Source organism: Ochlerotatus camptorhynchus, unplaced genomic scaffold (genome assembly GCF_037179485.1).
Source record: "Ochlerotatus camptorhynchus isolate MF236.1 unplaced genomic scaffold, CSIRO-AGI_Acam_v1.1 ptg000102l, whole genome shotgun sequence".
NCBI lineage: Eukaryota > Metazoa > Arthropoda > Insecta > Diptera > Culicidae > Ochlerotatus > Ochlerotatus camptorhynchus.
In genome coordinates this window covers 2,341-74,429 of record NW_027040592.1, presented here as the reverse complement: position 1 = coordinate 74,429, position 72,089 = coordinate 2,341, and the positions used below count along the sequence as shown (strand labels likewise).

General features: G+C 43.5%; 2 protein-coding genes across 2 annotated transcripts; both read right to left on the bottom strand.

Moving 5' to 3' along the window:
* Positions 1-59,377: 59,377 nt before the first annotated feature.
* On the bottom strand, positions 59,378-60,116 carry LOC135699049 (uncharacterized). The gene is made up of 2 exons (XM_065219226.1): positions 59,745-60,116; positions 59,378-59,557 (listed from the first exon to the last, which is right to left on the bottom strand). Exons 1-2 carry the CDS (start codon positions 60,114-60,116, stop codon positions 59,378-59,380), a joined length of 552 nt encoding a protein of 183 aa, XP_065075298.1.
* A 66-nt stretch (positions 60,117-60,182) lies between these two features.
* On the bottom strand, positions 60,183-61,864 carry LOC135699048 (uncharacterized). Its single transcript, XM_065219225.1, has 2 exons — positions 61,705-61,864; positions 60,183-60,607 (listed from the first exon to the last, which is right to left on the bottom strand). The coding sequence occupies exons 1-2, from the start codon at positions 61,862-61,864 to the stop codon at positions 60,183-60,185; spliced, it is 585 nt and encodes a 194-aa protein (XP_065075297.1).
* Positions 61,865-72,089: the final 10,225 nt, after the last annotated feature.

The window sequence follows — 72,089 nt, the reverse complement described above, 5'->3', positions numbered from 1 at the left end:
AACTCAACTGTTTCAATGTACTGCTTGGATGACCTGTCAAATCATGCCTCAAATGAGAGGAGCAAGCATGTTACACTCAAATTGGTATGAAGTTATATGCTACGTGATATTGTATGAAACACTTGAGCAACAAATTTAACTTGTGTTGTGTTTGTTGAATGAGAGTTCCATAAAACATTAAGTTTCCTAAAAGTTTAGTGAAACAGAGTGTGAACTATATGTGTTTTGTACCTATTGAGCAACTGTTTCGAAAACCTATTTGCAATCTTGTTCCAATTAAGCGTATAAATCTATAAGTTTTCAAACTTCGTTTTGCAACCAACTGAATCAAGTTGTCACTGTAAAGGTTTGATGTAACCATCTAGTATCTACCATGGCTCATATATGTCTTGTCACTTTGATGTTGTAAAATATTTTTGGACAACATTGGCGAAACCGGAGGAATCGTAATGCATAGGAAATGGAAGACCACGACGAGGACGATAGGATGGCGGGGGACGATGGTGACTAAAGACGATGCCAACAGCGGCTGGCGTGGCCGTAGTCTCTCAACCGACCGGGTGTTCCAAAGGGCTAAATAAAACGGTGAGAAGCCTGAAGTGACGATGGATTCGTTGTTGCGTGAGCTGGGGCCAAATATGTTCATACCGCCGAACGGAGACGTGGCCGTTGAGGATCCGTTAGAGACGGAGCTCGTATTGCCGGAACTGCTGGTGAACTGGAAACGGCTCCAAATAGCGGGTGGATTGCCAGAACTAGTGGCTCATAATGTCGAAACCTGATGGCTGCTGACGGAGGAGCTGCACCGATGTCACATTGCTACTGACAAGTGACGTTTAAAGCACGCACATACTCAACAAATTATATGATTGTTCAAACTACGCATTTGCTACTTATTTTCAACATAACTGGAACATGGATACTATCGATAATACGTAATGGTGCAGTTATGTTGACAAATCGTTGCGGTGTTGTTGCAGTTCAATATGAATCATTATTTTAATATCCACTCATCTGCAACGTAAAAAATACATTATTGTAACGTACTAATTAACATATTTGCAACAGTTCAGTGAGCTGCATTATATCTGGATGAACCGTACACTACCGGCCGAAACTATGTTGCTATAATGGAGAATGTTCACAAATATTCCAAACATTAAAAAATTAATTCAATTTAAAATTTTACACTTGTTAATGGTTATGAGAGGGCGTTTCGATGTGTTATCGGTGCAGGACATTAAAGAACTATATTGAGTTCTCCATTTTGGTTGCCTCTATTTTCTTATGAAAATAAAAAGATTTGTGAATGATGACTAGATGATTATGAAAAGAAGTCTTCTCGCGCAATAAACTGAGAGTTTGAATCCTTAGGGTTTGAAGTAAGAACTCTAAGCGTTGAAATACCGATCTCATTCACTAATTGTTAGCTAGTATATTTATTTGGAGTTGAATTTATGTTTCTTGTTTCCGGGAGTCATACGAGTCCCACAACTGATCTTCAACGACCGTCTTCGGAATCCGTAATCGCTCAAGCTTTTTCAATTTTTAGAGAATATTGACGGGTAAATACATTTTTTTTTCAGACATCATCGCACAAAGATGCACTCAAAAGCCGCAGAAAATCAACCTTTCGGTTTTGTTGGGAGTCCAACTTTCTTCGATGAGATCGAAAACGTATTGTTACATGCTAATTTTCTATGAAATCTTTGAAAAAAATGATTATTTTGGATAATTTATATTATACAACATTTGCGATCATCCACAAATTAAGTATCGGACTAGGAGGAGTTAACATTTTCATACATACAATTTATTAGGTGAAAAACATAATTTTATCCTAAACGATTTAATGCCAAAACACCTCCAAATACAGTAAATGAGCAAATGCATGAAAACATTTACCCAAATCGATATCTAACGATTTTCTGGAAATTTTAAAATCTTAGAAAGATTTTCGGGGGAAGGATTGGAAACTGCAAATTTTACAGAGTCTTTCAAGGACGAGAGGGGGATATAATTATCATTCAAAAACCCTTACATAATTTGTGGATGGCTTCCTATTAGATAAATCAAATGGAGGCGAACCAGCCCAAGGCTGAAAGCCTCCCTAATAAAGCTAAATAATAATAATAGATAAATCAAAACGCACCGAAAAAAAAATCGAACCGGTAAACTTTCGTTTGATTTTCAAACCCCCAATGTAAAAAAATTACACTATTTCAGTTCATAATATTTTCAGAATCAAATTTTTTTTTAAATACTGCAATGCTTATCAAAACTTGAGGAGTTTGCGGTTCTATTGCAATGGATAGATAAAAATATTCTGTTAAAAAATGACGAAATTATGAAAGTTTTAGCATTTTTCAGTGATAGACAGTGGGGGTGACCTAATTCCACAATTAATTATGGAAATTAAGAACGACTTAGCGGACTCAAATGCTATTCTAGCTTCCGATGTAAAAGCACATATGGAAGAAATGGCAAAAACCTTTTCTGAAGCAGCACATACTGGCAATCCAATTGCATGTAACAACATAGAAATTGAACTGCAGAACGTCGGTGACGAACCAGCCCCCAGCTGGCGAATGCTAGGAAATAAAAAAATATGGAAACGCGACTGGACTGCATTTGACACCAAACAGCGTTCCCGTCGCCTTCAGGAAAAAGAAAAGGAAAAAGCCAGACGTAGGCGAAAGCAACGAAAGGAACATCACCAGGAAAATTCATATCAGTACAACAACAAGAACAAAACAGGCAACTACAACAATAACAACAACAGCAATAATAACACCACCAACAACAACAACAACAACAACAACAACAACAACAACAACAACAACAACAACAACAACAACAACAACAACAACAACAACAACAACAACAACAACAACAACAACAACAACAACAACAACAACAACAACAACAACAACAACAACAACAACAAAAACAACAACAACAACAACAACAACAACAACAACAACAACAACAACAACAACAGCAATAATAACACCACCAACAACAACAACAACAACAACAACAACAACAACAACAACAACAACAACAACAACAACAACAACAACAACAACAACAACAACAACAACAACAACAACAACAACAACAACAACAACAACAACAACAACAACAACAACAACAACAACAACAAAAACAACAACAACAACAACAACAACAACAACAACAACAACAACAACAACAACAACAACAACAACAACAACAGCAATACCAACAATCATAGCAATGGAATAAGAACGTCGACACTTAACTCCACACATGCACATACGGCATTACCTCTGGACAAAGAGCTTTTGGCTGCTGCACGTATACAATTTTCTCGTCCACCAAGCACAGACAATGGACTAAAATTCATTAACTTCGAAAAAGGGGAAACTATTCACCCTTATCGCGCCGAAAGGCCAACCGGACATGAACACCCTCCAATCCTGGACCCAATGCATCTGCCTATAGTCAGACTCACGGAACAGTCTGCAATTGGCGACCGACGCTTTTTGAAGGCACGGCTGCGGGACCCCAAAATTATGGACATTGTGCGGACTTATCTTTCATACTTGCACGACCAGCCACCTTCAGTATGTATTCGCGGAATCACTAAAACTAGTGCAACTTTAATGCTGGCAGCAGAAGGACTACCAACGGAAACAGCCCTTTTACGCGAAATTTTCCTGGACGTTCACGAAGAACTCGGAATTCCACGCACCGACGCTTTGGCAGACCTGAATTCACACCGCGCGTTCCTACTTAGTGAACGCACACAACGACTGCAGCAAACTAGGGAGGCCGCTCGCAAATTTTACAGTCCTCCAAATTTTCAACGGCACTGACGCACTCTACTAAAGGAAGTAACGACGACTATTCCCATGCAAGGGAATTATTATTATCGAATGACGACACTCTACATGAGGTAGACCCTACTAATGTAAGTAATACTGACCCTCCAAAAATCTCTTCACTTCCTCAACAGAATGCGACTGAAATTTTGGTGTATTGCCAAAATTTCAATCGCCTGAAAAGCCCAGCTAAAATGAAAGAAATCCACCAGAACATTCTATCTTCTTCTTTTCAAATAATTCTTGGAACTGAAACAAGCTGGGACGAAAGCGTCAGAAGCGAAGAAATTTTTGGAAACAATTTTAATGTATTCCGGCACGACAGGAATTTTCAACTCTGTAATAAAAAGTCTGGTGGTGGAGTCCTCATTGCCATCAATGCTGACTTTACTTCTGAAGAAATCATAACAAATAAGCACAAGGAATTCGAAAATATCTGGGTCAAAGCACTTATTGCCGGTGAAATACACATTTTTTCTTCTGTGTATTTTCCACCTAAACATGCCCACAAGCAGTCTTTTGAACTATTTTTTCAAATTGTTGAAACTATAATGTCAAATATGGAACCAGAAGTAAAACTGCATATTTATGGCGACTTCAATCAACGAAACGCAGACTTTATTACAGACATTGAAAATGAATCATTTTTACTCCCGGTCGTAGGTGAAGACGAAGCATTACAATTATTATTCGACAAAATATCTTATTTTGGTCTTAATCAAATAAACCATTTAAAAAATCAACAAAACTCATATTTAGACCTTTTATTTACAAATTGTACTGAAGACTTCTGTGTGGATACATCATTAGCACCTTTATGGAAAAATGAAGTGTTTCACACAGCAATTGAATACTCAATCTTCGTACAAAATTCTTCCTCCTCCAGCGACTGGGAATACGAGGAAGTGCCGGAATACCATAAAGCAAATTACGAAGAAGCCAAACGTAGACTATGTACAACAAATTGGCAAAATTTAATAAGTATTGAAGGAAATGTCGATACTGAAGTAGAAAAATTTCACTTAATTCTACAAAACCTAATCTTAGAAACTGTACCATCAAAAAAAAGAAGACGAACACAAAACAATAAACTACCCGCATGGTTCAATCCACAACTGAAAAATTTGAAGAACAAAAAACAGAAAGCTCATAAACTATACAAAAAAGAAAAAAACTGAAACCAATTTGCGAAACTATCACAACTTATGCAACCAATTAAATACAGCCACCAACTCTACATATGAGGACTATAACCGCAAAGTCGAAAATGAAGTCAAATCATGTCATAAGAACTTTTTTAATTATGTAAACACGAAATTAAAAAGCAGCAATTTTCCTTCGCGAATGAATTTGGATGCAAATGTAGGTGAGAATTCTTCTGAAATTTGCAGTCTCTTTGCAAATTTCTTCCAAGAAGTATACACCACATTTTCCGAAGAAGATCGTGACCGCGATTTCTTTGCATTCATTCCTGAAATTTCTAAAAACATCTCTGTCAACCAACTTTCTCAACATGAAGTCCTCAATGCACTAAAAAACTTAAACGCGTCGAAAGGGTCTGGACCTGACGGCATCGCACCCATATTTTTGAAAAACCTTTCTAGAACTTCCTCTAGAGCGTCTTTTCAACATGTCTCTGAAAAATGGAAAATTCCCTGAAATTTGGAAATCATCTTATTTGGTACCTATTTTCAAATCAGGTGCAAAATCAGACATTCGAAATTATCGTGGAATTGCTATTATTTCTTGCATTCCAAAACTTTTTGAATCAATCGTAAACGGCAATATTTTTCAGCAGGTGAAAAATCTAATTACAAGTAAACAGCACGGCTTTTTTAAAGGTCGCTCAACTACCTCTAATCTTCTAGAATATGTATCTTTCATTATTAAAGCGTTGGACAGTGGCAAGCACGTTGAAGCGCTATACACCGACTTCAGTAAAGCATTTGACCGCATCGACATACCATTATTAATCCTCAAATTGCAGAAAATAGGAATGGAGCCTGGACTTTTGAATTGGCTTCAATCATACCTAACACATCGTAAACAAATAGTTCGCTTTCAAAATAAACTTTCAGAACCAATTTCAGTCACCTCTGGGGTACCCCAGGGTTCTCATTTAGGCCCACTTCTTTTTATTTTGTACATAAACGACATTTCCTACATACTTAAAAAAATAAAATTGCTTGTATATGCAGACGACATGAAGCTCTTTATGGAAATAAGTAATTCTAGCGATGCAGAAGAATTCCAGAATGAAATCAATATATTCCACACTTGGTGTAGTAAAAGTCTACTTAAACTGAACGTAAAAAAATGTACTGCAATAGCATTTAGCAGAAAAATTGAAACACCGCATATTGAAATATCATTAGGCAACCAAATAGTAGAAAAAAGCAAAATTGTAAGAGATCTAGGTGTAATCCTAGACTCCAAACTAACTTTTATAGAACATTATAATACTATCATTAGTTAAGCAAACAGAATGCTAGGCTTCATCAAAAGGTTCAGTCATAATTTCGAAGACCCATACACTATTAAGCTTTTATATACCACATATGTAAGGCCAATTCTGGAATACTGCCTCCTAGTATGGAATCCATACATTTCCATACACGAAGAACGCATAGAATCTGTCCAAAAACAATTCCTTTTATATGCTTTACGTTAATTGAATTGGACTGCATTTCCATTACCATCTTATGAAGCGCGCTGCATGCTCATCAATATACAAACACTTAAGGAGCGCCGCCAATTTGCAATGCTTTTCTTCATCAACGACATTATTTCAATGCGCATAGATTCGGCAGAAATTCTCGCACAATTAAATTTTTACACACCTTGTCGATATCTTAGAACACGGAATTTATTTTCAGAAACATCGTACAGAACAAACTATGCAAAAAATAGCCCAATCAATCGAATGATGCGCCTATATAATTTGCATTGCGGAACTATTGACATCACTATGTCCAAGCAGCAAATACAAACTAAGCTAAAACAGAATAGAATTAATGCATAGTATGTAAGTAAACATTGTAATAATCATTGTATGTAGTCTACACTGGCTTGACGAAATGGAAATAAATGGAAATAAATTTAAGTTTGCGAGTTTAAGTCATTAATTCCAATTGCTTTTTTAATTTGTTTTTATTTCATTTATTTATGTGTTGGTTGATTGATTGATTTTTAAAATTGATAAAAAATTATAACGTTTATTTTATTCAAAAAAAAAATGTTTATTTTTAAATAAATTCTTACTTCTTCAAATTAGTTTTTAAGCATTTTTGCGTTCGATAAACTTTCTGTCAGCTAAAAAATTAAAATTAATAGGCTCTCTAGGTTAGATGCACCTCATTTGCAACACCATATGCCACAAACACAAGTTGCAAAGGGACTCCACCTTCTGCGCTTTTTAAGGTACAATAAAGTTTTATATGCGGTGCGTTGTCCATATTTTAGACCGTCTATTAGTCACACTAAGGTTGTTGTTACTCGTTGAGAAACAAATGGTGTTGCTTGGGTACGTTTCCACACAAAATAAAAATACAAAATGTTACCATTTAGGATGGTAACAAAGTTACCTGCACACTCTACAAGTTAAAATGTTATATATATATATATATATGTATAATAAAAGCAAGAACAAAGTTTGTTAAAATACACATTTAGTACACACAACAACACGTTAAAATTGCTGCAGGGGACGGTTATTGGATTGTCGCGGGTGGATATAGGACGAATAAAAAGGAAGGAACAGAAAAAGGAGAAGAATAAATGAACGGCTAGCTACTGGGAATGGAGCTAGAATCGAGGCTTTTTCCAAAGTACCACAGAAGTGAACAGACCATCGTGAAAAAATACGAAAAGGAGACGAAGCTAGAACCTTGTGAGCGATTGTGGCCGTTTTTCTCCAGACACCCACGGAGCGAAAGGGGTTAGTCTGTACGCGTAGCCTGAAGTTTATCGGCTTAGGCCATGTGTTATGTCGCCAATCAGGACGTGACGACCCACGCTAGCTCCCAGTGTTACCCCCTTGTGGATCAAATCTCGGCAATCCAAGCCGGTCCTCGAGTTTTGAGGTTAAGCCGACGATGCTCATCCCGATATCGCGTGCTTTTTCCCTGTGTGAGCCACGCCCGACGGTAACCATGGCCGTAGCCCGAGCCACGGTCAATCACACTGGTTCCCTGAGTGAACCCAACCAGACGACGGCACCCAGAACCATCACGGTCCCTTCCGACCATTCGCCCGCGACCACGTGTCCCCTCAGCAGCTGGCCGGCCATTACACACCCAACCCACTGTAAAGGCCCACGCACATTAGATCCGGATCGGACGCGTTGCGGCAAAGTGACAGCTAAATCTATTGTCTAACTGTCAAATTTACGTCAACGCAACGCAAACGGATCTAATATGCGTGGCCCTTAAGTGTTAGTTAGGAAATAAAAAGGATTAAAGTGAATTGGTCTGTCGTTTAATCAATGAAAGATTGGACTCTTGAATAGCGGTTCCATGACAAAAGCTGACCCTGAGAGCGAGAGGCCTCAAGCTCCAACTAGCCAGTAAAAAGAGGAGGATGTAGCCCACCCCAGATGACCTCCGTGGCTAGACCAGAGGTTAGGAGAACCTTTAGACTAGCCTTTCTGGCTAGGCAGTAACAAGTTGCTCTGAAACACAATGTATCCACATGCCAAAATTGAGCTCTCAAGGACGTTGTTTACCCCCCTGACGATAATAGGTTAAGGTATTGCCGAAGCCAACTTTTCCCCTAACTCATCGAAACACAAACAAACTCCTCGTCTCCATAGTTAAGCACGTTCAAAAATTTTGAAGGAGGTGCCGCTCAATTTTTCACGAGTCCTCAATGAGTTCTCTATGTTTTCTTCGGCGCTTATGACAAACCAGAAGACACTCACGCCGCTAACGGGTGTTCAATAAAAAATGAGAATGATTTCAATACCGTTCAGCGCTCTTGTGAGAGCATCGCGACTAAGTTGCGTCGTACGGCTGACCAGGGTCCCTTCTCCAATATTCATTAATGTTTTTTTTTTAAGAATAAACATTATGTTTTTAATAAAAAATACTTAATTCGTTGAATTTTTTTTTTATTTTACTAGCTATATGACTGAAAAAATCCTAATTTTTTATTGAACACCCGTTATTACCAAGCGTAAACTACTGGATACAGTAAAATATAGAGCTTTTTGTGATGAACAATGTTTGTTCTACGGATTCTTTGATGTTAAGTCTAGTCTTTGAAGTTATGTCTATTGGCAGTAGTGTGAACGGGGTACACTACTGCCAATATTACGTGGTATCGAGTATCTAGAGTAGATTTAAAAGTTGCCAGCCACCGTTGCTTTTGGCAGCAAACACTACAGCACTGGGTTGCCTACTTTGTTTCGTTTTGAAAAAAACTAGTTAAAGTTTCAAGAAAACGCAAATTATTTTTGCTCTCCTGGAAGCGACAGCAAAGAAAGAAACAAGCTAACTGAAGCAATTTTCAAGAGAAAGATAAATAAAACTTCCCGCTTGCCTGACGGGCTGCCGGTGGCAGAATTTGCACTCGACAAGCGTAAAATTGTGTGTACCTATGTTTGCTTGGATGGTGAAAATTCCCACAAACTGGGTCTGCTCCGTTGGCTTAGCTCGGCAGACGTGGAGGAGTTGAACAGCCGCGGTTCCGTCAGAGTTTAGTTGCTGGTGTAATGAATGACTTTGCAAACAGTTTAAAAAGTGGATGAGCATCACTGTGGAGTGGTGTGCGAGGAAAAGAATCTAACATGCTGGCTTGATACACGTAGCGGAGCAATTTTTCTGCTCGGAGCTTTGAAAAAATACGGAAACACTTTTGCAAACAACATAGGACTGCACATCCTGTTTTTGCAGTCAGCCTGATTTGCATGCGCTTTGCAAGTGCCACAAAGTGGTTTGTTTACTTGCTAGAAAGTTAGAAAAACAGGATTTCACACTGTTTGGTGAGCGAGCTGTTTCAAATCGGATGCTGCGATCGCCTCCTTAAAACCAAAGCAAAAAGTGGTCACTCTCATGGCCTGCTGCTGAGAGACGTGCGGGACGTGCAAATTTCGGCGCCAACTTTGCTAATGAAATTACATGAACAACGAACATGTCGAAAGTTGCCTCTCTGCAAGCATTCATCCTCAATTTGTACCTTCTTGAAAGCCATACAGCTAAATTGTTCCCTCCGGTCAACTGACGAAAACTTTACCTGCTCCAAGCACCACCAAAGCCACCGAACGACAACAGTCTCAAGATGTCACCCCAAGTACAAGCTTGTCTTCATTGTGTGTGTGGCTCAGACCGTAGCAGGCCAGGTGTTGAAAGGTGCTTCCTTTGCTCCTTCCGAGAGATCCGCAAAGACTAACTATTTTACGAAATTAAGTCCGACAAACAATGACTACTTGGTTCACTCCGACAGAGTGGGCTACATTGTAGCAAGTAGGCGCCGGAAGCCGGAGCGGGGTCAAATTGTTAGAAAACTTTGCTCGAAGATAAAGAAGGTGTTGGAGCAGTCGGTTTTGATCGTTGAGCAGATTTCCGGAGCAGAAACCAGTTGCTTTGGTGCAAAGTTTTTCATGGTTGCTGGGATTTGTGTTCCGTACCTGCCGTGCTGCAGTGCAGTTTTGTAATAAAGTCTTAATTATGAATCTCTTGATATTTGTTCGTTTCGAATGACGCCACATAGCCATTGACGTGCATCTGCATTGTTCCTCAACTGGATTTAAGTCAATTCACAGAAGAATGCACAAACAGAACAGAGGTGAAACAAATTGTTGTGTTATCTACATTTGAAATGTGACTGTGGGCTCGAGCAGAGGTGGAAGAAGGTGAATTTTTATGACACAAATGAAAATCCAGTGTCGGCGTGATTCAATCTTCATTCGTTCTCGCATCAGTTTCCAAGATGAATGCTCATTTTCCCTCAACCCTCGAGGCAATGCGCGATGGCAGCTGGCAGGCAGAGGGAAGACGTCATCGTCAGAATAAACATGGAAGCGAAAACGAAGCAAGCGTTGCAGAAACAAGATAAACCCATCTCACTGTGGGGCTTTTACAGCTCAGCTCTGATGCCCGTCTTGGCTGGTGAAAGACACCTTTCTTGGCAAATATTCACATTGCTTGCCATTTTTCGGTTGTGTTCCGTTTTCTTACGATCCCACTTCGCTTTGGGTTAGGTGGGAAGGGGGGATGGAGTATGGTCCTAGTCAAACAAGATGTTCCGAGAGATGCTCTTTCAACAGGCTTCACTACTGACTGGTGGCGGAGGGGGAGAGTCCAAAAACAGCATACCAAGGTGGGCTGTTGCATTTTATGAGCGCACATAGCAACCATGTCGTTTTTGTTATCTCGTTGAAAACATGGTTCACTATGATAGTCAAGTCATGTCACGGGGAAATAATCCTGAAAGAAGGTGTTTTTCCAATGATGTTTGTGAGCAGCGGATCATCAATTTTTATGGATATTTTTTTGGTGAAGCGTTGCGGAGATTTCTAAATCATTTCAGAAATTCGGTTGCCTTTGGACGTGAACGTTGTTCTAGATTGTAATAAGAAAGACTCTAGTGAACACGAAATCCAATCGGTACCGAGAAAAAGGGAAATCGGAAATTTTTTTCCGTATTTTCTTGAACCTAATCTTAAGGTTTAATTTACTTTGAAGTATGTTCGAAAAATACAAAAAAGCAGTGTTTTTCGACGCATCATTTCAGATTGCAAAAAGCTAGCGTCAATCTATTCCTATACAAAAAACAACGCGAGCTTTATGCAATCTGAAATGCAAAATATCTGCTATTAGCAATGCCCTTGCTGTATCTCTTCGGATCGACAGGGGCTCCAGATGGATCAGTTGCAAACGACTTTCGTAGGTAGGCAATCGAAAGGGAGCCGTCCACGGCAGTTTCCGTAGCACATATCTCAGGAACCGTTGCTGAACAGACTCAACTCTTTCGACACCGTTGTTGTAGTGAGGAGTCTAGACAACCGAGCAGTATTCTAATATGGAGCGTGACAAGGAGCAGTACAACGATTTAAGGCAGTAGATATCCGTGATGTCTTTGGCGATCCTAGAATTCTGGAAGCTTTGTCGACGGCATCCGATATATGCTGCTTGAAAGAGAGTTGTGTATCCAGAATCACACCTGGCTGACGTGCTCAATTTCAGTGCATAACAAAACATACTTGAACATAATAGTCTCTTTTTTGCGCGAAAAAGAGATAGCCGTGCATTTTGACGGGTTAACCTCCATATGGGTCAGAATACACCAATCACCAAAAGCATTCAACTGCCGTTGAAGGAAGCAACAGTCTTCTATTGAGTGAATTCGAAGGAAGAGTTTAAGGTCATCTGCGTAAGATAATCGTGGTCCCTCAATTGCCAGATTCATGTAAATCAGGAAAATCAGCGGTCCCAAGTGCCTGTTTTGTTGTCACAGGGGCTGACGATTTCAGACGAGTTCCAATGTTGTCTTTACTAAGCAGCTGCAGCGGTCTTAGTTAGTTAGTTAGTTAGTTAGTTTGGTTTGTTTGGTTTGTTTGGTTTGTTTGGTTTGTTTGGTTTGTTTGGTTTGTTTGGTTTGTTTGGTACCGGTTGGGACGCGGTACGGGTCGGAGATGATTACGACATCCGCTCCCCATTCCGCTGCCCATTGCCACAGCAGTTGCTGGACAGCCGAGCAGTGGTTCAGGTTCAACTGCACTACCTCGAACATGGCTGAGCATTGCTCTTAGCCCCCGGGCAGCGTGGGCCACCTGCCATGTGGTTGGTAGGGGATTTCCTTTTCTCCGCGCATATAGTGCACCTCGGCGGCTTTTGGCAACCTTGTACCTTATGACCCTCCGAGCCGCACCATCTGCACAGCTTGCTTTTGTCGGTGTTCTTGCAGTCCCTGGCCACATGGCCCTGACCGAAGCACCTAAAGCAAGCTGTAACCGGTCGGGAAATACTCACGGGGCAAACCGACCAGCCCACTCGCACCCTCCCTGTGGCTACCGCCTTTCTGGCATCAGCTGCCGAGAGCTTCACGGTAGCCACTTGGGTGGAAAACAGTCCCTTCCTCAAGGTAATCGCTGTTTGCGGTACCTTGACTTGGCACTGCTCCCTGAGCGCCGTGACTATCTCGGTCGCCTCCGTCACTTCGTCCAGGTCCTTGACCAGGATAGTAGTCATCGAGCCTAGCGACCCCATTACCAACGACCTCCTTTGCCAGTTTCTGGTAGGTCGATCCTTGGTCTTTAGCGCCACGCTTGAGCACCAGGAGCATCTCGCCAATGCGAGTGCGCCTGATGCTCCTCACGTTGCTGCCCATCTCCGCAAGACACTCGTCTGTTCTCATCTTCTTCAAGACTTCCGCTTCCGTCTTAAAGATGAGAGCCTCACCCTTCGTCTTGTTCCTGTTCCGGGCAGTGCTGCTGTTGGGGCAGTTTTGTCCGGGGGTTTCGGGGAAGCACCCTTCTTACCGCCCTGCTTACCAGCCTGCTTGGAGCCGCCATTTTTCTCAACTGATTTTCCATTCACTATTTCAGCCCTCTTCTGCGGATCGTTCACTGATGCAGTGGACTGATGGGCAACCGCCACGCACTCCACCTGGGCAGAGACTTTCCGTCTCTTAGGGCGTGCCGCGCCCTTTACTGGCGAGGGTGAGGGCCGATCGCGCTTCTGTCCCTGCGTAACGGCAAAGTGGAGGGCCTCGCTGGCCATCGTACTGTTGCCCGCGAAGTTGAAGGCGTCCGTCTGGGTAGACTTAGGCTCCTTCTATTCCGCCCTCTCGGCAACCTCTAGTCGCTTCCTAAGCCGCTCGTGGTCATCCTGGGCCTCGTTCACGTTTGCGCGGGGCTGTCGCAAGGCCTGCTTTAGGTCCTTCGCGATGTTGTTCCCCGTGCTCGTGAACTCAATGATGGCGTCGAGCTGTCCCGCGTCAGAGCTGGCACAGTGTGGGACTCTTAACCACTAAAACCTTACTCGCCTCTAGCCACTATCCCCCCGGAGCTCCCCTAGAGTATTTCGTCGGCGCTGTGCTCAAGCACGTCTCTTTAGCTCTGTCTGTCTGTCTGTGTGCTCGTGAACTCAATGATGGCGTCGAGCTGTCCCGCGTCAGAGCTGGCACAGTGTGGGACTCTTAACCACTTAAACCTTACTCGCCTCTAGCCACTATCCCCCCGGAACTCCCCTAGAGTATTTCGTCGGCGCTGTGCTCAAGCACGTCTCTTTAGCTCTGTCTGTCTGTCTGTCTGTCTGTCTGTCTGTCTGTCTGTCTGTCTGTCTGTCTGTCTGTCTGTCTGTCTGTCTGTCTGTCTGTCTGTCTGTCTGTCTGTCTGTCTGTCTGTCTGTCTGTCTGTCTGTCTGTCTGTCTGTCTGTCTGTCTGTCTGTCTGTCTGTCTGTCTGTCTGTCTGTCTGTCTGTCTGTCTGTCTGTCTGTCTGTCTGTCTGTCTGTCTGTCTGTCTGTCTGTCTGTCTGTCTGTCTGTCTGTCTGTCTGTCTGTCTGTCTGTCTGTCTGTCTGTCTGTCTGTCTGTCTGTCTGTCTGTCTGTCTGTCTGTCTGTCTGTCTGTCTGTCTGTCTGTCTGTCTGTCTGTCTGTCTGTCTGTCTGTCTGTCTGTCTGTCTGTCTGTCTGTCTGTCTGTCTGTCTGTCTGTCTGTCTGTCTGTCTGTCTGTCTGTCTGTCTGTCTGTCTGTCTGTCTGTCTGTCTGTCTGTCTGTCTGTCTGTCTGTCTGTCTGTCTGTCTGTCTGTCTGTCTGTCTGTCTGTCTGTCTGTCTGTCTGTCTGTCTGTCTGTCTGTCTGTCTGTCTGTCTGTCTGTCTGTCTGTCTGTCTGTCTGTCTGTCTGTCTGTCTGTCTGTCTGTCTGTCTGTCTGTCTGTCTGTCTGTCTGTCTGTCTGTCTGTCTGTCTGTCTGTCTGTCTGTCTGTCTGTCTGTCTGTCTGTCTGTCTGTCTGTCTGTCTGTCTGTCTGTCTGTCTGTCTGTCTGTCTGTCTGTCTGTCTGTCTGTCTGTCTGTCTGTCTGTCTGTCTGTCTGTCTGTCTGTCTGTCTGTCTGTCTGTCTGTCTGTCTGTCTGTCTGTCTGTCTGTCTGTCTGTCTGTCTGTCTGTCTGTCTGTCTGTCTGTCTGTCTGTCTGTCTGTCTGTCTGTCTGTCTGTCTGTCTGTCTGTCTGTCTGTCTGTCTGTCTGTCTGTCTGTCTGTCTGTCTGTCTGTCTGTCTGTCTGTCTGTCTGTCTGTCTGTCTGTCTGTCTGTCTGTCTGTCTGTCTGTCTGTCTGTCTGTCTGTCTGTCTGTCTGTCTGTCTGTCTGTCTGTCTGTCTGTCTGTCTGTCTGTCTGTCTGTCTGTCTGTCTGTCTGTCTGTCTGTCTGTCTGTCTGTCTGTCTGTCTGTCTGTCTGTCTGTCTGTCTGTCTGTCTGTCTGTCTGTCTGTCTGTCTGTCTGTCTGTCTGTCTGTCTGTCTGTCTGTCTGTCTGTCTGTCTGTCTGTCTGTCTGTCTGTCTGTCTGTCTGTCTGTCTGTCTGTCTGTCTGTCTGTCTGTCTGTCTGTCTGTCTGTCTGTCTGTCTGTCTGTCTGTCTGTCTGTCTGTCTGTCTGTCTGTCTGTCTGTCTGTCTGTCTGTCTGTCTGTCTGTCTGTCTGTCTGTCTGTCTGTCTGTCTGTCTGTCTGTCTGTCTGTCTGTCTGTCTGTCTGTCTGTCTGTCTGTCTGTCTGTCTGTCTGTCTGTCTGTCTGTCTGTCTGTCTGTCTGTCTGTCTGTCTGTCTGTCTGTCTGTCTGTCTGTCTGTCTGTCTGTCTGTCTGTCTGTCTGTCTGTCTGTCTGTCTGTCTGTCTGTCTGTCTGTCTGTCTGTCTGTCTGTCTGTCTGTCTGTCTGTCTGTCTGTCTGTCTGTCTGTCTGTCTGTCTGTCTGTCTGTCTGTCTGTCTGTCTGTCTGTCTGTCTGTCTGTCTGTCTGTCTGTCTGTCTGTCTGTCTGTCTGTCTGTCTGTCTGTCTGTCTGTCTGTCTGTCTGTCTGTCTGTCTGTCTGTCTGTCTGTCTGTCTGTCTGTCTGTCTGTCTGTCTGTCTGTCTGTCTGTCTGTCTGTCTGTCTGTCTGTCTGTCTGTCTGTCTGTCTGTCTGTCTGTCTGTCTGTCTGTCTGTCTGTCTGTCTGTCTGTCTGTCTGTCTGTCTGTCTGTCTGTCTGTCTGTCTGTCTGTCTGTCTGTCTGTCTGTCTGTCTGTCTGTCTGTCTGTCTGTCTGTCTGTCTGTCTGTCTGTCTGTCTGTCTGTCTGTCTGTCTGTCTGTCTGTCTGTCTGTCTGTCTGTCTGTCTGTCTGTCTGTCTGTCTGTCTGTCTGTCTGTCTGTCTGTCTGTCTGTCTGTCTGTCTGTCTGTCTGTCTGTCTGTCTGTCTGTCTGTCTGTCTGTCTGTCTGTCTGTCTGTCTGTCTGTCTGTCTGTCTGTCTGTCTGTCTGTCTGTCTGTCTGTCTGTCTGTCTGTCTGTCTGTCTGTCTGTCTGTCTGTCTGTCTGTCTGTCTGTCTGTCTGTCTGTCTGTCTGTCTGTCTGTCTGTCTGTCTGTCTGTCTGTCTGTCTGTCTGTCTGTCTGTCTGTCTGTCTGTCTGTCTGTCTGTCTGTCTGTCTGTCTGTCTGTCTGTCTGTCTGTCTGTCTGTCTGTCTGTCTGTCTGTCTGTCTGTCTGTCTGTCTGTCTGTCTGTCTGTCTGTCTGTCTGTCTGTCTGTCTGTCTGTCTGTCTGTCTGTCTGTCTGTCTGTCTGTCTGTCTGTCTGTCTGTCTGTCTGTCTGTCTGTCTGTCTGTCTGTCTGTCTGTCTGTCTGTCTGTCTGTCTGTCTGTCTGTCTGTCTGTCTGTCTGTCTGTCTGTCTGTCTGTCTGTCTGTCTGTCTGTCTGTCTGTCTGTCTGTCTGTCTGTCTGTCTGTCTGTCTGTCTGTCTGTCTGTCTGTCTGTCTGTCTGTCTGTCTGTCTGTCTGTCTGTCTGTCTGTCTGTCTGTCTGTCTGTCTGTCTGTCTGTCTGTCTGTCTGTCTGTCTGTCTGTCTGTCTGTCTGTCTGTCTGTCTGTCTGTCTGTCTGTCTGTCTGTCTGTCTGTCTGTCTGTCTGTCTGTCTGTCTGTCTGTCTGTCTGTCTGTCTGTCTGTCTGTCTGTCTGTCTGTCTGTCTGTCTGTCTGTCTGTCTGTCTGTCTGTCTGTCTGTCTGTCTGTCTGTCTGTCTGTCTGTCTGTCTGTCTGTCTGTCTGTCTGTCTGTCTGTCTGTCTGTCTGTCTGTCTGTCTGTCTGTCTGTCTGTCTGTCTGTCTGTCTGTCTGTCTGTCTGTCTGTCTGTCTGTCTGTCTGTCTGTCTGTCTGTCTGTCTGTCTGTCTGTCTGTCTGTCTGTCTGTCTGTCTGTCTGTCTGTCTGTCTGTCTGTCTGTCTGTCTGTCTGTCTGTCTGTCTGTCTGTCTGTCTGTCTGTCTGTCTGTCTGTCTGTCTGTCTGTCTGTCTGTCAACTGCCACATTTCATCCGAGCGTGCTTTTCCCACAGTCCCCTCACTCCAGTTAGATTCGCTTCCTTCCTACAATTATTCAATTTATTGGCCTACCACCAGGGGCAAAAATACACTGAAACAAAACAGAACGGCAATCAAATCAAATTATAATGAGTTTCCTCTTCCAGTGTTTATCGTGCCATTAATGCCCTTCCCGGCCTGCAAGCAAGCTAAATTTGATTTTGTCACGAAAATAAATAAACACAGTGCGTTAATTTTGCACCTCATTAGCTTTAATAGCCCAACCGGCCAAAAGAGATTTGCTGGCTGTGGGAAATGTTGGAAAAGTCTGGGTCAATACCAATTATCACCACCCACCGCCATCACCCGATCGCCAGTTTAGGGTAGTTTTGAACGTTGATCCGGTGGCCGGTGATTGACAGCTCGTGGTAACGTAGCGATGAATAATTATTTCCTATTTATTGTGAAGTTCTTCTTTGTTGTTTGATGGATAGTATATGCCATAAACAACAACAGTAAATGATAAACAATGGCGTCATCTAGATAACCTAAGATTTCCCGCCGAGGTCAAAGAAGTCCCCACGACACACTCGCATTCATCTTCCTACTGACTGGTATAGTGTAGTGAAACGCCCCGGAGTACCACTAGCAGCAGAACCGGCAGCTTTCAGTAAGAAGAATGACTAACAATATCCCATTTAGAAGCGCACTAATTAATCTCTCCGGGGCGGAAAGGCCGCAGCGCATCTATCGGAAGACTACGTATATCGGGGAGGATAAAGCCGGAGAGTGGGAAATTGACTGGGCTCCATAAAAATTTATTAATCATTCTTTAGTGCTTTGCTCCTCGGCAAGCACAAGCTTCCGGAAGGGCCTTGGGAAGATGAACTGCTTGCCATTATTTCTTGCTGAATTCGGTTTTTGGGGCGACATGGGAAGTCTGAGCATTAATTATGAAACGATTGATATTCGAGTAAATTTCCATGGTGATTTGTGCGGCAAAGTAGGCGTCATTCAATGACATTTGTAACGCGCAAAGGGGTGGTGTTACGCTGGGTTACTCAAGGCTTGAAGTTAGGCTCCCAATCAGCCCGTTTCCTTCATTAGAGCCATCATTTCCTTCCATGCAATCAGCGAATAGAAGGCGCTACTCGCGTTTCCAGTGTTCTCGTTTAATTCGATTCAAAGCTAACAAAGCTTTCAAAAGATTCCCAGTAAGTTGGCGCGCATAAGTCAAAAGAGCGAGCGCCAAGGAAACCTTGTTAGGAGTAGACTTCGCTTTTCATACAAATTCTAAAATAGCAGACGAAGAAAGCCCTTAGCACCCATGGCAAGTGGTCGTTGCTCGTTCGTTGAACGCGCTCGATGTTTGAATATTTGATAAACATGAGCGTTCATTAAAAATTTCCGCCTGCCTTGTTCCGTTTGAAAGGGAGGAAAAAATCTTGCGACTTTTGATCCTAGTTGGCCATGAAAAGGAAGCAATGGGTTTTTTTTTCTTCCTTCGCCCGATGCTTACTCTGTGGCAACTTCAAACCGTAATTAAATCATCACCTCCATGGGAGCAGCCAGCTAACGGCAGGGAGGGTTTTCATTTTTCTTTCACTGGATAGCTTTCTCATGAATAACAGAGCAGTAATTGGCGTTAAGAAAGGAAGCGCAAAAACGAACGAACGAGGCGTGCATGTTGTTGGAACAAGGATGAGATCATACTCGGATGCCTGCTCTTGGCCTACTACATTGTGGGTGTGGGTGTGTGTGTTTGTTCGCCTATCGACATTTTCCGATCATTAAAATTCATGAGTGCTTGGATGCAGAGGTGGCATCGAGGGCCACGTATGGGGTTTTGAAACAAAATTGAGCGAATAAAAAAAGAGTTTCTGGAGGAGACGATTATTTATGCTAATCACTGGTTGTCGTAAGATCCGATGTTGTTCAAATGTTTTTCAATCGAACTATAGTTTAGCTGTCAATGAATTGGAGTTGTACCGTCGGTGGCTGTCTGCAGGACCATTTCCTGACGTTCGAACGGATTGTCCGGGACTACAAGTCGACCGGCGCGTAGTTGGAGGACATCGATGTGGTGTGCTACCTCCGGCTGACGTTAGGGCCAAGTTTTGCGACAGTCGTCACCGCCCTGGAGACAATGTCGGAGGAGAAGCTGGCATTGGAATTCGTCAAGTGCAGATTGCTTGAAGAGGAGATCAAGCGCAGCGGCGAAGATGGCAGATTCCGAGACTCGAAAGTTGACGCGGTGCTGGCGGCGTGAAAGCGAAAAAGAATAAGAAGAAACTGCCTGGAATGTGGAAGTGTTTTGGTTGCAATCGCAAAGGGCACAAAATCGCCGACTGCCCGGAGAAGAGCGATGAGAAGAAGAAGCAACAGAAGAAAAACAGTGCGCGCACCTCGGAAAAGGTGAAAAGGATGTTTGTTTCCTCGGCAGTGACAGTAGTGGTCTTCCGAAAACGAGCTGGATTGTCGACTCAGGATCGTCGGAGCACCTGACGAACGATCGGTGGCTGTTCGAAAAGCTTCGGCCGATGAAGGAGCCGATGATCATTTCGGTGGCAAAGGAAGGCGAGTCCATCGTCACCAAAGAGTACAGTGAGGTGAATGTATTTGCTGTGGCGGATAGTAAGTCGATTCCAATTACGCTCAAAAACGTTCTGTACATTCCGGAAGCGCGAGTGAACTTGCTGTCCGTTCGAAAAATGGAAATTGCCGGGCTGAAAGTTGTGTTCGCGAATGGCGTCGTGAGCGTCGAACGCGATTCGGAATTGATTATGGTTGGCGGGTCCTTGAACTTATCCATTCGGACGTGTGTGGCCCTGTGACACCGGTGGGCATCGATGGCGAACGGTATTTCGTCACTTTCGTGGATGACTGGAGTCGTTTTACGGTCGTTTCGTTATTAAACTCCAAGTACGAAGTGATGGACAGCTTTCACGAGTACGTAGCACAAGTGAATGTGAAGTTCGAAACGCGTATATCTCAGTTGCGCTGCGATAATGGCGGCGAGTATATCGGTCGCGAGTTCCGGCAGTTCTGCAAGCAGAAGGGAATCGAGATAGAGTACACCGTCCCCTACAGCCCCGAGCAGAACGGCGTGAGCGAGCGAATGAACCGTACGCTCGTGGAGAAGATCTGTTCCATGCTCGAAGACTGCGGTATCGGGAAGCAGTTCTTGGGTCCTGCTATCCAAACAGCGGCGTTCCTGGTGAATCGCAGCCCTGCTAGTACGATAGGTCAAGGTAAGACACCGTACGAAGTTTGGGAGGGTCGCCGACCCAACGTTCGTGGTCTGCGTGCATTCGGTTCCGACCTTCACGTCCACATTCCCAAGGAATGAGAAGTCCTGGAGAGGAGTATTCGTGGGGTACGCTCCCTGTGGTTACCGAGTATGGGATCCCAAGCAGAAGTAGATCATCATTGCGCGCGACGTTGTCTTCGTGGAGGATGAAAGGAAAACAAGCTCGGAAGGGGATGCGAAACCGAAGTGCGGTTCTGATGTGTTTCCAATTCGTTCGAGTCGGAGGGATTCCGATGAAGACAGTGATGCTGAAGAAGAAGTTTCCGTTGTTCCAGACGGGGATTCGGATAGATCGGGTGCAGACTCTGACGGATCCGCTGAGGATTCGGACGGAAGCGCTGAGGAAGACGAGTTTGATAGCTGTGTCGACAGAACGATCCAGGAAGAACCTACCGAAGAACAAAAGCAAGAGGAAGCGGAATTGCTGGGGCGCCGATCCGGAAGGACACGAAAGCCACCGGGATGGCATCAGGAATACGAAATGAACTACACTTGATCGGAACCAAACGTGGACGCTAGTCAAGCTACCCGAAGGAAGAGTACCTATCACGTGCAAGTGGCTGTTCAAGGTAAAACACAACCAAGCGGACGGGGAAGATCGCTGCAAAGCCAGACTCGTGGCCCGTGGATTCAGCCAGAAGGCTGGGTTCGATTACGCAGAGACCTATTCTCCGGTCACGCGGTTGGACACCGTGCGCGTTGTGTTGGCGGTTGCAAACGCACAGAGGATGGCAGTCCACCAAATGGATGTGAAGACTGCCTTCCTGAACGGGCATTTGGAGGAAGAGATCTACATGTCCCAGCCGGAAGGATTCGTGCAAGGCAAGAACCTGGTGTGCTGACTCAACCGATCGTTGTATGGCCTGAATCAGGCTTCCCGAGCCTGGAATTCAAGATTCCACAAGTTCGTCGAAGGATTGGGATTCAAGCGAAGCCTGGGCGACCCGTGCCTCTACGTCAAGGGATCCGGGTGCAACCAAGTCATCCTGGTGTTGTACGTAGATGATTTGCTCGTGGTTGGTCGTCAACTGAAGGCTGTGAAAGTGGTGAAGCGGTCCCTAGCAAGCGAGTTCGAAATGATGGACATAGGCGAAGTGCGAACATTTCTCGGCATGAGGATTGACCGGGACGTGGAGGGAAGAGTTCTTCAGATTAGCCAGATAGGATTTCTGGAGAATTTGCTTCGTCGTTTCAACATGCACGAGTGCAAGCCTGTTTCAACACCGCTCGAGTGCCGTCTGCGCCTGAAGAAGGGAGAGGAAACCGAACGTACAGAGAAACCGTACCGAGAATTGATCGGTTGTCTCACGTACGTGACATTGACGTCCAGGCCGGACCTGTGTGTGGCAGTAAGCTTCCTAAGCCAGTTCCAAAGTTGCCCTGCGGAACTGCACTGAGTGCACGCGAAGAGAGTACTGCGGTACATTCAAGGAACGCTCGACTTGGGACTAGTGTTTTTGGCGAAGGATTCGGCACCGGTAATCGAAGCGTTTGCCGATGTGGATTGGGCGAATGACCCTGTCGATAGGCGTTCGCTCACCGGATACTTCTTCCGGGTATGTGATTCGACTGTTAGCTGGCTGACCAGGAAGCAATCAACCATCTCACTCTCCTCAACGGAAGCGGAGCTGGTGGCGCTGAGTACCGCTGTATGCCACGGTATTTGGATTGTGCGACTGCAGTCGGCGCAGTTTGCAATCAATTCTTCGATCTCCCGATCCAAACCAGGCCACCAGCAATACCCAACAAACAATTTTAGCTGCAGATCAGCTTATACAAAGAAAAATTAGCTGTATAAGGCAATATTCGGCTGTATAAGCTAGTCTGCAGCTAAAATTGTTAGTTGGGTAGCCTCTTGCCAGTGACTTCGTACGGGTTGTACCGAAGTGAGTAGAATGTAGTTCCTCCAGCACACGCTTCCGGAGAACTGTAGGCACGTACACTCGAATTCCTCGAAATAGGCATCCTTTCTGTAGGGAGAACACATTCTGCACGATTCCAAACCGATCCTTCGCTTCCAGCTGACCGTGCTTGATTCCTTGAACAAGTTTTTGCACTGCCTGATCCTCCGCAGTAGCTTGACCCAACTCGGCCGCAGTTAAGGTTAGAGTGTCGATTTGACTCAACTTCAAAGCATCAGATTCTTCGATTTCGTTCTGAGGATCAGTTGCTCCTAACGGAATTCTCGACATGGCGTCCGTATTCCTATGATCCGTGGACTGCCGGGACCGGGTCTCGTAGCCTCTGCAAGTAGGTAGCGTAGTGCTGCATCCTCAACGCTAACATCACCGGCAACCCTTTGTGCTTCCCGAAGATCTTTGAGATAGCCTGGTTGTCGATAATCAATCGAAACTTCCGACCGTACAAGTACTGGAAAAACTTCTTCACGCTGAATATCTGAATGGAACATCGTTCTTCAGTAGATTGTTAAGCGGATACAAGACCGTACTCAAGTTCTCGAAGAACCGCCCGACGAAACTTACGAATGACCGAACTTCGTCCTTATTCTTCGGCCTTTACATTTCCTGTATTGCTTGCACCTTCTTCCGGATCTTATGGATCCCTTCCTTATCGATGAAGTAACCGCAGTATTCGATATTGTCCACGAAGAAGTCGCATTTCACCTTATTCACTCGTATACCGCATTCGTTCAGTCGCCGAAGTACCTCCTCCAGGCGACGCAAATGAATTTCATCGTTTTCCCCCGTAATCTTGATGTCATCTAAGAAAACGCTTGCTCCATCTATGCCTTGCAGTAGGGCCTCCATTTGCCGCTGCCAGTTGCAGATACGCTTGAATGAGATCAATCATGCTAAACTTCTTTTCTCCCACTAGCGAAGCAAACAGCTAATCCACAGTTGGCAGCGGATGTTTGTCCACCACGATGTTCGGGTTCATGGTCTGCTTGTAGTCTCCGCAAATCCTCACCCGGTTCTGCGACTTCTTCACAGGCACAATCGGTGCCGCCCAGTTACTGGAGTTAACTTTCGTGAGCATACCCTTTGCAACCAGCTTCTCCAATTCATCCTCGACCGGTCTCTGCATATTGAAAGGTGCCTTCCGTGCCTTCAAAAACACGACTCGAGCATTGTTCTTCAATGGTAGGTTAGCTTGAACGTCGGAAATCTTTCCGATCGAGTCCTCGAAAACCTTCGGGTACAGTACTTTCGTATTCACAGACCTCGAGCCCTGGAACATGTTGTTCCAGTCCACCGGCATTTTCTTCAACCACTCGCGGCCTAGTAACGGGTGCTTCCCGGAATTCACAACGTACAACGGTATCGTTTTGTGTACGTTTTTCTTTTTTACCTGTCGGATGATGTACTACATGTACCTCCTGTCTGGTGGAGCCTCCATCGATCTCGGGCCCTACCTTGCGAGAAAGTTCCATACTGACGGCAATATCGAGGGCATCTTTCAATGTTAGCTCCCGCTTTTCCAGCAGCCGGCTTGGGATGTCATTGAACTTGATCCCGAACACCAGCTGGTTTCGCAACGCCGTCTCCAAATACGTGCCGAAATTGCACGTAACCGCAATCCTACACAAGGCCACCAGGTATTCATCCACTGTTTCGTCGGCAGAAGTAGCGGAACTTGAATCGGAAATTTTCGCTGAATAAATCGCCCAGGGTAGTCACAATCTGTTCGTAAGTTTTTTCTCGGGGGGCATCCGGAGCAACCTTGTCGCAAATTACATCGTATGTATCGGATCCCAACGCGGTAACGAGAGGGTCAAAAGTTTTCGACAACGTGAGGAACAGTTGCGCCACCTTTTAGCAAACCTTTGTAAAATCTTCAGAAATTTTTTTTTTTTTTTTTTATTAATTTATTTGATAAGGCTCAACCGAATTAACTTTACAGAGCCGAGGATTCTTGGTCACTATACAAAACATCTTAAAAATATAGTCAAAAGGTACAACACAATAAACACTTTATCTTCCGCTATCCAAAAAGCCTCCTCCAGCAGAACTGGAGCCGCTTCCAGTAGTTTCATTGTATGGCAAATTGCTGTATGCCAACGAGGGTCAGAGCGCGTCCATTGCAGCAATGGACACAAAACGTGGTCAGCACTCACACACTCATCACGAAACGGTTGCTTTCCAAAGTCGACGACGCATCGACCGAAAGAACTGCTGATCAAGAACAATGAGGAGGACCACACAATGGTTGCTGCCGAAAAAACAGACGATCGCGTGGCACACATCGAGAGTGGCCTGCTTTTGTCGACAGCCGAGTGAACACTGAATCTTCAGAAATAAAAACTATCATTGTTCGTCCAACCCTAAGAGGAAGAGGAGACAGTTGGCGAATCAAAGCAAAGCCAAAACTAGCCATGCGACACCTAGTTTTAAGATTCGCAATTACAGATATCAAAACGTCATTACCCTTTCCACCCATTCGCCATCTGTGAGTCAATCGTCACTTTGATTCTTCAATAGGGGGTCTAATTGGTCGGGTGAACGTATAGAAACGTGACAATTTTTACAACAGGGAATCTATTTCCTTGTAATTTGACAGTCGACTACGTCGCCCATAATGAAATAGTTTTTGCACGGTCGTTTCCGCGAGAGAAGAAGAACACGTCACAGACAAAAAGAAGCCAGTTGTCTCCTCTTCCTCTTAGGTTCAACCTTGAAGGTTCACTGAGTAGATCGCTTTAAGAAGAATTACTTCGAGTAATGTTAGCTTTTAAAAAAAAAACTCTTGCACACATTCGCCTATGGTTATTGAAGTGCAATCGGAAATCTGCCTGGTTCTGATTCCGATATTGTTACAATAATTTTCTGAGCCCCACAACAAGCCCTTCAGTTTCTACCCGTCCAGGTTGATAAACAGTTGTAAAATTTACGCCAATTCAATTAACAGTCCAACGAACCAATATTGCCATAATATGTTTTCCTCCGAACGCATTTTCGCTCATCGGTATGTACATGAATCATAATTTAATTTGTTTTTATTTGGAATCCCGCATTGGGACGGCTGGAAGGTTCATAATTTATAACTCTTGAATAAGCGATGGAAGAAACGGGGTACAGCTCAATGGATGTCATGTTCCCGGAGCATATTTACAATTCCACCCCAAACAATGTCCATTAAAATTGATTCACGCCGTACGGTTGCTTATTGTTTGGTTAATAATTCCCGTACTCCGATATATGTATAACGAATCGTATTTTTTTTTTACCCAAGCATTAAACAAAAATGCTTTAATGAAATCGCTGGCTGGCGAAATTTTGAATGGAGCCGTGTGAGTCAGTAATTCATTTTCCTGGTACCCCGAATGGATTAATTAAAATACGCTTCCTTGTCACAAAGGCCACCCAATTCCTCATTCGCAAAAACTTTGGACCTGCTTTCTCATACGAGGCTCAACCGAAACTCCACCGGGAATGTCGCGGTAACACGAACGCAATCTGACACCATGGAAAGTGGCAGAATGTCGGTTGGGAGGAAACAAAAGGGGTTTACTAAACAAGGAAACTCAATTACACACCAACTGCTGCTAATTACCAAACACTTGGCTTCCATGTAAACTTGGTAGGCTTCGAGCGTTAGGTTCTGTTCTGGTCTATAACTGCTTTCCAAGGCTTGCTGAGGAAAAATACTGAGTCACATGATTGATTTCAAATGGATGACAGATAGTAATGTTTAGCAATAAAAAAAAAACTAAAAGGGACAGCCCTATGGGGTTTTAGGCAATGGTGACGAATAGTCATAATCATATAAAAGTTCCCTTTTCTCGTTATTTCAACAAACACTTTGTAAATACTTCAACCGCACAAGAAGAACTGTTTAAAAATATAAATAATGATTCTGTCATATGATTTTATGAACAAAAAATATCACTTTTACAGAATTATTAGTAATAATTTATTACAGTTTGATTTTATAGAAATAATTGTTGTTGAAGTTGCCATAAAATTGTGTGACATTAAAAGTGCCCAGTTTGAAAAAAAAACATTATAAATTACAGTAATACGCATCAGGAGACCCCTCGATTGAAGATGTTTTGACATCTGAATACAAAAAGTTTGATCTGCTAGGTTTTTGTTACACGTTTACATTGCTTTGAAGCCGTTTTTGTTCAAATCATGGAAAATACAATGGTAACGAAATCAATTCCTTTGTGTATCCGTAAACTAGTAACTCGAGACGTGAAAAACGGCGAATCACAGCGCACAGCAAAAAATTAATTTTGATATCACATCAAAGTGGATGCACTTCAAACGTGTCAAAAATATGGTGTAATATTACTTGCCAAAAAGGACAACATTGTCATCAATACAGTGCATGATTTGACATTACGCTGCTTTCACTGCATTTGTTTATTTTTGTGGCTATAAAAATTACATGAGATTTTCGACATGATTGAAGTGCATCCTGTTGGATGTAATATTAAAATTTATTTTTTGCTGTGCGGGTCGTCGCAGAGAAGTACGTTGTGGTACACGGAGAAAAAATACTACCCAAAATTTGAGTTCTTTTTACTTAATATTGACTTCAGCCTCTCACTTGCACTCGTTATTGTTGTCAATAAAGGAACAAGAGATTCGATCCAACGATATAGTTCAGCCCAATAAGTTACTTTTGAGTTAATTGCATATTCTCAAATTTACGTGAATTAAACTTTATTTTGGGTAGAATATACTTAAGAGTAGGTAATTTTTTTGCTGGTTTTAAATGGAAACTACTACATGCGATTTACTCAAATTTGAGTTATTGGGCTGAACCCCGGAATTTAGGGAAAAGTACTTAATTTTGGGTAGTTTTTCATCTCCGTGTAGATAAGACGAGACATGACAAAATGGAAATAAAAATCATAGTAGGCTATTGAAGAATAATCGGTAATAAAACCAGTCTTCTAAGAGAGTTTGTAGAGTACAGAAGCAAATTGAAACGCTTCTTTATTCCTTCCCGAAAATCCCCGAAAATCAAAACGTTTTACGATGGAAGGCAATTCATATGAACTACTGATCTTGTAGATGAATTGAATGATAAGGAAATTTTCGGACGGGTTGCAGGCTTACCAGAACGTAGAATCAAGGAACTTTTGCGTACAGGGATAATCGAACAAGTGGTGGATGACATGGATAAATCTTATTGCTCCTCGTTACTAGTCGTCCCTAAAGGAAAGAATGACAATCGGTTGGTTGTTGACTTGAGGGGACCCAACAGAAATATAATTAGAACACCATTCTGAATGGCCGGCGCCGGTGGTGTAGTGGTAAGCGTGACTACTTTCTAACACCCCGATGGGTCTAGGTTCAATCCCAGCCGAGGTCGATGAGATTTTTCTGAGGCATAAAAATCTCTGGTCACGTCTTCCTTCGGAAGGGAAGTAAAGCCGTTGGTCCCGGCCGATGTGTGTTGAATGAATGGGTGCTATATCCTACGCAGGTGTGGAAGCTGCCTTCCTGCACATTCGATTGCCGTCAATGGATGGCAATCGATGTCCGTCGGTGATTGGCACTAGATTGCGGAACAGAGACCGACGTTAGATAAAGGAAAGAAGAAAAAAAAGAAGACCATTCCGTATGCCCACCCTGGAAGCAATCTTAGCAGATTTGGACGGTGCTGCTTGGTTTTCTACAATAGACCTGACAAGCGCTTTCTTTCACGTTGTTTTGCATGCAAATTCGAGACATTTGACGAATTTTTTCGTGCGGAACGTGACATACAGATTCAAAAGATTACCTTTTGGTTTATGTAATGCTCCGGACATCTCTCAAGAATTGTTGCAAACGGTCGTACTAGCAGATTGCAAAGGCGTTTGCAATTATCTGGATGATATTCTGGTTCATGGAAAAACTAATGAGGAGCATGATGCTAGCCTGGAAGCTGTTCTCTGCCGCTTGCGTGAACATGGTGTTGTGCGGTATTGAATACCCCCGCATAGAGATGCTAGCCACTCACTATTTACTACGAACATAACCCTGCGCACTCCTCAGCTGATGTGACGGCAGACTACGAGAGCACGCAGCGATCGTCTCTCGTCCTCTTCCTCATCGTATCGTCATTGCGAGTGGACGCCTGCAATCGGATTCCTCAATCAATGACAGAATTTCACAGGTGTAAGCATCAATCAAGAAAAATGTGTGTTAGGAAAGCAATCAGTCACGTTTTTGGGTTTCTCACTATCAAATGACGGGCTTAGAATTGAAGAAGATATGATGAAGGCTATCAGAGACTTTCGGAGAACTGAATCTTCGTCTGAGATGAAAAGTTTTCTTGGAGTAATGAACTTCACAGAACGATTCATTTATCAACGAGCAGAGAAGACAAATCATTTGAGGAATCTTGCGAAGGCTGAAAGGTTTCACTGGGGACAAAATGAGGATAACTAATTCGTTTATTTGAAGTCAGAAGCATTAAGGACCATAACGAGGTAAGGTTTTTTCAGATACAAGGATGAAACAGAACTCTACGTCGATGCTTCTCCAATTGGACTTGGTGCTGTTCTTATTCAGTACAATTAATCAAAAGTTCCGAAGATGCGCTTCTAAGGCGTTGTCAGAAAAAGAATATCCACAGACGCAGCGAGAAGCATTGGCCATGGTTTGGGGTGTTGAAAGGTTTTCTTTTTATTTGCTGAATAAGTCATTCACCGTCAGAACTGATTCAACAGCGAACCAGTATATCTTCGGAGATGGATGTAGAACAGGAAAAAGGGCGATCTCTTGGGCAGAAGCTTGGGCTCTCAGACTTCAAACGTATGACTTTAAAGTCAAATGTATGCCAGGTGATTCAAATGTTGCGGGCGTTCTTTCTCGGTTAATTGCAAAAACACAAACAGATGAACCTTTCGATGAAGATAACGATAGGCATTTGCTGTTTGCAGTGAACGCTGGAACAATGGACATAACTTGGAAGAACATTGAATTAGCATCTGAAGCAGATGAAGAGCTAGTTGCTATTCGTGAAGCGTTGGAATCAAGAAGATGGCCAAAGAACCTCCGTCGTTTCGAAGTAATGCTAAGGAATTGCGGATTTTGGGTCCCAAGATATTCAAAGGAGAGAGACTTATCTTACCGAAATCATTACGCTCAAAGGCATTGCTTACAGCACACAGAGGACATATAGGATGTACTGCAATGAAAAGGATTTTTAGGGAATTCTTTTGGTGGCCAAGTTGGAGTGATGACGCGGAGTCATTTATCAAGAATTGTAAGACCTGCCTTATGATAACGAAACGACTCCGAGGTGAACGGAGAATCGTCGACAGGCTCACCTGAGACAGCACCGGCGTATGATAAACCAGGGGCGGTGGGGGAATTTGGAATTGGCTGAACCACAGCAGCAGCTAGACGATACTGAACTGTCCGACTGTTGGGAACCATTTGTATACTCACAGAATTAGCTTGTTGGTTGTTGAGCGGAAGCGGGGCTAGGTTCGGAACATGTCGACAGGGCTGTCAAATTAACACCACAGCACCAGAGAAATTTCGCTCTACTCGAGTTGTTCGCAGATTTTTTTTCCTTGATTTGTTTTCCATGCTGTGCACCAATGCTACCGACGCCAGGACCCAACTTATTGACCCAGCAACTCATGATCCGGGGACCAACGGCTTTACTTCCCTTCCGAAGGAAGGCGTGTTCAGAGTTGTTATGCCTCAGAACATCCCGGCGGCACCGACTGGAATTGAACTCAGGCCTGCTGGGGTGAGAGTTAATCACGCTTACCACTACACCACCGGCGCCGCTCTAGTTGTTCGCAGAAGACAGGCACCATTTGTTTCGTGTTTGCAAGTTCAAGTAAACTTGCCAGTACGCAAGAAGGTGGCGACACTTCCACGACGCAATGCGACAGCACAAAACAAAACGAAATCGAAACGAGAACTCGAGCGAAAATACGGACTGAACAGCTCTACAGTCGAGAAAAGAATGTCTGCGACAGGTTGGAAGGCCCCAGTGTCCAACCAACCAAAGCTCCTCCCCTTTTTAGTTTTTCTCGTTAAACTTCTTTCTCTCAACAAGTTGGTAAATCCTTAGCCTTTAGCAGAAAGATGCTCAACATTTTTTTCGGCGAATTTATGTTTATTTAATCGTGAACCTAAGAATTGAACTTTAAGACATCCCTAGATAATAGTGTAATTTCATGTTTTTTTGGTGGTCCTTCGAAAATGTAGAACAGTATAATTTCAACCAGCAAGTGTAACACAAGAACCAACAGTGGTGCGATGCTAGTTTACATTGCTATGACGACGACTAAATTAAGGGGCTTAGAAGCAGAGGTGTGAAAGTCAATCCTCTTCATCGATTTCCTTTTTTGAAGACCATGGCTTCACTAACCTATTTGGCACCATTTCTGCTATGCTCTTTTATCATCCAGAACAACAAACGTCTCAATGAATGTGTTGCCGTCGAGTTATTTACGAAACAGAAAGTCGATGAAGAGAATCGATCAAAATCACTTGCACCCCTGCTTCCAAGTTTGGTTACATGATTTTTTTTTTAATTATTGTTTATTTAGGTCTTGCAATAAATAACATATTCAAGATATTAAAAAAATAAATCAATCTTCAAGACTCGAAATGAAATCCAAGTGACGCGCTTGCCATAGATAGCCTACAGCGGCTCACGACGAGCATCAGCGGTTGAGAGCAGCCTTGATAGCTAGCTGCTTGGCGGGAAGCCTTTCGTTGTGTACTGGAGAACACCACCACTCACCACGTGCTGATTTAATTTACACCGTTGATGAGACCGGACGGAATTCAACTTTGAAATCTGTGCTAGGGAAAGCCCTTTTCGCAGGTAATCGGGGATTTTTTTTCTTGATTTGTTTTCCGTCGATCTTGTTTTACGTGCTTAGCACCAATGTTACCGACGTCAGGGAGGCAGCACCCACGCCTGGACCTTACTTATCGACCCATCAACTCATGAACCGGGGACCAACGGCTTTACTTCCCTTCCGAAGGAAGGCGTGATCAGAGATGTTATTGAAATTGCACCCCCAATATTGCCTTAAAATTGCGCCCCCAAAAGAGTGTTAAACACAGATGAGGCTGGTGAGCTGTATGTTGTTTGGAATGAGGGTGACGCGCTTGGCATAAAGTGTGTCCCACACCAAATTGCATCACGGTAAAAGCGCTGTAGAAAATTATTTCGTTGACCGATCCTTTTCAAACTTTCAGACAATGAAATATAACCCATTAGTAAGCTTTTGGCATACTTTTTTCATTCAACTTCAATACCATAACCGTACACTCGCACCTTACGCTTAACTCCACTCATTAGGTTCTGTACAACTTCTGGCTGCAGCTTCTTATGTACGGAAACCCACTTTTCTTCATATCTTCCTCGGATTTGATCTTCTTGGAATGCTTCTGTAGTGCCTGTTTCATAATAGCCCCGTATTTTTCGACTTCATACCACTCCGGGACAACATTTGAATAGTGGCACGAAGCTAGATCTGACCAGAAGATCTTAGAGCCCTCGTGTTGCTTCAACAGTCCCGTTTACAGTCCCGGTAGTCACAAACGGCGCACTCCGTTTGCCACATGAGCAGATCGCTTGCCAAATCATGTATTTCTTGGCAAACTTTGAAAGTTTCTGCTTCCTTACTTCCTCCGGAACATCAAACTTGTGCTGAAGAACAGTAGCCCCGGAATCTGCCGGAAGTCCGCCTTGATGTAAGTCTCATCATGACAATGAGGCTTCGTCAGCATCTGGGTGTACGGTTTCCGGGCTCGTGACTTTCCCTCGATTGGGAGCCTTCTGCACTTTGTACGTATGCAGTCCCTCCCGGTCCTTGGCTCTCTGAACGAAAGACTTGGACAGATTATTATTGGTGTTGCTAGTAAACACCGGTTCGAAGTTCCTCCTTTTTTTACATATTCTGCGCAAAAACTACTTTCTAAGCCCTGCCCCTGACAGGATTTCCCGTAAATTTTTATGAATGGGGTGGGCAGAAACTATATTTTGTGCAGAATATGTAAAAAACGAGGGACTTCGAATGTTAGTTTCAATGCATATATATATATATAGAGGTACCAGACATCTTTTGCAATGCACTGTCATCTGTGAACAATTAACGGAAAACAGATTATGCGTAGTTTCTGGTAGATGTCACCGCAAACAACAGCAGAGACGTCTGATGGAAAATGAATGCAGAAGCTTGACAAAATGGTTAATTGAAAAATTGACTTATTCGAAAACAGTAGCAGCTTAAGAACAGTATTGGCAAGCTACGCTAATGAAGTCAAGCTCTAGAACACGTTAAGAAGATCAATAATTAATTTTTATGACCAGTGCGTAAATATTACTGTGAGGTGTGAAATCAGTAACTAATAAAAAAAAAACGGCTTTACTTCCGGTCTCCAGAAAGCCAAAAAAAATATTGGTACGAGCTCAATCTCTCAAAATGCAATGTGTTTTGTGATTTTTGATTTCCCTCTCACAGACTTCAGAATAGTGTACTAGGAACTGAAATCATTTTCGGTACCCAAATTTATGCATTTTAATTCACATCACAAGTCACTCAACGGAATCTCCTAAATAAATAAAAAAAAGTCACTTTTTTAATTTAATACATAAAATACTTCCTAAGCCCAGCCCCTCAGAAGATTTCCTGCATGCATTTTCTCTGATCGGGTGGGGCTTAGGAAACATTTTTTGTGTTAAGTATGCTAAAATGGAGGGATTTCAGATGTGAATCTAAATACAGAAAAATGTTATGTTTCTCTACAACTGTGTCTCAGACGTCATCTCGGTCAGAAGTGCCATTTCCGTGCTACAATTTTTTGAAAAAGTTTGAAGACACCATTTTGAAAATTTTACAAGATCCAAAAGGGCCGAATTTTTACAAAAATTTGAATCAAACAAACAATTCAAGATTGAGCTGGATTAAGGGCGTAACAGCTTTTGTAAAAAATCACTTCTCTCGAAGATTTCTGTGAATTTAAGTCACGCCTACACAAACCAACATATCCATTGGGTAAGGTTGTAGAAATCATCGAGAGAAGTCATTGTTACGTCCCAATTCCAGTTCTATCTAGAATTATGGATGGTCGAGTTTTTCCGCTTCGTCATTTAGAGTGGAATTGCTCCATTGCTACTGCAGTCCATAAAATTTCAAAATTAGTGATGGGAAAGCAACGAAAACTCGCGCGGGCCATTTTACCCCATGGGTGCATTATAGACTAATATCTCGTAAATGACTCTTGTAAGATTTTCAAGCTTACAGGATAGATATATCGATGTGTCATTCGAGCTGCTGGTAGCACTGTTTTTTTTCCAAAGGTATTCGATACGAGGGATGAAATTCAATGTTGAACGCCATACATCACGATTATGAATAAATTCTGCAAAACTATAATTATTCTCGCTTTTCTATAACTATTCCACTTATAGAGAAAGCAATTTCCCACATGTTGGTAGTTCACAAAACTCGCTTTGAACCCTTGAGGCACTATTCCATGTGCATCTACCATCATCATCCACATTATAATAACATCGAACACGTGTCTCGCTGCCAATCATCCCGGAACGAAATGGGTGGAACCATTTCACGCTGAAACAAGCGCGAGTCCCCTCCGGGTAACCCAAGGGAATGGCAAAGCACTGAATTCTCCGGGTTTCATCACATATGATACGGATCAGTAGAATACTGACAGTCCATGTTCCTCTTTCGGCTATCGACATGACAGTAGAGCCTGCAGTCACTGGTATCAGACGTCATCATATTGTTATCATCATCAGATACAGGAGCGTGATGGAATTTTCAAAAGGATCTTTCTGAAGAACCCAAGAGGGACGGCTTGACTGCAACTGGGAGCGAAAGCACTTGCGGTGGACACGAGTTATTTTCAAAGCAGGCGCTCGCGTATAAATTATGTTGCTGTTGCCAAGGGAAACACTATGAAGATTCGACGCTTCAATCGGGTTCGTTCACAATTTCCATTCTTATGAATGATTGTGTAAAATAAAAGCTTGACCATATGAGCGGTGATCAAGGGTTAAGTCACTCAGCACATTGCACACAAACCAAAACATTCAAGGTGTCAGAAATACCGGGTTGCTGGGATGGGTTTTTTTTACAAACAATCTCAGCTTGTTTGACATCTCTAAAGGGTGATACGGTCAAAATTTGGTCAATATCAACTTGACGTATTTCTTTCAATTTTGCATTTAAAAAACCTGAACACCCCTCATTTTGAAGGTGTGTGTGTGTAGAATGTTGCTCCTATTTGTATTTTGGAATTCACTCTTCAGTTGTCAAAATGCCGTCCAAGCAAGAAGAGCAGCGTATCAAAATTTTGCTCGCGCATCGCGAAAATCCGAGCTACTCGCACGCAAAGTTGGCAAAATCGCTAAAAGTTGCCAAATCAACCGTTACAAATGTAATTAAAGTGTTTGGGGAACGTTTGTCGACAGCCAGGAAGTCTGGATCGGGGGGAAATCGAAAACCGGAAGCCGCTGAGACGACAAAGAGAGTTGCCGGTAGTTTCAAGCGAAACCCTAACCTCTCTCTCCGAGATGCCGCAAATAAGCTGGGTGCATCGTCTACAACCGTGCATCGAGCCAAAAAACGAGCCGGAATATCGACTTACAAGAAGGTAGTGACTCCAAATCGCGATGATAAACAAAATACGACGGCCAAAGCGCGATCCCGGAGGCTGTACACGACGATGATGACGAAGTTTGACTGCGTGGTAATGGACGACGAAACCTACGTCAAAGCCGACTACAAGCAGCTTCCGGGACAGGAGTTTTATACGGCAAAAGGAAGGGGAAAGGTAGCAGATGTTTTCAAGCACATGAAACTGTCAAAGTTCGCAAAGAAATATCTGGTTTGGCAAGCCATCTGTACCTGTGGCTTGAAAAGCAGCATTTTCATAGCTTCCGGGACTGTCAACCAGGAAATTTACGTGAAAGAGTGTTTGAATAAACGTCTGCTGCCTTTCCTGAAGAAACACGGTTGTTCCGTACTGTTTTGGCCGGATTTGGCATCTTGCTATTACGGTAAAAAGGCCATGGAGTGGTACGCCGCCAACAACGTGCAGGTGGTTCCCAAGGACAAGAACCCTCCCAACACGCCAGAGCTCCGCCCAATTGAGAAATACTGGGCTATTGTCAAGCGGAACCTAAAGAAGACCAAAAAAAAAACTGCTAAGGGCGAGCAGCAGTTCAAGGCAAACTGGCTTTCTGCGGCGAAGAAGGTGGACAAAGTGGCTGTACAAAATCTGATGGTAGGGGTCAAGCGTAAGGCCCGGCAATTCGGATTTGGAAAAGCGGAAGCCTAACTGAATATTTTTCCTGAATTTTATACTAATTGAACTTGAAAAAGAAATTTAATTTGATTTTTTAAATAAACGATTTCACCGATTTACACGCGTTTTCCCTTGACCAAATTTTGACCGTATCACCCTTTATGACCAGAAAATCTGCACACCTGCAGCACACTGACTAAATATATGACCAAGATTGGTGTGCGGAGTGACCTACCCCTTGCCGGTGACTCACTTTGGAATTCGCACAGAACAATATTTTCAACTATAACGTCTGAAACCTTCCTGAATATGTTCAAAGAAACTTAAGTTTAATGTTAGAGGCGTTGTAAACTTATGTAGCTACCTATGTTAGTTTACTCGAATTTGACGTCCAGCAAAATTGACACTCCAACCCTTGAAGACCCCAAGAAAATATGTTTCGCAACACAAAACAAACGTCCTTCTGGACAAAGTCTTTCAATTTCATCATCCCAAGTTCGCACCCCCCCCCTCCCCACCCAAGCAACATAATGGGAAACCATTGCACGCCTTTTCATTTTCCTGGCGGCTTAAGGGTCATGGTCGAATAAAGGGAGAAAAAAATGAACATCATAAACATAATCCACCCGGCAATCTGTTGGATACCAACCCGCCAAAACTTTTGATTTATGGCTTAATTCGGAAAACCGTGTATACGAGGCCGCCCCAGGCTTCCTTCCGTGTACAGATTTGCCATCACGGCTGAGATTCACTTTTTTCGCCCCTCCGAAGGAACGTGTTTGTTTTCTTTTTTTTTGCGCTTGGTTGGGATAATCAACTTTCGCCACACCCCATCCCCCCTCCAACCAAGTCATCCACGAGTTGTCCGATGCTCGGTTGGGTCGGGGGGGGGGGGGGGGCAGAGGGTGCGGGAAGAACAAAACATAAATGTAATAATTTTATCGCAGCAGTCCGGTAATCTTCTTCCGTCGTCGCCGCCTGCCTAGATCAAGATGAACACTTGTAGAACGATGAACGATGAAAGCGTGCCGAAAGGAGCCACCCTGCCTCCACTAACAACAACAACAGCATAGCACGCACAATCTTTCACGGGACAAATTGTGACTGATTTCATGTTCGGTTTTTGACGAAGTAGGAGGGGGGCGATGTGGAGACTTGATTAATATCAGCTTGTCATGGTGGTTTCGTTTCTCTCGGCTCTGAGCGGACTGGTCTGAACGGAGGAGGTTTTGGACAATCTTTGGAGACGTGCGTTCGTTGTCCTGTACCTTCATCAATCACCGCCGCCGCCGTTCGTGATGGCACACGGTGCGCGTTCGGTTTTCAATCTGGAAAAGTAGATTTAGATCATTTGAGGGTGAGAGGGGAGGGAGATTTACCCAAGTGAAAGCGATCTAATCATTACCAGCACATTATGGGTAACTAATTTAATTTTCATCCGCTATTGGTTTCGACATAATTAATTTTCGGGATTTGTTGGCTCCCTTGGAGCGGGTAAATTAAGTTGGTTGGATAAAGTTTTGATGGCTTTGGAACAGATTTAACCAGTTTTCCACGCTCGGTAGTGATGGCAGCTGTCATGGTTTGTAAAATGCATATTTCACGGAAGTTTTTGACACTAACTGGCGGTTCCGATTTTCGCTCCCTTGAACGGAGGGAAATTAAGCTGTTGCCTTTGGGTATGGACCATTTTACGAGACGCTTCTGATCAGCTGGTTTTTCAAGTAATGAATGAAATTTGACAAAAGACCATTGTCCGATGTACAACTTGGGTAATGTGAGGGCTCTTGGTACTGCCCTTAAATTTGCGGAACTGTCGTAAAAATCTTCAAAATGCCAGTAACATCTCTGAACTACTGTGAAGTTCCCAGGTGGGCTTTGTGGTCGTTGTTAAGACGTATTGTGAGTGACAAGAATTGAGGATCCGATTCGCTCTCAAGCCGATGGAACTGTGTGCAACCCGAAATTATATTTACTGGCAGCAATGGATAGCACTCTTGGGACTTTTTCATTTCGTTAAATCCAATTGAATTTTCAGTTTACCCCTCTTAAAATAGATAGTGTAGAGTTATAAATCTCCCTAAACAAGTTCTATGTGTCCGCAGCACAGAGCACTCTCGAGAGCACCTTCAGTGAAACCAGAGAGCGTGGCTTTACGATGCGGCAATTTTGTATTTTAAAAAGCTCCAAAAGAGCGATTCACTACCGCATACTGATCTACTGGGTGTTGAGCGTTGTCCGTTGTCTAGTGTTAAGTGTTCAGTCTATGCAACCTCTGGTTGAAGCAGGGGGTTGCACAGTGGTCTAAAAAAGCCAAAAAATGCGTTTTTTTGTTAATGGAAAAACGGTCCTTTTAAGCCATATAGTGTCCTCGTTCTTATGAACTCAGTCATTTCATGATTATTCTACCTAGCAGGGAGATAAAAAATTTACTTTTTTGTTTGTCAAGATTGCAAATTGGTATCTTAAGCAAAGTTTTAGGCAATATTAAATCAAACATTTTTACTCAAAACGTCAACACGCTTTTTCTTATGTTTACCGAGATATGTTATTTTTTTTTTGTAAGAGCCTTCAGGAAATCAATGTTTTGCAAATAACTTTTCAGGAAGCAATTTTTTGACATAAGTATTTTTTTAAATACGCCATTTTGTCTCGGGAAGCAAGTTCCAATCTTCAATATTTCTTAAGATATCCAATGTTATGACCCAAAATCAGCACTATTTCCAAGGCCAACAGCTCGAAGTTGGGCGAAATTGGGCAAACCAGGCTAATTGCATTTGAAAATATACTTAAAATGCTGCCCAATGCATACCAAATCATTAGTCTTCTTTAGTATTCTCTGCCGATCTGATTACTACGAAACTATAGTAAACCGTGTACAGATAATCGTGTTCTTGCATTCATACATAGAACAGCTCCTTCATACGTCATTTATTCTTGGTGTTAAATCGAAGTAGGCATGCAAAAAAGGGACATGCGTTGCAAAGCAGTGTGCCATAAAACCGACGGTCAAAGTTTTGATTCCATATACTAATTTGTAGTGACCGGTTGACTGGACAAGAAGGTGATTCGTTGTGTCTATTATAGTGATCGGTTGACTAAATGAGCAGTGATTCTTGTTTCTCGTGGCAGGTGAGTCCCGGTGTCTATTGCAGTGACCAAAAATTGACTGAACTATGATTGGTCTCTTTTCCCCCGGCAGGAGATTCACAGTGACCGATTGATTGAACGAACAGTGGTCCTTGTTCTTCCCGGAATGTGATTCTCGATGTCTATTGTAGTAAGCGGTTGACTGAACGAACAGAATACTCTTGGTTTCATTTGCCTGTAATGGTGCATAACACACTTATCCATGGCTCGACGACCATACAATAGTTTGTTGTGCCAATTGGACAGCTATCTGAGGCGGCCCAGGAGTCAAGAAATAAAGACATAATGCGCTTACGGATGGAGCATACACGAAAAATCTCCCGAAGAGTAACAAACATCGACCTTCTGAATCGTCTGCTTGAATCATCTGACCCGTTAATTTCAACAATAAGACCACTTCCGAAACAAGCAAAACTACCTTTGTCTGAAGATGCTCAAACTCTTCTAGTTCCATCTACCGATGCATCGATGGTGAAAGTGAAGTAAGCGACAGTTCTGAAAGTGACGAGGAAATGGGTAGCGATGAATTATTTTTCTTTGATATTGTATAAAATGGTTGATGAAATATAACCACATTGAGATATAGGTAGAAATCGTTTGAAGTAGTAATGTTTTTTTTTTTCAATGTTCATCATGCGTATTTCCGTTATATACAAAAAGAACAACAGTGACACAACTATACAGGAAGTCGTGACCCTATAGTTTGGTAATAAGCAGATCGACAGAGAATACTAAAGGAGACTAATGATTTGGTATGCATTGGGCAGCATTTGCTGGTTTGCCCAATTTTGCCCAAGTTCGAACTGTTGGCGTTGGAAATAGTGCTTATTTCGAGTCGAACTATTAAATATCTTAAGAAATATTTAAAATATAAACTTGCTATACAAGACAAAACGGCATATTTAAAAAAAACAAACATTTGTGTAGAACATGGGCTACAAAATGGTGAGTTGACAACCTGGAAGGAGCGGAATACCTAGCCCTGGTCATCACAAGTTTCTACTTCACGCCTCCTCAAGTCATATAATAACAAAAGACTACCAGCTGAAACATGGACACAGCTGGGTGGCGTAGCCAGGGCAATGTTGCCAGTCCGGAAATAGCAAAGTGAAGAGGTCCAACGCGAACACTGGTGCGATAACCATGGTACGGTGATAGAGGAAATGCTTCACCAAATCTGAGTTCATCATGGAGGTGCGGCTCAAAACGGCGTCTGTTCTCCATGTTAGGAGCGCCTGATCACCGTCCTAGTGCCAGCGTGGGACTCTAAACAGAGCTGTGCACGATGGTCCCCCGGCGAGCCAGGGGGTTGGGGCAGGCCCAACAAGCCACCCTGGAAAAAAAACAAAGTTGCAAATACTGAAGAAAGAAATACGGATCGGAACAATCGACACAGACCTACGCGACTAAATAAGGACTACGGTTGGAACCTCGGAACATGGAACTGCAAATCGCTCGGCTTCCTGGGCTGCGAAAATTAATCTAAAATCTTCCTCTCCTTGCTTGGTAGAAGAATGATAAAATGACTGAGTTCATAATAAGCAGCTTTCAAAGTGTACAAACTTCTTCTCAGACACTATATGGCTTAAATGGACCGTTTTTGCATACACAAAAAACACACGTTTTGGCACTTTTAGTCCACTGTGGGTTGGTCACACCGTACAGTGTGTGAAAAACAGAATTGGGCACACCTGGGCACACTCATTGGCACAGTTTGGCATCCATGGTAGAAATTTTCATGATCTTTTAAGCTACTGGCAACACTGTGTAGCCGCACGATATACTTCCAATGATTGCCGATGCTGTTAAAAAAAACCTCGTTAAAGCCCCGCAAAGAACAATGGTTAGGTAAGCTCGATCGTACACTGCAAGGGAGTAGCTTAAGCGCCACCTCGTTAGAGGACCACTCGCTCAGATCATGGATTGCCTGGGATAAGACTCACCGACGAAAGGCCATATGAAGGCCTTGACGAACGGTTTGCAGAACGATCCAGCTCACCTCAACTTTTCTAGCATCCGGCTTACTAGGTGTCCGAATCAGCAAACCGACATTACCGAGCCTACCCTAACTCACAGCACAAAGAGAAGCTTTCAAAACAAAGGCTTTATCATCACTGGAAAGTTCCCTCCATAATCCCCGAGATGGCGATATCTTTACAGAAGGGGTGAAAATTCATTCATTACCATCAATGAAAGAAGACTTTAAAAAAAAAAACATTACGTAGGTAGACATTGATTGACTCCACTCGTTTAACTTTGGTTCATATTGGTTTATTCCTACCACATGGAAAATTACTAGGCCTAGTTCTTCTGAAGCGCATTGCTTTGACAGGAGTTCCCTGTACGTCATCAGGACTTCCCTGATTTCCAAGTTGTCTGAACTTTGGCAGCGCTTCCCTGAACTTCAGCAGGACTTCCCTAAACTTCGGCAATACTTCCCTGAACTTCGGCAGAACTTCTCTGAACTTCAGAAGGTCTTCCCTGAACTTTGGAAGGTCTTTCCTGAACTTCGGCAGGACTTCCCTGAACTTTGGCAGGACATCTCTGAAATTCGGCAGAACTTCCAGCAGGCCTTCCCTGAACATCGTCCAGCTCAGCAGGCCTTCCCTGAACTACGGTGAAACTTCCTTGAACTGCAGTAGGGCTTCCTTTTCCTTCGACAGACCTTCCCTGAACTTGGAATCTTGTAATTGAAGTTGTCATTTCAGTACTTCCGATTTTGCTAATTTGCTTAGCTTGCTGGTATTGGTGAATTTTGAATTTGTGTATGGTTCGAACGGGTTTGGAGTCATTATCAACGGAAAAGCATCAACTCTCACCTTAAGTTGTCGTATTACCCAACATCTCATATTTGTTAATCCTTAAAAAAAAGGTGTGGTTCAAAATCCATGAAAACTATTCTAAAATGAGTAGACACCCTGGACAAATCGACTTAATTTTTTGACGTAGCACTACGTCTATGATTTCAATATGGGGGTGCACTTTGTGAAAACCAAAAATGGAACATGTAACAAAATTATGAAATATTTTGACCGTTAATAACTCAGCTGCCCCTGGACCAATTTCAATAATTGTATCACCAATCGATCAGATATAGGCATCTGTTAAATTTAAGATTTTACCATTTTTCAAAAATTTACCATTGAAAATTGTACTGTGCAACTGTTGCTTTGATAATAAAAATTATCATCGCCTGCCTGTGAAAAGCGATTTCCCTAATACAGTTTATTCAATCATCGCGTGGTGAGTGGTGGTGTTCTCCAGTACCCAACGAAAGGCAGCCTGCAAGCAGCGAGCTTCAGCCCACATGAGCATCCATAGAAAGAGGAAGAAGCCGCACCGCTATTGATCGGAATCAGTAGCTCTTCTTGAGTCGCTGTGGGTCATCTATGTCAAGCGCGTCATGCTAAAAAGTATAAACAAAAAGAGAACCCCGCTCAAATTCCTATTTCTACACAAAACACAATCTCCTGCTGCAGCCTGCAATTAAGATTTATTATATAAGACCACGTCGTCCTACGTCACCATTGCGTACAACCCTTGTAGTTTTTTTTTATCGTTTTTTTTGTGTTTTGTAACATGGGACAGTTGAGCGTCCACAGACAGTGGAGGTCTTCTATGGGAAATTTGGAATCTTTGCTCTCGCGGGGCATAATTGTTTTGTGAAATAAGGAGCTCGGTAGCCCTGTGGCGACCAATTTTGCTTAATAAACAGGCCCAAAGCCAAGCTCCTACATACTATAGAGTTATACTTTAAATGAGCTTCCTTTAGTTATATGCATAAATGAAACATAATGAACATTGGTGTTTGGTGAAAATTGGAAATCCACAACAAATCCTTTCCAATAGCAGTTGTTGTCGTCGTCGCCGAGGTCGAATTCTAGTAGCAAAAAGTTGAACGGAAACGTGATATTAATTGTTTCTGATATAAGGAGCTCGGTGAGCTAGTGGCAACCGATGTTGCTTACTGAGCAGAAGACCGTGGGTTCAAACCCAAGCTACATTGGATGTAAGTGAATCTTTCTTTACGTGTTGTGAAATGTTTAGGTACGTCTCGTTTTCTGAAGACAAAATTACTCATTTTCGTGCGGCTTCTTCCTCCTTCTTCAGTGAATCGAGGGCTTTTGAGGGCTGCCTTGATAGCTAGCTGCTTGCGGGGAGCCTTTCGTTGTGTACTGGAGAACAACGCCACGCACCGAAAGCACTGCTGCTGTTGATGACGAACGACCGAACACCATCACACACGTTGATTGAATAAGCACCGTTCGGCGAGACTGGGTGAAATTCGATTTTGAAATCTGTGTTAGGGAAAGGGCTTTCTGCAGGCGATCGGTGATAACTTTGGTCATTTTTGTAATTTGAAATAGTGAGCTATTGAAAAATTATAAAGTGTTCATTTGAACAGATTCGTACAAAAAATTCCAATCTATTGGCTTGTTTAGAATTAAAATTCATCCGCTATTGACGGAGTTATAAATGGTCAAAACCTGACGACTTTTCGTAACGCGGTCAATTTTGGTTTTTTGAAATTGAGCTCCCAATATGTTGCCGAAAGACGTAATCCCACGTCAAAAACATTAGAAAAGCGTAATGTTACACGTAAGAAAAATATCGCTCACGGAAACAAAAATCTAATAGTCTCTTATGATTATACAATACTCATGTCGTGAGTGACGATTGCGTTTGTCGGTTGCGAGTACTCAATTTTACATACAGCATTTCTTCGATATTTGCAGTGGGTGGTACCGTCCACCAACCGGTTTTTCTTTCAATTAGTTGAAGGATAGCCGAGAAATAGCGGTGGGAGCACGGTACCACCCACCGCAAATATCGAGGAAATTCTGTACACGAGTTTTTCGTAGCGTGTGGCCATCCAGTTGATTATTTCTGAGTATATATAGCCTTACTGTGCTTACTTCTTCAACATTGAACAACTCAAAAATATTAAAATAATTGTTATTTGAAACAGTGGAAAGAAATCATATGCCCTTCGGATAATCAATGATCAACTCAATTTTCTCATTTTTCATTCTACTAATCCAGCTATAAAAACCAAACAAAATCCACTTGATAAATTCCAGTAAAATACCCTGATCCAACGGGCAAAATTTCCCACTTGAGCGAATTCCATATCACACTCAACTCGGCCAGACGATGAACCAGCGGCCATGGCCTGTGTTAAATTTTCTGCGCGCTCTCCCTAAATTATCAATTCCAGCTCACCGAATTTACCGAAACACTCCATCGCAGAACATCCTAACTGATACTGTTCCGGGGTTTTTTTTTAGGGAGCTGGCTGGTGAGGATAATTTCATGCGCTTCACTGCATTCCCGAAATCCTCACTGCTCATCGCAGTAGCCTACGACACGGCCTCTCGAGTTTATACAAAACATGCCTACTATAGCTGCTTCACTGACCGTAGCCGACGGAAGCCTATCTAGATAGTGTAAAAAGCAGCTCACATGGGCGAATTCAAAGCGATTTTCGCGTTTCGATTCCCAGAAACGGGGATGAACGAGGATATCTGCATGCTATCCTACCGAGGGTAGTTTTCGATGAGCAAATAACTCAACCCAACTAGCCGGAGGAACGGTGCTGCTGTTGATGATGATGATGGTGACGAGCATAAAAGGGATATGTGTATGTGAACCAGTGTGTAAATTTGTTTTGCGTGGAACATTTCTGTGATAAGGGTATCGGAACTCAACACGAACGTTGCCCTTCGATCCCTTCCGGGCGGGGTCCGCGGATACATCCTTTCCATTCGGAGGAAATCGCTCACATCAATAGCGCCAAAAACAGTGATTTCCTTGTTTAAGGTACAAGTATAGTCATTGTAGGGGGGAATTCTACAGAACCAAGCACTTCATCGTCATGATCACGACACCAAAGTTGACATTCGTCGTCGTCGTCGTCGTAGTCTGGATTGCTTCCCACACACGTACGCTGCAGCTCCACGGGGAATCGCAGGAGACGTGGCATATGTGCGCCTCCTGTCACTAAGACGACACACGGCATGCTAGGACTCTGCTGGTTGCGAATGATAAAGTCAGAGACGCTGCCAGCCAGTCGTCAGTTCAGAGGAGTCATAACTGATGGCGTGATGATATCAAATCGCGATGGAAGACTTCGGCTACTGCATGAAGGAAGGAGTAAGTGTCTTGTAATGGATTCCGGTTTCCCCGGTTATTGATGGTGTGCACGTGACAGATGTGTGTGAGCTTTTATGAAGCGCGCCGTCTCTCAACCGGAAGAATTCTCTTTGTGATCGATGGCAGCGAGGTGTGAGTCAATTTCACGGTCCGTAATGATGGAATATATTTCGCCTTTGTACACGTGGGCAAATTAGCTGCCAGACTGCTAACCTGGAAAACGAAAAATCATACACTGATGAATTTGACATCCGGAATCACTACCAGCAGGCCTGCTTTGATCTGCACAACAAACCAGCGCCGGGAGTTGAAAATTTCATTTGCACACTGCAAAAGAAGTAGGCGTAAATAGATTTATTCCAAATTCAATTACGCGAATCTCATTTCCACTTTGAAATTTAAACGCCTTCGCCGACCTTCTTTCTACTGTTTCACTCTCGGATGAATAGAATCAGAGGAAGGAAAAAAAAAAGTAAAACTGAAACGAAATTCCAGGCTCGAGAGTTTGCCTTCTGTTTTTCGTTTCCTACAACTTACTTCCAAAGAGTGGGAAAATTGAAATATAATGTTCGTACAATTTCGTTCGGGCCATCCGGAAGCCAATCCCCGACGAAAAGTCCTCGGCTTCGTCTTGAGCCACCGGGGGGAAAAAAAAGGATAAATTTAATCATTTTCTAATTTACATAATTTTCCACTTCTTCTTTGAAAATCTTCCCCTGGGTGTGGTCACGAACTTGTGCGAAAATTTATAGTCCAACGGGACGGGAAAATAGGAAAAGTAGTGCCAGCCGAGAAACAGCTTTTATGAATGGCCTTAACGGCGAAACCGATTCGTAACTTTTATCTCCTACGACGAGAGTCAACCCGGTTCACACGATTAGTTCTCGAATCGAAGCAACCAATGCCATTTCTTCTGGTGGAAAACAAGCGCGAATGCAAACGACCTACTGCTTTCGCTTTCGGGCGAAGCGCTTTATCCGATATTCCTTTCCAACGACACGTGGCAGCGGAGGAGGAGGAGGAGGAGGAGGGACATTCAATGGAAAATTTGCATATAAATATGTTTTGCCGGTGCTGATTCGTCGTGGTTGTCTATGGAGTGTCCCATTCTTTCGGTGGAATGTGCGAAAACATTTCCATTGTGAAGTAGTGACGCAATTTATGGGTTTCGCGAAGCCGTTTCCGGCAAGAAACGCAACCTCAGACGGAACTGGTCAACCGTAAGATATTTTGATTGTATTTGAGGTTGTTGGCATTTTTCTACATCAGGAAATTCAACGCAGATTTCAATGGAATCTACTGGATGAATTTTTAAAGTGACAAGTAGAGTCAACTTCTTCATCTTCTTCGGTTGTTAATTGAGAACTGTCGATGCCGGTACCATTTCTGCATTAGTATAATTGTGTGGCAAGTACAAATCTTATGCCCAGAGAAGTCGAGAAATTGGCCAAACCAAAAAAAAAATCCTAGACCGGACCGGGAATCGAACCCAGCCACCTCCAGCATGGCATTGCTTTGCAGCTGTGCCTTTATCGACTGAACTAAAGGAAGCTCCAACAACTAGAATCAAACTGATTACAATTTGCTTCATTTAGTTGGTTTATATGAAAGGCTCAATTACGTTGGCTTTGCGGAGTCAATAATTCATTTCTGTAACTTACAAGTTTTGCTTAAGTCTGTATGAAATGAGGATTGAAAACGATCTTGGGACACTGGCGTGCACAGGGTGGGGCAAGGTGGGGGCAAATGCCACACCTTTTATAAATAAGATTTTTATTTCCACATTTTCAAAGTTATGATAAAAAATATCTAGATTTCTTGATAACTTCACGGAAAACAAATTATAGCAGATGCAATTATTTTTCCGGTCAAAATAACTATATTGTTCAATTGTTTTAGAGATAACCCGAAACTATAGTTGATTTGACTATATATAGAGAGCAACAACTATAGTCCATAGTTGGCTCCTCGGTTGGCTCAACTATATTTTTCAGTAGATGAACAAACGTCAAACTTCAAAATACAACTATGCTTTAGTTGATTCAAGAAAACTATTGTTAGAAAAGCAAAATTTTACAATGTTTATTAAACGAACTGCTCTTCATTATCGACATATTAAGGAAGTTTGTTTTGCTTCTTTATCGATCTCAAAAACACAACTGCAAACTCATAAAAAAAGTGAACAAGAACATTCAACTTAGATTTGAACCGTGTTCATCTGCGTGAGAGCCAGCTATCTTATCGCTTGCTCTACGCATCACTAGTTAAAAGTATGTGGATTTATGATGATCACTTCAAACCAAATTATATAAATAAATTACATTTGACGGTTGTTATAATTGATCAAAGTTATAGTTGAATTGAGTATAAGATGAACAGTTGAATCTATTAGGTAGATATGATTGAGTTGACGGTCAAATTAATGTTGGAATAGTTGTAGGTTTTTTTCAAACAACACTATTTTTCCATGTGAAAGTAACTATTAGGATTGTTATCCTAACTTAACGAATTTTTTCTCCGTGTTGATTTGAAGGTCAAATTGAAACTCTTTTATTGCATCAATTCTTTTGAGATGGTGCCTGAAAATTGCAGAATGAAGGGACAAACTTCAATGAAATTTTTTGGTCAAAAAATTGCACCACATTGGTGAATACAAAAAATTTCTGGTGTAATTGGTTAAAAGAAAAGGGTAAATTTGGAGGGTTAAAAGGAAATGCTAAATTTTAGGTTAAAAAATTCACCTTCGTGGTGGAAAATCGAAGAAAAAGCTTTTATTGTATATTTCTGGTGTAACAATATCATCAAGGTGGTGCAAGAGGGACTAATCAAAATTAATAGTTCTAAAATTGAATCGCGCTAAAAATTTGGAGGTGCACATTAAACTGAACATTTCGGGTGGAAAGTAAAAGCAAGGTTTATTAATTTTTCTGGTGCATAATTTGCATCGTTCTGATGAATGCAAGCTTCATTGAAAATTTAGGGTGGAAAATTTGCACCATTCTGCATGAAGAGGCAAAGCCTGAAAATTGAACCACAAAGGTGCATGGTGAAACAAACTTCACTGACAATTTTTGGTGCACCGTTCTGGTGAATAGAGGAGCATGCTCTATTGAAAATTTCTTTTGTGAAATTTGCATCGCTTTAATAAATGAAATGAACAGAAAATTTCTGGTGGAAAACTTGCACTAGTCTGGTAAATGAAGGCACAAGCTTAATTTAAAATAACGCTAAATTTAGAATTTCTGGTGGAAAATCTGCACCGTTCTGGTGAACGGATGAGCAAGCTTTTCGGAAAATTTTTGGTCTTAAATTTGCTGAATAGAGAAACAAATTTTAATAATAATTTCTCGTGTAAAATTTGCACCATTCTGATGATTGGAGGGAAGATGTTTCCTAAAAATTTATGATGAAAAATATGAAAATAGGGGCAATCTTTATTTGCAAATGTCTGGTGGAAAATGGAAAAAGGAAAGCGGCACCAATCAGAAGATTGGATAAGCAATTTAAATTGAACATTAACGGTAGATAATTCGCATCGTTCTGGTCAATTCAAATTTTCTGGGGGCAAGTTTGCATTGAAAATGTCTGGTGTAGGATTTGCAACATTCTGTTGCATGCAGGGGCAAGCTGAATTGAAAATTCCTGATCTTAAAATAGTACATCCTGCGGATAGTTCTAAAATAATTTCGAAAAAAATATCGAGAAAATCAAATTTTGAGCGAAATTCCAAAGGGATTTTAAACAAAATTTCAAGCGAATTCCGTTGGTAATTTCCAGCTCATTTCGGGAAAAAATTCTGAAACTCTGAAGGAATTCGAGTTCCAAGGTGTTCTGAGAAAAAATCATGAAGAGATCTAACCATAATTCCAGTGGACTTCTGAGAAGAATATCAAAAGAGCTCTTAGAAGAAGAACCTCAAGGATATTGAATTCTGATGACAATTCCAAAGGATTTCTGGGGAGTATTCCAAGACAACTCTACGAATAAATTCTTGCGAATCCTGCAGATAGTTCCAACATAATTCCGAAAAGAATACCGAGAAAATTAAATTTTGAGTGAAATTCTAAAGGGATTTTGAGAAAAATTTGAAGAGAGTACCGATAATTTCTAGCTCATTCCGAGAATAATTTCTGGATAATACTGAGGAAATTCTTCTGAAACTCCAAGCGAATTTAAGTTCCAAGGTGTTCTGAGTAAAAGTCAAGAAGAGTTCTAAAAATAAATCCAGAGGACTTCTGAGAAGAATTTCAAAAAAGCTCATAGAGTTCCAAAAATTTCGAAAAGAACCTCAAGGAATTCTGGGGATGGACTTTTTTGCAACTGTACAAACTCTAAAGACAGCTTTTGGATTCCTTAATTGAAAAGTGGGTATTAGTTTGCCATTGAACTTTGGTCTATTGTTGTGAAACAAAAACATCGTCTAAGAATCTTCTCTGAAAATTTAAAGTCTTTTGTTACCGTGGTTAAAAAGTTACAGCTGTTTATGTGCGTTGAAAAAAATTCGGGTTTGTCCCTTATATCATCTTTAAAACATGTTGAATGTTCGGCATTATTTTATGTCACCCCGACTGGCGGTACTTTGGGACAGGGTTGACATGCTCAATCCTTCGCAATAGCCGTCATTCCGTTAACAATCATGTACTCGTTTATCAAAATAGCCTTTGGTCCAATCGTTACATATTTTTTAAACCTTTTAATGATCCTATTAGCCTTGGTATTTAGATCAAAACTTGAAAAAAATAGAACTACAATTTTCGTTGAAAATGACCAAGTTCAATGTACTCGCAACGGTAATAGTTAAGTGTGTAACTACAACAGCATAAAAGGGCTTACAAAACCTTGAAATAGTCAAAAATAAACTGTAACGATACCTACAAAACATACAAAAACGTACTGCACAAAATTTCAGAAAGGTAACTCCATAAAAGATGATACCAGTACCTTGAAGAATATATTTTCTTTTGTTTATATTTGTGATACCTATGTTGGTAGTATGGACGCGTGGAAGAATTTCAAAATCAGGAAGGGTATCGACGAGGAGCTGGACCACCAAAAAAAGAGGTATGAATATGATTGCTGCCAGTAAGGCAAAGCGGCTACAAAATCGCTATATAATGGAACGTTTCTTAGATATTATGCGCATACTTTGCAAAGGTGGCTGACCACTTCGTGAACATTCGGAAAGAGCGGAAAGTGTGCCATCCAGTTGGTGGCTAACTACGATCCTGTGTTGGAAAAACACTTGGCGCAAGGTGCCAAAAATTGCCAGTACACAAGTAACCGTATTCAAAATGACACAAACGCATATGGGTGTTCGCTTTAGTTCGGAGTCTTGTAGCAAAACTCTTTTTTTGTGTTTGTAGTAGTTGTTGCTAAAGCTGCAATTTTTATAAGGTTAGTTTTAAGAACAATAGTTGAAGTTTAAATCCACTTACATTTTAGTCTCCGCTTAGTTTTAAGCGAACAAATATTATTTTTATAAGTAGACTTAGGTATAAATACTGAAATTCCAGTAGTTAAGTTAATTATAAGTAAAGTATAAATACGGAAAAAATCTTACAAAGAACTAATTGTGGAATAGCATTCACTCTTTACGAAATGTAAGCTTTTATTATCCTATCACCTAATCATCAGTCTGTCATCGCTACATCTTCATGACATGACATGGCTGTCATCTAAACGTCACCGCGGTCATCTGCGAGGCGGTGGTTATCGCAGTGGCTCACTTGCCTACGAGGGGCTTGCACGTAACATCCTCGCCCTCATGTCACCTCAGTTTCTGCTTTGGCGTCATCTTCCGGTTCCACATCTAGTAGTGCAAGCTTAATGACTGGTCTCCGTAGTGTAACCACCCGAAGTCACTACCTCAGCTTGTCCCACGGTCCCATCCTTTCCAGAAAATGTACGCACTACTCGACCTCGCAACCACCTATTCCTGATCTTCTCATCCGCTATGACTACCAACTCACCCTCTTTGACTGGACCAATATTTTGGAACCACTTGGTCCTCCTTGTTATCGTCGGCAGATACTCGGTGATCCACCTTTGCCAGATCCTGTCCAATGTGTGCTGCATCATGTCCCAACTGCTCCACAATGACTCTCCTTCGCTTACAGGCTGCTTTATCGGTTGTTGTACTCCGGTTGAACTTAACAGCAGGAAGTGATTTGGGGTTATCGCTTCCTGGTCTGACGTCTGCAGCGAAACGAAGGTCAAAGGCCGAGAGTTGATCATTTTTTCCGCTTCTGCAAAGACTGTCACCAGCGATTAATCATCCAGCTTACGTTCCATGGGAACTATGCCCAAAGCCGACTTGATGGACCGAACCATCCGTTCCCAGCAGCCTCCCATGTGTGGTACTGAGGGTGGGTTGAACCTCCACTGCGTATAGGTGTCCGTGAAGGTACTGCTAAACTTCGCATTGATTCCCTCGATTTCCTTTTTCAGCTCCCGGCTGACCCCGACAAAGTTGGTACCGTTGTCGGAGTAGATCTCTTGAGGGGCTCCACGTCGCGCAATGAATCGGCGCATTGCTTTTTTGCACGAATCGGATGACAGGCTGCTTGCTACCTTGATGTGTATGGCTCTAATAGTTAAGCATGTGAATACCACACCCCAACGTTTAGCTACGCTCCGACCAATTTTTACCAAGTACGGCCCGAAATAATCGACCCCGATGAAAGTGAAGGCACGTACATGCGGCGTTAACCTTACCGTTGGTAGTGGTCCCATCTTCGGTGCCACTGGAACGGACTTGTACACTCGACACCACATGCATCGAGTCTTCGTCAGGCGTAGGTGTCCTCAACTGAGGTATGCAAAATCTTTGGCGAATTTCGTTCACCACTGTTTCATCGTTGGCATGACGAAAGTCACGATGATACCAATCCAGCAGTAGCATCGCCACACGATGATCATGTGGTAGGATGATCGGGTATCTTGCATCGTACGGCAAATACTCTGCTGCACCGATCCGACTATCTACTCGAAGGATTCCGTGCTCATCCATCATCGGAGACAGCTTCGCAATTTTACTCGAACGCTCCAGATGCTTTACTTCGTTCTCGGGTTCTCTGCTACGTTTCATCGTTGCCACCTCATCAGGATATGCGTCTGACTGTACCAGTATCCACAAAGTGCACTCTGCCTTTTGCAATTCCTCTCGGCTTAATTCTTTCGCTGTAACTCGAACTCTACCCCTGGACGCTCGACGTAGGTTGTCCAGGAATCGATGGACATACGCAATGCATCGCTTCAAACGCTCGAACTTAGAGAACCGTTCAAATTCAACTGTTGGCTTGACGATGAAATGCGCACAGACGAAAGCTGGTCAAAGTTCTTCGTTTGTATCTTCCACGTTTTCTTCTAACCACTCCCCGGCTTGGTCGTACAGGAATGCAGGTCCACGATACCACCGGCTTTCGATTTCGGTTGATGACCCTTTTCCCCACTTTGTTGCTTCGTCAGCTACGTTGGTTTTCGTTCCTATCCAGTTCCATTCATCCACCGTAGACAAACTGAGGATTTCGTTGACTCTAAAAGCGACAAATTGGCGGTAGCGACGTGAATCCGACTTTATCCAAGCAATTACTGTTGTAGAATCACTCCAGAAAAGGGTGCGAGTTATCTTCACGGAATGATTATCTACGATGGCTTGTCTCAGACGAGCTCCTATTAAGGCCGCCATTAGCTCTAGTCGCAGCATCGAAAATATTTGCAGGGGTGCTACTTTGGTCTTCGATGAGACAAGGGTACATCGAACTTCTCCCCTGTCGAAGATTCGGAAGTATGCGACCGCAGCAAAGGCCTTATCGCTCGCATCGACGAAGATGTGGAGATGGAGCGACTCGTAGCTGGCTGGCATGTATTCTGGAAAATAGCAACGACTGATCTTAACCTTAGTCATCTCCCGTAGAACTATCAACCACTGATTCCAGCGGCAGAATATATCAGATGAAACCTTTTCATCCCAGCCGATGTTTTCTCTCCACGTATCTTGCACCAGAACTTTACCGTGGATAATGAAAGCTGCAATCCCTGCAATTCCCCGGGATACTCACGGATACTTATGATCTTTGCACAAAAATAAATATCTGGTTTTAAACTTTCAAATGAAAGTTGTTTCAAGTGCAGTGGTTTGCAGCTTGCTTAGTTATAGCGCATTGAAAAAGGGTAAAAATCGCTATAGCTCTCACAAATGTACACCCCCATTCTGTATTTCGCTCGAAACTAAATTCTCATGCCAAAAATTTTTTTTTTGTATTGCAATTTAGTTTTGAACGAAATACAGAATAGGGGTGGTAAACATAACACTATAGTGTTTTCAGCAAAGTTGCTTATTATACTATTTTCTAAACCTTCGCAGAACATACCTAAGAGATAAAACGTGATTAAAGTATATAAAAGCTTAAAAAACTGATTTTAAGGTACAACTGTTAAAGAATATGCTATATGGCAAATTGAAGTAATGGCAACTTGATGTTTTGAGCAAAGTTTCTTGAAAAAATATTTTCTATAACTTTTTTATGTACATCTACTCTCTATTTGTTGAAATGGAATAGTTAGGTTTCTGAAGTACAGTTGCACCTTAACAAAAATTTAAGGTGAATATTCCAAAAGTTGTGGAACAGTCCATTATGAAAATCATTGGAACACGTCAAATGGTTAAAATGTACACAAGCAAAAAATGTCTGAAAGCAGTTTCCATTGAAGAAGATGAACCACCACCGGAGTAAAAAATAACTAAAATTAGCTTAATTGAACAGTAGTGAAACAGTGGTGGGTGGACATCACCATCTCCCCCGCACTTTGGAGTACTCCCCATCCCCATATTAAATGCACCATAGAAAAAACAATTGCCCCTCCTTCACAAGATTCCTGTGCACGCTAGTGTCTGGGGATGAGCTTCCTAATTTAAATTACTTTTCAATTTATAATCCTAATCCATTATCCACATTTTCGTAGCATGCCTTGATAAAAATAAAGCATATTCAATGCGTTTACGAGCTATGACAATTAATTCTCTTGATTGCGTACTGCACGAACAATAAAGTTCGCTACCATTTTGAATATTCAATAAAGAAGCTTACCTATCCCAGTTCCGTAAAGGAAACACCTTGGATCGAAAGAAAAGCATCCCATTAATTAAAACTGCTATAAGCTGATTGATGATAACTTCGGTTTCCCTTCCGTCTCCCTCCCGACTGATCTGGAATCTTTTCCATTCCAGTTCACGATGATTTCCCCTCAAGTTGAGTTTTTGTTCCATCACCTATCGAAAGTTCATCCATCCGTTCCATTGTTTGAGCTGCCATGCTATAACAATAGCAGCTGCAGCACCGTTCGTTCCTAGAACCGGAATCCGATGAGTCGATATCATCAATTGGCTTTGTTTGCTCATTCTGAAAAACGATGAGCTGTGAAGAGTGGGACGCCGACGGAAACCATGAATCATAAGACGAGAGCAGGGCATCATCGATGGGAAATACTCGAAGCGGAAGCAAAATCCTCTCATTGTACTAATTATCCGGCTCTGTGCTTATCCATCGCACTTTGTGTTTCTATCGTAGCCGTTGGATGGGTTTTTGCTGCATTTTAACTTGGGATTTTGCGCTTTGTTGGTGCGCTTACAAGTACCTGCCAAAAACGAAAAGCATTGTTCCTATTTAGATCACAACCCCAGAACTTCACAACCTTTAAAACCATTTAAAAATGCTGCTCGCTTTTCGATTTGCTGGAATTTTACCTAACGTTAGATAACTACAAATGTTGATAGAAGCTACTAGGAAAAGAAACACAAAATTTCAAGTGAAATATGAATATTGCTTCTGAGAAAGTCTAGAATTCAGGGGATTCCTAAGGAGAATTCCTGAGTATTGCTAAGTATTACTTATAACGGAATCCTTTTCCAAATTATGTTTAAGCACTTAACCACTCTTCTTCAAACGAATGAATTGTTGGAATCCTTAACCAACCAAATGTCAGAGTTCTTTCCTTGTTCTGGTTCAATTTGAATAGGATCGAAAAATTACACACCACTGCACCACTCACTCATATATGTAAGGGATTTTCCCCAAACGCGGCGGAGTACGTAGTTTAACATCAAATTGTTATGCTGCACTGGTTTGACAGCGGGTGTGTTGCAGCTTTCAGCTGCTTGTACGCTACGTAATTATTAATATTCGGAAGTTCATTTCAATCTGATTCTCGTTGGTTTTAAACATTCCGGCCGCCAATGAAATGTCGGTGGAACCACCGACAAACTGATATGACACAAAATTCTAGCTTATGCCCGAAAATTGTAAACGGCTGATCAGTGTTGGCAAAATCAGAAATCAATTGATATTTTTCCGCTCTCATGCGCTCGCAATATCACGCGTGATATTGGGACAATTGATTTTATAAGCTCCTTTGATATTGCGAGACTATTCACAACGAGCAAAAATCAAGCTGAGAGTTGACTCGACACAAAAATGATTCCATTGCACATCGTTTTCTTAGAAATAGAAAGCATAGTTTGCTATCTCTTTTTAATCTTCACCGATGGCAGACGCGAAGGGACTACTGCAAGCCGTTATGGAAGTTTCGGTTGCATTCGGGTGTAAAGCAAAAATCATTAAACTCAATCTCACCACAGTTTGGTGAGATTTGAAGTTGGTGAGTTTTGTTAGCTTGATATTCCGAGCTGCGATATCACAGCTTGCAAAATCAACCGGAGTTGTTTGCTTGTTGATTTTTGTCTACGAAAATCAAGCGTGACCTTGGGCATTGGTGAGACTTGATTTTTTGATATTTTCCCAACGCTGCGGCTGATTTAAATGTGCAAGGATGCGAACTGTCAACACCATAGGAGTTTTTGCTCTAGATTGTTATTATATTTTATTTTATTTTATTTCTACAGGCACGCGGGCCCAATGATGGTTAGTTTACACTACTGACTGTCATGTAAAACATATAGTAAAATCTAAAAACTACTCGTGACGATTTGTTCTCCAGGAAAATAGAGGGGTAAATTTTCATCGCAGTAACTCACGTGACATGTGAAAGTCAAACACAGATGCAACTCGGTTGAATAATCTTTGAAGACCGATGATAGCACTATGCAAGCCGTAGTTAGTTCTTATAAGAGGCAATCGAAGCATCTGGTTGTTTCTCAAGAACCTAGGCTGCACATTGATGTTAATTTTTTCCAATAAAGCTGGGCAATGAACTCGATTCTGCAGAACATCAGCGACAAACATAGCTCTTGGAAAGTCGCGACGAGTGTTGAGAGGTGTATTAATGGACAATGGCAGCCTAAAAGGATTACGCCACGGTAATCGCCGAAGTGCGTAGCGAATGAATCTGCGTTGAACTGACTCGATTCACTCAACTCCATTATGATAAAAAGTGTTAAAACAGTTGCGCCATATTCTAATGTAGATCGTGAACGTCAGTGAAATCCTTAGCTAGCCTATAGATAAACCCCAAAGATCTGGAGGCTTTGTCTACCATGAATGAAATGTGTTGTTTGAATGTCAGATGTGAGTCCAAGATAATAAAGGGTGATACGGTCAAAATTTGGTCAATATCAACTTGACGTATTTCTTTCAATTTTGCATTTAAAAAACCTGAACACCCCTCATTTTGAAGGTGTGTGTGTGTGTAGAATGTTGCTCCTATTTTGATTTTGGAATTCACTCTTCAGTTGTCAAAATGCCGTCCAAGCAAGAAGAGCAGCGAATCAAAATTTTGCTCGCGCATCGCGAAAATCCGAGCTACTCGCACGCAAAGTTGGAAAAATCGCTAAAAGTTGCCAAATCAACCGTTACAAATGTAATTAAAGTGTTTGGGGAACGTTTGTTGACAGCCAGGAAGTCTGGATCGGGGGGAAATCGAAAACCGGAAGCCGCTGAGACGACAAAGAGAGTTGCCGGTAGTTTCAAGCGAAACCCTAACCTCTCTCTCCGAGATGCCGCAAATAAGCTGGGTGTATCGTCTACAACCGTGCATCGAGCCAAAAAACGAGCCGGACTATCGACTTACAAGAAGGTAGTGACTCCAAATCGCGATGATAAACAAAATACGACGGCCAAAGCGCGATCCCGGAGGCTGTACACGACGATGCTGACGAAGTTTGACTGCGTGGTAATGGACGACGAAACCTACGTCAAAGCCGACTACAAGCAGCTTCCGGGACAGGAGTTTTATACGGCAAAAGGAAGGGGAAAGGTAGCAGATGTTTTCAAGCACATGAAACTGTCAAAGTTCGCAAAGAAATATCTGGTTTGGCAAGCCATCTGTACCTGTGGCTTGAAAAGCAGCATTTTCATAGCTTCCGGGACTGTCAACCAAGAAATTTACGTGAAAGAGTGTTTGAATAAACGTCTGCTGCCTTTCCTGAAGAAACACGGTTGTTCCGTACTGTTTTGGCCGGATTTGGCATCTTGCCATTACGGTAAAAAGGCCATGGAGTGGTACGCCGCCAACAACGTGAAGGTGGTTCCCAAGGACAAGAACCCTCCCAACACGCCAGAGCTCCGCCCAATTGAGAAATACTGGGTTATTGTCAAGCGGAACCTAAAGAAGACCAAAAAAACTGCTAAGGGCGAGCAGCAGTTCAAGGCAAACTGGCTTTCTGCGGCGAAGAAGGTGGACAAGGTGGCTGTACAAAATCTGATGGCAGGGGTCAAGCGTAAGGCCCGGCAATTCGGATTTGGAAAAGCGGAAGCCTAACTGAATATTTTTCCTGAATTTTATACTAATTGAACTTGAAAAAGAAATTTAATTTGATTTTTTAAATAAACGATTTCACCGATTTACACGCGTTTTCCCTTGACCAAATTTTGACCGTATCACCCTTTACCCAGGTCCTTCACGTGACTTACTCGTTCAACTGAATTACCCGGGAGAGTGTAATTGAACTTTAAGGGCTCTTTTTCGCGAGAGAAGGTGATTATCGAATACTTGTTAGGATTTACTGTCATGCGGTTCAAGTCACACCATTCACTGAATCTATCAATCTGAATTTGTAGCAACATAGCGTCAGCATGCATTTGAATCTTAAGATCATCAGCGAATGACAAACGAAGTTTTTCTAGCTCAAAGTTCACATCATTGAAATAAATTAAGAAAATTATTGGCCCAAGGTGACTTCCTTGAGGAATACCTGAAGTTGCTGGGAAAGCAATCGAATTGCAATCCTCAATAGACACACTGAGTTGGCGTTCGATAAGATACGACTGGAACCACTGAGAAGTGAAAGGCCCGCACTGATATCCGAACAGCTTATATATATAATATTGTGTGTGTGACTTCAAATCTATAATTTGATTTTGGTTTAGTTTTACAAGTTGTTTTTAGGTTAGAATAGAACTTACAATTCAGTGGCGATTTTCGCTCGAATGGCCTTTCTGGTCAGCATTCAACCGCTTGCTGTATAATCCTAAGTAGATGTAATTCTTGTTTAAGTTTTTAAGTTTCACTAAGTCCATCGAATTTACCTTCACTACCCGTAGTAACTATTTAGATTTATGCTAGATGTAAGTATGATTAACTAATTTAACTTTCTATAGTAATTTTTCACCCACGTGTATCTGGTTCAATTCTTTCTTTTTCGTTCCTGCAGACTAACGTTTCGACACAGAGAGTTTGTCGCGCGTAGACTCGCCGCTCGTGTCGTGATGTTCAGACGGCCGGGTTGCCAATTCAATCGTTCAATCAGTCGATGTCCCTGTGCTAACATCCTCCCCCGAGTGCGGTCCGCTGGCCTCAATGACCGCACTGCTACTTGAAACATCGAGTACCACCAGTTTCGATACCGGCCGACGAAGAACTCCCCCTGCAGTCTTGATCATAGCCAGGCGCACGTGACCATCCGGTGCTCTGATCGACTTAATCACGATCTCGCGAGTCCAGCCATTCCGCTTGCCCTCATCCGCTATCAACACCAAGTCTCCATCTTGCACGCACCGGACTTCATCGTACCACTTGGTCTGCCTCCTCATCACCGGCAAGTACTCCTTCAGCCAGCGTTGCCAGAATCGGTTGAGCTGCCGCTGGATGTGGTTCCACAAGTCCCGAGAAATCCCCTGTTGAGGCTCGATACACACGCTTGGCTGTTTGACCCCGTTAGAGCTCCCCAGTAGGAAATGGTTCGGAGTAAGCGATTCAGATTCCGCAGAATCAAGTGGTAAGTACGTGACTGGTCTAGTATTCACAATACCCTCTGCCTCCACGATCACGGTCTACAGCTCTTCATCGTTGAGTTTTCCTTCGTGGTACGCATCCCCTATCGCCGCCTTCACTGAACGGACGAGTCGCTCCCATGCACCGCCCATGTGCGGAGCGCTTGGCGGAATGAAGGTCCACTTCGTGTTGGCACTGGTGAACGTTGCTGATACTCCTTCGTCGATCTGGCCACGAAGCTGTCGTTCAGCCCCGTGGAAGTTCGTAGCGTTATCACTGAAAAACTCCACAGGCGATCCTCGGCGGCAGACAAATCGTCGGATGCAGGAAATACACGACGCAGCTGACAGGCTGTATGCCACTTCGAGGTGAACGTCAACGTCAAGGCACAGTCAAGCAAGTGAAGAGCGCAATCCACCTTTTTACATTCGAGCGGCCCTGCTTGACTAACAATGGGCCGAAGTAGTCCACTCCTACGTAACTGAATGGACGGTCGTGCATGGCCAACCTTGCTGGTGGCAGTGGTGCCATCGGAGGTGCCTTACGAATTTTGCAGAATTGGCAGCTTCGTCCGATCTGCTTTACCACCGATCTGCTTTTCGGTATGATGAACAGCTGGCGGACTTCGTTCACTACCATTTCGGAGTTTGCATGACGGTAGAGCCGATGATAGCGTGAGACCAGAAGTTCCGTGCACCGATGCTTTCTTGGCAGGATTACTGGAAAGCGCACGCTGTGATGAATATCCTTCGCCGCTGCAATCCGGCTGTTTTGACGCATCAAACCCCGTTCATCCATCATTGGCATCAGTTGGTGAACGATGCTCGATCTGTCAATCGATTCCTTCTTGTCTTCCGGTAGCACTTAATTATTCTTCAGCATCGTTACCTCATCTGCAAAGGTTTCTCTTTGGACCTGCTTCAGAACTTCATTTTCGGCATCATCCAGCTCCTGTTGAGTTAATCGACCACTGCGTTTTTCTCCCTTCTTGGTTACGTTGAAAATGAATCGTAGCACGTAAGCCATACTACGCTGCAACCTCTCCCATTTAGAGAACCGCTCGTAGGCAATCACAGGTTCCCAAATGGTGTGAAAGAGTACTGATGATCGAACTTCTACGGCCGTATCCACGACTAGATCCGTAGAATTCGGCCATTCATGTTCCGGAAAGCGCAAGAACTCCGGTCCGTTGAACCACTTGCTGTCGCTACTGAAGTAGGGTCCACTTCCCCACTTTGTTGCCTCATCTGCTGCGTTAGACTCCGACGGAACCCATCTCGACTCATTGACTGTTGTATTTTCGAGAACGGTCGATAGTTTTTCGAATCAGCGCGGATCCACGAAAGCGCAACGGAGCTGTCCGTCCACAAGACTCGTCTTCTGATGGTAATGGAGTGGTTGGCTTGCACGAACTTCATCATTCTTGTTCCCAGGAGACATTCTTGAAGTTCCAGCTTGGGTATAGTCATTGGCTTGAGTGGTGCTACTTTCGCCTTCGCAGCGATCAGTGTGCACTAGGGTGTGCCGTCAGCGGTGATTGTCCTCAGGTACAGCGCACAGGAATACGCAAGCGGACTGGCATCTACGAAGACATGAAGTTCAGTAACTTCATACGAACGTGCTGACGCTTCTGGGAAATAGCAGCGAGGAATGCGATGTACGTTCGCGATGTACGAAATCATCTTGATCCACCTGCACCAGTCTCCATACTGATTTCCACCGACTTCTTCATCCCATGCGGTTCCAGCGCGCCACAAGTCCTGCACCAGAATCTTGCCGTGGATCAGAAATGTGGCCAATAAACCCAACGGGTCGAACAGAGTCATGACGCAGCGTAACACTTGCCTTTTCGTTGGGATTCTGTCATTTTCCAGGAGAGATTGAACTTCATCGCTCATTCGAGTGCTGAACGATAGTTCGTCCGTTACTGCGTCCCACAACATCCCGAGCACACGTTCAGTAGTGGTGCTCGTAGTTATCAAGCTTTTACTGGTAGCTGCTTGAGTCTCCCCAAGGTGCTCCAGAACACCTTCGTTGTTCGAGATCCAGTTCCTCAATTCGAACCCACCGTTCCGGAAAATCTGACGTACTTCCTCAGAAATACAAAGAGCTTCTTCTTCCGACCCAAAGCTATCGAACTTGACTCTTTACAGATGTACCACGAACCACTCGATTCTTCGATCATGGGCCAGGATATCTTCTGGCGACTCATTTCCCCGAGTAAGAACCGTTGGTTTGAACAGCATTCGGCACTACGGTGGCAGGGTCAACCTCGATCGGAAGTAGGCACAACTTGAAAATGGCACGCTTGGTTGTTCCGGAATTGGTTTTTACTTTGGCAACCCGAACTAGCCCATCTATGCCGGGATGGATGGTGATCACGCGCCCGTCTTGGTCGTCGCGAGGTTGTCGAGAGCTTGATTCCAGCGGTAACGGTTTTGAAGCGTAGCCAGGTACTCCTTGTGCCAACGGGAGCTGCTGTACTCGTCTCCATCGGGACAAGCGGGCCTCAGGAACGTCTTGCTGATCGGGATCGGGCATTGCATTCAGCAGTCTGCCGATCAGGAAGTGTTAGAGTGAACCCATCGGATGGCTCGTCTGGTAGCGGAGTAATTGGGCGTGAGTTGAACACCGGCACTAGACCAATTTGCAGTTCGGACTCAGTGACGTGGACATTGCCGAGAATTTTGCCAAGCAGATTCTTGACTGATTTTACGCAGGCCTCCCAGATTCCACCAAAAGAAGGCGAACGTGGTGGGATGAAATGGAACTGGATGCCATCTCACTCTCGCGCTGCTGTGGTAGAAATATTTTTCGTAGCTCTTCCAGCTCCTTATTCGCTCCAACGAAGTTGCTCGCGTTGTCACGGTAAACTTGTGCTGGGTTTCCTCTGCGACTGCTGAATCACCGCAGGCTGGCTTCGCTGGTCAGGTCAAACACAAGATCCAGATGAGCAGCTTTGGTTACGAGGCATACGTAGACCACGATGTACGCCTTTGTAGAAATCGTCCTGGTCGTTGACGGCCGGGTGTTTGCTCACCTGTCTGCAGAAGTTCGTGTCCAGGCTATTTGTTGGGAAATCAATTTCTGTTTATTCGCCAGGGGTTCCCTCAGCAAAAGACGACACGAACTGACCATTTTTTGGCACAATAATTTCAACGAGATTAAGTATTTTATTTATTAAGGAAAACTTCTTACAAAGTTAAAGACAAATCAACTAATTTTTTAGCTCTCTTTTTTTCTTTTTTCTTTTTCACATCCGCTTGCTACGATCTTTATTTTGTGGGGTGGCCTGACGATTGACGACTGCGATACCCGAGTAGAAAAGTTTGGACTGGTAGTGTTAGCAACAGCCTTGAAGAATGGACTGCGCTAGCTTCTTAATGAATTGCGCACGTAGATCGGGCCGGCAAGGTCTATGAGGACATTCAGGAATGGGTACGCCTGGTTGACCCGCACAGGAGGAAGTTGTCCCATCGGCTGCTCGAGTGATTTCGGTTCGGCTCGCACGAACTTCACGCATCGGTGCACGATCTGGCGACCTAAATTCCGGCCACCAAGAAGCCAGAACAATTGACGAAGGGACGAAAGCAGTAACCTCGGTCCTGCGTGGATCGTCTTCTGGTGTTCCTTCGTTGCAACCATTTCGCTCAGTTGGTGCTTGGCTGGGAGAACGATCGGGTACTTCTCCTCAATCGGCATTCGATGAAAATAGCGGAACATGGACTTCCGGTCCATTTGACCAATAATGGAGAGCTGACGGATTTTCTTCTCAAAATGCTGCTCTTGAGCTCGGCGAACTAATGCTAGCAGCTTTTGATCGATTTCAGCTACGGTGAGCGGGCCAACAAGAGGATCTCGGTGAACCGTCGTATCAGCGAACCGATCCAAAGCAGCGGACAAAGACTGGAGTAACGGGAAACTAAATAGTTGGGCGTTTCATCTTCGACGGCTGGAAGAACGACGATATTGCAAGTTTCAGATTCCTTCAACATTAAAGTGAGTTTTCTTGGAGTTCGTTGAGGTTCATGCCCCGAGATATGAGGTCCACTGGATCTCAGCCACACGATTGGACACAAACGTCTTCAACGTAGCCGGTGTTGCAGAGAGCAAATTCAACACGATGGTCGAATCAGTCCTTAAGTAGATCGTGGCGGAAATGTCAACACTTCGCATGGCTTGCACCAGTAGTTTGAAAAGAAGTTGAGCAGCACACAACTCAAAGCGAGGAATGCTTGGACCGACCTTGGATTTGTACATCAAGAGTCGAGCTGAGCAGCATCCAGCAGAAGTGATTGACCGAAGGTACAGACAGACACCGTTCTGATGCATCGTTGAAGCCGTGAATTTCCAGTCGTACTTAACCTGAACTGAGAACGTGTCTAGGAACAATTAGTTTACCGAGAATGGTGAGCTGTTGCTGGAATTCCTGCCATTTGGCAACGACCGCTGATTAGACCGCCTCGTCCCAGATGAGTTGAAGTTTCCATAGTCCTTGGAGCAAAATCTTAGCCTTCGAAATAGTCGGTCCGATGAGACTTAGTGGGTCGAACAAAATACTGACTTGCGACAGGATGTCCCGTTTTGTTAGCGTGGAGAATTCCTTCCACTTCGGTTGCTTGAAGGAAAGCTGATCGGTAGTTGGCTCCCATCGTAGACCCAACGTTGTAATTGAAGCTTCGTGGTCCGAATCGAGTTGCGTTTTTGTTTTCCGGAGTTCAGGAGGAATTGCATTCAAAACGGTTTGAATGTTGGAAGGCCATTGCCGGAGTGGAAGTTCTAAGGTATTTTGAATGGTGGGATCAGCAAGCAGAACGTCGTTCAATGAAAGGTCAGATCTCGTCATGCTATCCATCTTGATCACCGCGTGATGGGGAAGGAAGTAGCAAGGCTTGACATTTAGTTCACCGGGACTGATTTCCCGCATGTGTCCTAACGCCAAGTGGATGGACTTCTGGTACATTGCCTTCTTCTCAGGATCTCTAGCGGATCTCTGGGCTAGCGAGCGTAGAAACGTTGCGTACCATTGTACCAGTTGTCGTCTAGCTGAAGCAGGAGTTCTTCTCGCTTCGAAAGTTGGACAACGTAGCAGCGGCCTTCGAAGTTTTGAGTGGTGTTCTTGAGGACGTGATCTTCGCAGAAACATTCTGGAGACCAGCCTTTTGCCTTTTGGACCTTCTCCAACTGCCAAAAACGGTTGACCAACTCGTCGATCATTCAGGGATTACTGAACTGACAGCTACGTGGATCTTGGTGGTCGTGGTTTGCCAGCGTACATTATCCTGAGACGACCCAACTGAATTCTGCATTCTGGATCAGACGAAGATCGATGCCAAGAGAGATTCGGCATTAGCTGATAACATGGAAGAAGTGTGCAGCGCCAAGGATCATGTCAATGCTTCCGGTGATGGCGAACATGGGAACGAACGTCAACCGAAGACTGCGGCAGTTTCATGGTAAAGGGTGTCCACGATGAAATTGCCACACTATGAAATTGCTCTAACTTTTTAACCGTTGGGTAGAATTTAATGAAAATTTGGGTGGATTTAGTTCATAGTGCATTATTTACATCCTGCAAGTTTTAAAGTCCTGTGATCAAAACTCGCGGAAATGGAGTCGAAAGAACAGCTCGTGCGTGATAAAATCTTGCGCATTCATCACGAGAACAAGGATCTCTCGCATCGTTCCATCGCTAAAACGTTGGGAATCGCGAATTCCACGGTGTCGCGAGTGATTAAGCGGTTCGAGGAACGGTTGACCACCGATCGGAAGCCCAGAAGTGAAGAAAAAAGTATTCCGTACAACACCAAAAATCACAACCGCGTAGTTGGGGCCTTCAACCGAAATCCGAACGCCTCCGTTAGGGATGTGGCTAAGAAGCTGTACCTAAGCCGAAGTTTTGTCCAGAAGGCCAAAACTAAGGCTGGGCTTCGAACGTTCAAGGTACAAAAGGCCCCTAATCGCGACGAGAAGCAGAACAAGTCCGCCAAAACCCGTGCCAGGAAGTTGTACCTCAACATGCTGACGAAAGTTGAATGCTGCATCATGGACGACGAAACATATGTGAAGGCCGACTTCAAACAGATCCCCGGCAACCTGTTTTTCACAGCCAAGGATAAGTTCAGCGTTCCGGAGCATGTCCGCACTCAGAAGATGTCCAAATTTGCGAAGAAATTCCTGGTTTGGCAAGCCATCTGCACGTGCGGGAAGCGGAGTGCACCTTTCGTGACCCAGGACACGATGAACGGACAGGTGTACATAAAAGAGTGCCTCCAGAAGCGGCTGCTTCCTCTCCTGAAGGCCCACAACGTCCCAACAATCTTCTGGCCGGATTTGGCCTCATGCCACTACTCCAAGGACGTGCTGAAGTGGTATGCGGACAATAAGGTCAATTTCGTGCCGAAAATGTTCAACCCTCCCAACACTCCGGAGCTCCGCCCCATCGAGAAGTACTGGGCGATTATGAAGCAGCACCTTCTTAAACGACCTAAGGTAGTGAAGACAGTCGAGGAACTGAAGAAAGTAGGGTTTACATGCAAAAAACGGTTGATTCACAGGTTGTGCAGAATCTTATGGCCGGGGTTAAGGCCAAGGTGCGGGCATTTGCGTATGGACTGTAAATAAAATACGAGTAAAATGGTAAAATGAAGTTTAATAGTTATTTCTCAATCCCTGAAAATTTGATGGCAATCGGATGAAAACTCGAATTTTGCGAATCAATTTTGTGTGTGGCAATTTCATCGTGGACACCCTTTAATCGACGGGAGTATGAGCATGGAACTTTTCATGGTGAAAGGCGGCATCCGGGAGGAGATGGTAACGGATGTTTCGTGTTCCACGATCGTGGTGGTGTTGCCAATTCCACTGGTGGTAATCGGCTGAAGAAGTCGAGTGCGAGGAAGTTGAAGCTTTTCGCACAATGCTACAGAGACGAAGTTTCGTTGGAAGAGAGACGGTTCCTGCTTGGGATTGTGAGACCTGAGCATATTGCGAATTCCCAGAAGTGTCGTGAACACTGGAAGCTTGATTTACAGGAGCAGGAACATTCGGAACATGTTGGAAGCAGACTTGATATCACTGCTATCCGTATGAAGCAGCGTGTGGTGTATTATTGAGCAAACACGGCATAGGGCAGTTTCGAGCAAAGTGGGAAGAGCAACGCAAACAATTCATCCATAATTTTTTCTGCCTTACCAGATCAGCCCATTGACCAACATCTAGTTCCTGAAATCCGGACAGTGGTACAGGTAATGCCCTTGAACACATCGTTCACACGGCTTCTCCGACTTGCTGGAGCTGAAATTTCCTGAGCTGGATGCGTTCTTCTGCGTGGTAACTGGAAAGGCGGCTGACTTTTGCAAAAACTTGTGCTTGTTGCGAAAAGCTGTGGACACTGCAAACAATACTAGAGCATAATTCTGGAGGAAGTTGACCATCTTGACGTGGGATGGCATGGAATTCGAATCATGTGCAGGGGCGCTGAACCGGTTCCTCCCAGAACTGAAGCAATGTTTTCATTGTCGAGTCGTGCACAGTGGTTCTCCCATTCCCGAGCGTACAAGGATCGAGGCGGACTGAAAGCATATACCAATATCGAGCTCCACCGGTCAGCTGATTCACCCAAACTTTTCAAAACGGATATTGGCTGCTCGAAACGATCAACCAACGCAAGTAGTCACTCGGATGATTCCTCGCGCATCGCCGGAGTGTCGAACAGCGTCTTTAGGTGACACTTGATGAGGTGCCGCTTATTCTCGAACCGAAGCTTGACTGTCCTCCAAGCGTCCTTGTAGCCCTGCTCGCTGACTTTAATCGGGTCGAGAATGCTTGCAGCTTCCCCTTGGACGAGACCCTTGAGATAGTGCATCTTCTCGACTGCGCCGTTGTCACTCCGGGAACCTACAGCTGATTCCAAGGAATCACGAAAGACGCACCAGTCCTCCAAACGACCACTGAACTTCGAGAGATCCAGCTCGGGAAGTCGAACGTTCATCTGCTTAACGGGTGGTGGTTGATTTGAGGAAAAGGAACCACACACCGTTCGGCGCGACCGGATGGAATTCGGTTTTGAAACCTGTGATAGGGAAAACGCTTTTTGCAGGCAATCGGTAATTATTTTGATCACCATTGCGATAGCTGTACATTTGTGTAATTTTCAATAGTCACCTATTGAAAATTGATAAAGTGTTCATTTCAGCAGATTTGTAGAACAATTTCCAATCGATTGGCTTGTTTACAATTGAAATCCATCCGCTATTGACAGAGTTATAAATTGTCAAAACCTGACCACTTTTCGTAACGCGGCCAATTTTGTGGTTTTTTTTTTTTAATTGTACCCCCAATATGTTGCCGAAAGACGTAATCCTACGTAAAAAACGAAGAAGTGAGTCATTCCGAATGGATCCACTTTCACCTTAAGCGTTAAGGTTTGTAAAGCATATAATTGTGCTACGATAACCTTTGTCCCTTCTAAAACTAAGCTAAGCCTTGAGTTTAAAAAAAAAACCATTCAATAATCTGCAGCAAGCACCCATAAATAATAATAAACTTTGCTTCATAATCATCAGAAATTCTCTCGAGTCAACAAACACCCACACTGTCACAGTTTCACTGGCCCGATAAATTTTAACGATTACGATTATGATATGCACATTACAGATGACTCCGTCGGCAGATGGCCAAAGTGGAGTGCTAAAATTTAACGAGTTGTTTCACTCCGATAGTGAGAACTTTTTCTCCCTCCAGGATGATTGTTTTTCACATTTGCGTGTTAAGCGCTCCCAACCGTCATGCAACGATTAGCAGTGGTGGCAATGTCTTTTCAAGGCTTTGGTGAACAATTGTAAAGCCATTGATTCGCATTACGATTGCTGCGATCGCTGATGGAGTTAGCCTCAGCCTACTTATTTTCCATTTTATAGAAAAACCACCGTACTGACGGCTCTCAATGGATTACCGTAAGCTGTCAGTTTTGTTTTTACAACTACTGACAGCATGGTGCCAGCTTCCTATGAATGAAAATTTCAACAGTTTTTGGAAAACTATCAATTTTAAAAACGAAAACAGAAAGAAACATTCCTATATTTGTATTTATGCAGTCATTCAGTTAATCAACCAATGGAACAGACGAATCGTAACGTAAGTGGCAAGTAGCAAGCCCCAAAATCACAAAATCGTTTGTTCCACTCACTCCTGCCGGCTCCTCGGGTATGCGTAGGCAACCCTGCTGGAAGTCATTTTATCATCCATTCCCGGACCATTTAATAATTTATAAGCCCTAAGCGCATTGTGGGTAGTTCCGACTAGGATTCAACTCTGGACACGCTCAGACAATGATGATGGTGGGTGAAATTCGAATCAATCAACTCGGAGGGACGGTCTCGGTCATATTTTAGTTCAAACGGCAATGCGACCATCATCGGTGAGCCTACTTACAGGACAGGCGTCCATTTGGAATCGATGCCTTTGAGCTTTGAGCGGTGGCACGGACACATTCGAATCCATCTTTCAGCCATTAGGCTAATGCCTCTGTGGAATCTGGTTTGGATGATAATTTGACACAGCCTTCTACGATTTAATCGGCTTTCAATTGACTGATCATTGCATTGCCAATTAGGCGTTTCATGCTGCTTCTGACAGCACTAACCATCAGAGGGCGAGCAGCCTTCAATCGTATGGGCTGGGTGGAAAATTGACTTAAATTAAAAATATCCATAATGATTAGGTTTGTTCAATATATTAATTCTACATAATGTCACTCTTACTAAAAAGAACAAAATGTAGAAAATTTATCACCACTAGATGCAAGAGAAACCCTCGACTACGGTGTCCTTCCGGAGACACCCGAAGACGCTGACCGGTGTCTGCGTTCCATCGAAGAGGCGATATCCCGGGCCAGGAAACAACACGTGACAGTATCCAGACAAGTGAGCAATACTCTAAACCTTGATAGAATTATCAAAAATCTCATTAGACTCCGTAACTCCATTCGAAGGCAATACCAGCGTTCTGGCTTGCCTGTGTGGGTCTTCAACCACTGCAATTGCCTAACAAAAACCAAGAAATCAGAATTTTGCTAACAGGATTCGCTGTCTCCCAGATTGTTCAAAACCCTTTTGAAAAACTAACCAAAATCCTTAAAAATAAGCCAAGACCCATTCCACCACTGACCCCACTGGATCGTCCCGACGACCTAGTGGTTTATCCAATAACTCCTGAAAAGAAGGCTGCCACGATAGGTCAACACTTCGTCAGCTCTCATAATCTCGGACAAAACATCGTCAGCCCTTACGAAGCTGAGGTTGCTGAAAACCCAACCAACCTCCATCAGATTCCTAATATTTTTTTCCCGAGGAATCCGAGATTACGGCTGACGAACTGTTGGCCTATATCAAATTATCTAAGAACCAAGGTTTCGGCAACATCCTGAATCTGGAACTCAAACACTTGAGTTACACATTCTACAACCATCTGGCACTGATTTTTAATATGTGCCTCCTTCTCTTCAAGTTATCGACCTTCTCTCAGGGCTATCAAAACTGTTCGAAAGAGCAGTCTATCGGCTCCTAAAATGTGCCGAAGAAAACAACTTGTTACTCGAGGAACAGTTTGGTTTTCGGAAAGGTCGTTTGACCGTCCATCAGCTGACTCGAGTAACAAACATTCTCAGACGGAACAAGTCTGTTTCGAAAACATCTGCCATGGCGTTGTTGGACGTTGAAAAAGCGTTCGACAATGTTTGGCATGATGGCCATCGTCTATAAGGGTAGGGTCATCGGAGCTCTGACTGCCAAGCTTCAGAGGGGCCTGGACGTTCTGTCTGAATATTTCAACAGCTGGAAGATCCGTATCAACGCGGCAAAGACCCAGGTCATCATCTTTCCACACTCTAAATCTCCCAGACTTGTTCCGTCGGAGAATAATAAGATCTGCCAGAACGGCACAGTGGTGGAATGGTCAAAAGAGGTAGTCCACCTCGGCTTAACCCTAGACAGCAAGCTGATTTTTAGGGAGCACGTTGACAAAACAAAAACCAAGTGTAACATCCTGATAAGATCACTGTATCCACTCATCAACAGGAGGTCTACCCTGTCCCTGAAAAATAAGCTTGCTGTCTACAAACAAATCATCCTTCCGGTAATAGAATACGGGATGCCAATCTGGGAGAGTTGCGCCAAATGCCATCACCTCAAACTCCAAAGGATCCTGAACAAGATCCTTAGGATGATTCTAAACAGTCCCCCGCGAACTAGAAATTCTGAGATCCAGCTCCTGACTGGAATTCAGACATTAGAAGAACGGAGAGATTTTATCCTGGAAAGGTTCAGAGACACCTGTCTGAGATCAACTCATCAGATCTTACGTGATCTAGCACGTAAGGTTAAGTTTTACTAGTGAAAAACCAAAATGGAACATGTAACAATATAATGAAAGATTTTGAACATTAATAGCTCAGCTGCCCCTGGACTAATTTTAGTGATTTTATCACCACTCGATTAGAAATATTTCCACGCATAAAAAAAATGCTTTCGCCTGATGATTTTCAACAAGAAACTATTGAAAAAGTGGTAATAGCAAGCATTGTCCAATGTACAAATAAAAAGTGATAATTTTATCACTGCTTCTTCTTCTTCTTCGCATTTCAAGCTTATTGCATATCGCATATTAGCTTATTGTGAGCTCTCAACTTAGTGTTCTAGATGCACTTCCACAGTTATTTCTTGAGAGCTTTCGATGCGTGTACCATTTTGCATTGGTATAATTGTGTGGCAACAAGTCCAATCATACTTCTATGCCCAGGGAAGTCGAGAAATTTTCCAAATTCCTAGACCGGACCGAGAATCGAACCCAGCCACCAGCATGGTCTTGCTTTGTAGCTGCGCCTTTACCGGCTGAGCTAAGGGAGGCCCCCATAATTTTATCACTGTTTTCATGAAATAAACGTTCTTCCTAGTCGTCGTCATAATCGATTACCACTTGGTTGCACATCATTCTGCTTTAACCTGAAAAGATTTAAAGCACGCTGCTGTCTAGCCTCAACTCAGGCTCATTCTCTGCTTGACCGTCAAGCAGTTCAGTTCAGTTCGGATTCCAGCTCGCCTTCTCGAGTTGTTCGAACGAAAGTTCTTCATTTTTTTCGTTTCGCGCCGTGGAAGTGCCGTCATCGTCACACGCTCTGGCAAGTTTGGTTCAACTTGCCAACAACCAGATGTTGCGTCAGCCTACTATCGCATCAGCAGTAATGGGCCCTACGAAGAAGGCCCGAACACAGACCGGAGCGTCAATGAACGTCGCTCTCAGACGCTTCACTTCAATAAAGGATGTCGACCAGCTTAGGACTGTATTGACAGATCACAACCTACAGCCTCAGTTTAAGCTCTGCAGCGTCGGAACAAAAATGATGTGCTCCAGCCTCCAGCAGGAGGAATACAATCAAATAGGACGTTGACAGTAACTTTCTATCTGATCAGGATCTCGAGATATAGCATATGCGAGAAGTGTACATGTATACTAACGCCACGTGGTGAGAAAATTCTTAACTACTGTTTACCAGCCAAAAAGTCTTGACCCCCTAAACAACTTTGCCGAAGACAGTAACTTTCTATCTGGTCAGGATCTCGAGATATTTTATATGAGAATTTCACGTGTATACTAGCGCCGCGTAGTTATAAAATTCTGAACTACTCTCTACCAGCCAAAAATACTTGACCCCCTGAAAAAGCTTGCCGAAGACAGTAACTTTTCATCTGCTCCGGATCTCGAGCTATTGTA

Coding starts and splice junctions, on each gene's coding strand:
- LOC135699049 (XM_065219226.1), bottom strand. CDS start 60,116: ATGGATGAACGGGGTTTGATGCGTCAAAACAGCCGGATTGCAGCGGCG. Junction 59,558..59,744: donor TCAAGCAGGGCCGCTCGAAT/GTAAAAAGGTGG, acceptor GCTGAACGACAG/CTTCGTGGCCAGATCGACGA.
- LOC135699048 (XM_065219225.1), bottom strand. CDS start 61,864: ATGCAATGCCCGATCCCGATCAGCAAGACGTTCCTGAGGCCCGCTTGT. Junction 60,608..61,704: donor CCTCGCGACGACCAAGACGG/GCGCGTGATCAC, acceptor AAAATACAACAG/TCAATGAGTCGAGATGGGTT.